Raw genomic sequence first — 57400 nt, 5'->3', positions numbered from 1 at the left:
ACAATCTTGTCTCCACAAGACTTGACCCACCTTCTAGGAATGGATGAGATTGATTTCATCTGTGCAGATTGCAGATTCCAGGAAGATATACCTATGAAGCTGTCTACACCACCTACACCATCTCAAGAAAGTCAGGTTTCTCAAGAAGAAAACTGTGCTATTTGCAATTCACCAAATACTGAAAACTCTGTTGAATGTCAAGATTGCTGCAAGTGGTTTCACCTTCATTGCCTCCCTACCAGAGCAGTTAAAGACGAATCAATTATCTGCTCCTCCTGTAGTATTGTGAATCCTCCAACCTTGAGCATGGAGACTCCAGAGGTTTTGGAAGAAGAATCTGGTACTCCTGACCCAGTTCCTAATGCTAACCAGTCCCCCTCCATCATCTCTCCAGTAGAGCAGTTAGAGCCAGAAGGGGAAAAATTACTCAAGAAGAGTAATAATGTCAATCAAAGTCAAGACTCTTTGGATTCTACAGGTCCCTGCACTCATTGTTTCAAAATGAAAAAAGAAAAAGATCGATTGAGAGAAGACCTCAAAGTTCAGAGATCACTTACTAGCCTGACCATGAGCGAAAATGAGAGTCTTCACAGGCAGATGGGGGAGTCTACCAGAGAAATCAAGCAGTTACAAGATCTGCGTTTTAATGATCAGAATCTACTTAAACAGAAAGATCACTACATTCATAAATTAGAGAAGGCTGTAAAAGATCGGGATGATACAGTGTATGACTTACAACTTCAACTCGACTTCATATATGCACAGTGCCTTCAACAAGGAGTTGATCTTATGATGAATGAGAATCCTCCCCTGCAACATACCTCAAAGTCAACTTCTAGAGTCAGAAATGAGCCTAAAGGTCAGATGAAAAGGAGAACATCTACATGTAATACTAGAGATAGAATACCCATCAGGAACTCATTTTCTCCATTGATTGATGAATGCTTCTTATCTGACGATACCAGCTCAGACAAGGCTTCTAACTATGATACTAGTATTCAGGCTCAACCTCCCTTCAGTGTGAAAAAGAAACACCCAGAATTCATCAGAAGGAAACCAAACCATCCATATGTCAGCAAAGGAATAAATAATAATAACAGGAAGAGTCAAAACACCAAGTTTCATTCAAATGAAAGAAGGCAAAGTGCAGTCAACTATAATGATCAATGGCCAGCACAAACAAGTTATGTAACATCAAAAACCCAACAGGATACAGCAAGAGAGATAAACGATATGCAGGCACAGTTTGTATCTTATGCAGACAAGGTTAAAGATGGTCAAAAGCAGAGTAACTCTCGTCATGATACCAATGATTCAGATCTACCTCAGAGAAAGAAAAATAGAAACAGCCACTACCACACCTCTAGGCCCCTCAGCCCAATATCTCTTCAAGAATGCCTTGAATTACAACAGCCCAGGAAACAACAGGATAACAGCATCACGAAAGATAGATCATCAGTCACTCAAGAACTGAATCAGGAGGCCTCCAACCTAACACCTTCACCAAAGCAACAGGATTTTCGGCAGGGCCGAGCCTCAACCGCCGACCACAAAACTCTAATGGAGAACACTTACCAGGCAGTGATGTATACAATAAATCTTCTAGCACTACCCCTATCCACTACAGACCCTGTCATTCGCCAAGCACTGAGAGCCCAACACCAACAAATACTACACTTAACCTCCACAAGTCTCCACTTACTAGAAAACAACAAGGAAAACAACTAAGAATGGGAACCTTCAACTGCAGGGGGGCACAGTCTAACAATGCTTTCATATCACGTCTATTAGAAGAATTGGATATCCTATTAATTCAAGAACACTGGCTTTACCAATGGGACCTTAATGAGCTTGCTAATATCAATGATAACTTCCAAGTCTTTAGTATATCACAGCAAAATAACTCATCGTTACCACTACCAAGAAGGAGAGCAAAGGGTGGAGTAGCTACATTCATCAGAACATCAAGCTCTTGGAAAGCAACAAAAATAGAATCTCAATCACAAAGATTAATTATTACAGATCTACTCCATGAGCCATCAAACTCGCATTTAATTATCTGCAATGGATACTTTCCGTGTGATGTTGATGCCAATAGTATTTCTGAGTATCATCATATGCTCTCTACCATATCCCACATCGAAACAACTCATAAAGAGGCCTTGATTATACTTGGTGGAGATCTGAATGCTGATCTGACAAATGCATCGTGCGAGAAACCTACAAAACGTATTCTAAAGGAATTTCTGATTAGTGAGAACATGATTAACTTGTCATCTCTCCAAAATAAAAAGGAGCTGTACACCTTCCAATCAGATGATGGTTTACGACATTCATACATTGATGACTTTATAATACCTGCAAAACTAGAAAACTGCTTCTCTGACCTTCTTATTGAGCATGATGATCCTCTAAACACCTCTGACCACACACCGGTTAAAGTGACATTTTCACTACCACTTTTAGCCAATTATCAAGTAGATCATGATATACCTGATCGCATTACTGGAGGATCTGGAAAGTCTATACTTCGTCCTAAGATATTTTGGCATCAGTGCTGTGCAGACCAGCGGCACCATCTCTATACTCTTCCTATGGAACAAATATCAAAGAAACTTTTCTTTAATCTTCCTACAATGTGTTTGGATCCGACTAAAATTGACTTGTTGCTTGATCAACTTAGCAAAGAAATGCTGAAGGTATCACTAACTCTACCACACTCGAAGGGCCGTCAGAAAAGAAAAAGGAAAGGGAAAAGAGAGTGGACAAAAAAGGTAGAGGCATGTTATAAACAATCTCAACATTATTGGCGTCTCTGGAGGGCCAGCGGGAAACCAAAAGGCAAGGACCCTCTCTGGATCAAGCATATATACACCAAACGTCTTTTTAGAAGTAGCATCAGGCAAGCACGGAGGATGTGTCACAATAATCTCCTTTCAGAAATTGAGGATGCTAAAGGTAGCAATGACAAACTCTTCTATAGGCTTGTCAAACGCACCAAAGGATCTCGGTCCACCGACACACTGTCTTATAGGGGTACAACGTATGAAGGAGAGGCAGTTTTAGATGGCTTCAACACATATTTCTCAGATCTTGCTAAACCGGATTATATAAATGCCTCTTCTCCGCCTGAAATAGATGAAGCCTTCCCCACTCGCCCGTTCCAGGACAATCTGAATCAACCACTTCAACCCTCTACTTCAAAAGATCTAGATGAAGCTATTAACTCTCTCAAGAAACAAAAAGCTGCAGGACCTGATAATATATCTCCTGAGCATCTTATATATCTTGGCCCAATAGCTCGGAAATTACTCCTCGCCCTCTTCAATCGATGTATATCCCTAAAGTATATTCCTGAACCTTTGAAGTCCGGCCTTATAGTCCCAGTTCACAAAGGAAAAGGAAAAGATGTTAAAGATCCTTCTAACTACCGAGGCATAACAGTTTCTTCAACAATTGGTAAAGTTTTGGAAATGCTCATCAAATCTCAACTAGAAATTCCACTTGCAATAAATGATGTCCCAGACCAGTTACAATTTGGATTCCAGAAAGGCAAATCTTGCCTCCTTACTGCATCCTCACTGGAATTAATAATCCAACTGAACTCTGCCAAGAAATGCACAACATATCTTGCTCTTCTTGATGCACAGAAAGCATTTGACATCGTTTGGCATAAAGGCCTATTTTCTAAGCTTCAAAACCTAGGCCTCCATGAATCTCTGTTATCTACACTGGAAGAATTCTACAATGGTAGTACCAGTAGAGTCATGTGGGAAGGAAAAGTCAGCTCTCCTTTTCAAATCCTTCAAGGTGTAAAACAGGGAAGTGTGCTCTCTCCCACCTTATATACAGTCTTCATCGATGGCCTGATCAAATCACTAAGGAATGCTTGTCTAGGATGCTCTATTAACGGTTGCTACATGGGAGTGATAGTACTAGCAGATGACGTTGCTCTTATCAGTACATGCCCTCGTGAACTCCAATCAATGCTGGACCTCACCTTCAATTATTCCTGTGCCTGGAGATATAAAATTAATCCACAAAAAAGTGCCGTAGTAGTAATAAACAAAAAAACATCAACCAGTGTAAGTTCAATCGAGTGGAAAATGGGAGGAATGACGATCAAGGAAAGCAGAGAGCACCCACACCTTGGCATAATAAAAAGCAATTGTAATATTGATCACACCAATGACATCATATCAAAGGGATATAACACCTTCTTCTCGCTTACTGGAACAAAGCAAGGAACTCTACGCCTGCTGCCACCAATATGTACTCATCTTTGGAAAATGTTCTGCATACCAAGAATGCTATATGGGATTCAGATTATCCAACTTACCAACTACATGCTGTCCCGTCTGAACAAGGCTCAATCTTTTCTTTTTAAAAGAGTGCTTGGTTTGCCAAGGAGTGCGGCTGACGAAATTGTTTATTTATTGCTAGATATCCTTCCAATGGATAAGCGAATCGACTATGAAATTCTTCTCTTACTTGGGCAATATGCAAGCCTTTCAGACGAGCGCACTGAAAGAAGAATCCTATTGAATGGTATAGCAAACAATACACCATTGGTAAGACGCTGGATAAAAATTCTCAATAGTTATGAGCTTCCAAGTCTCACTAACATCCTTAGAGAGCGCATTCCATATAAAGTATGGAAGAAGCTAGCAATGGAAAAAATTTATAAACAACACTATGCAGCCCTTGAAATTGCAGTTGCTAAAAAATCTTCTCTAAGTCTATGGTCGGGCATGACCCAACGTAATAAAAAGAATTATTACCCAAAGCAAGTCTCCAGCCCTCTCTTGAGGGAAGCTATATCCATCAGAGCTCAATTATCCTGCAGTACATACCCAACGAATAGAAGATTATTCTCTCTGAATCAAAGTACCACAACGTCCTGCAAGTTCTGCCACTCCGAAGTGGAAAGCGTTGTACATTTTGTTGGAGAATGCCCAGCGTTTAGCACACACAGGAAAACACTTCTACACTTAATAAAAGAAGACGAGGAACTGCAGTATTTTTCTGTGTATTTCAATGATCAAGAACCTCAACAATTTACCGCTTCCGTCCTGTTTCTACCTGACGTCGAATTAGCAGATTCCTCCAGAAACGACCTTAACCTACTTGTCTTAAATTTCTTGCATAAGATTCACCTCTCTCGATCTACCTTACTCTCACGTCAAAATATGTAACGCTACCATTAATGCAGTATCAAACTGCGGATCTCCGATACAGCGGAGGAAGGATACAGAAGAAGAAGAAGATGGATGTCCAGAGTTCGATTCCCAGCAGTTGAGCACGACCCTGGCTTGGCCTTGAGGAATATTTCACGTTCATATATTGTCTTGCATCAAATAAATGATGAATGCCTAATTCTATGCCTTAATATATAAACGTAAGCACGTGTTTAAAATAAAATAAAATGAAATAAAAAACAGATATTGGAAGATTTTATGCGCAAACATTGGTCTCTGTAACGTTTAAAAAGAAAAATCTTGCATATCAAACAAGAAGTTGAAATTAATTCATGTAAGCAAAGGTGAAGAAGCCGAAAGGCTATGCCCATGTGGTGAGCCAGTGAACATGGATGCCGAGTGAACTGGGATACCATCTTTATGAACCTACTGCAAATGTGTTGAAATTGTTGGAACGTAATGTATATGCATTATTCTTTATTATTCTGCAGTTCAATTTATGACCGAGATCACTTTATATAAAATAACGATTTTATAGGCCTATAATCTACCCAGTGGCGGTCATAAAGTAGGAGAGCAAACTGTAATCTACTACATACGTATAGTTTACTATCCGATGACGGATCTTGCCAGCCGGCGCACCCCCCCCCCGAAGAGAAATGAGGGGGGGGGGGGGTAAATAAAGAGAAATATTGTGACAAGTGAGAATAGGAAAATAATTTATTTACCAAGGCAAAAGTCTTTACGACACCAGTTGAAAAAATAACATTTGGCCGGAGAAATAATCTGCCCCAATTTGTGATATAACGTTCCTGAAGACATCAAACTTAAATCTTTGCACCAGGCGCGTACGCAAGGGGGGTGTTCAACCCCCCCCCCCTTTTTTTTGTTTTTTTTTTTTGCTTGTATCCCCAGAGGTCGGTCTGGTCAAGGAGTTATCGGGCAAGCGCCTGATAACTCCTTGGTCTGGTTGCGGACAGTTCCCCTACCCAATAGAATCTCATGTTTCCGACGAAAAACACAGAAAAAACTTCCGCTCGCTTCGCTCGCTCCTTTTTTTTATATCTTTTATTTCCGCATGTCGCCGTCATGATCACGGTATCGCCATTAACAAGGCCATACATGATTATCATGATGTATACTTATGAATACAAGTGAACCAAGACAAAGACAAACGTTTTCTTACAAAATATGTTTTACCAATATGAAAACCAAATGACGGAAAACGCTAAAATGTCGGTTAGCTCGCTCCGCTCGCTCGTAATAATTTATGAAATTCCATAAGTATCTAGTCTCCTGTTCAAGGCCGTATTATGAGTGTTACGAATAGAAGGACATGTAGCATCGACTAATACTTGATTTACTAACAAACTATTGACAAGAAATGTATGTTTTGACGGAAAACGCGAAAATTTCGGCTCGCTCACTCCGCTCGCTCGTAATCATTTATAAAATTTCTTAAGTTTCTAGTCTCTTGATCAAGGCCATATCATGAGACTTACGAGCAGAAGGACATGTATCATCAACTAATATGTAATCATTACCAACAAGCTATTGAGAAGAATTGTATGTTTTGACGGAAAAACGCAAACATTTCGGCTCGCTCGCTCCGCTCGCTCGTAATTATTCATGACATTTCTCAAGTTTCTAGTGTTCTGATCAAGGCCATATCATGAGTGCTACGATCCGAAGGACATGTAGCATCGACTATGATACCAACAAACTATTGACAAAAAGGTTATGTTTTCAACGCAAAAACGAGAACATTTCTGCTCGCTCGCGGGTCATGACCGCACTGTTACATACCCCATCCCCACTTAAATGTTATTGTCTTATTTGCAGCGCTGAAAAAAAAAATCATCACCTCCCCCCCCCGCTCATCACTTTTTAGAGACTGGGCGGGAGATTAAAAAAAAAAATCAGCTCGAACCCCCCCCCCTTTCAAAAATCCTGTGTACGCGCCTGATGTGGAATCTTTAAAAAAATTCACCCTGACGATAGGTTGATTTTAATAACTTGAAGAAAACTTTGATGAAGGTTTGATGAAAATCCATCCAAAATAGCCGATAGATCATTTTTTTATGTGACGTCACATACGAGCGGCCCCTCCATATAGCATGATTTAAACAAAAAAAAATCCTAAAATGCAAAAAATGCAAGTGATTTATTGGCTCAGTGGGTATATCACATCATGAGACGCATTATACTTCATACAATCATCATTTTTCATTAAAGACTGGAATCTATAATAGGAGAGCTGCTCGCATATCAACAAAATCACTAATGAAAAATCTTATAATTCAAAACTCCCTTCTTGTTGGATAGATTTGTTTTAATCAACCTTCATCTAGTTATTATTCTTTATTGTATGCTTGTATTAAAACAAACAACTTATCGTTAAGGTAAACTTCTCCTTCAACTCTCTACAGTCTACTCACCGGGCGTAAACCCTTTTTGTAAGCCTAGTTAATTTTGCTTTTTATGCCAGAAAAAGGAGAGACTATACTTACTAAAAATATTAAACAAAAAAAAAACATGAAAAACTATAAAGATCGTTATACGGGAAGGGTAACTGTACGTTTTAGTGAAGATCGTCAAGGTGGAATGAAAATCGATTGGTCTTGTCTCCTCTATTCCTCTCCTTCCACCCCTGTCCCTATACCTAAGCCTATCATCCCCCCCCCCATGGGCTAAGAAAGTAAGTCTTATCGATCAAACGTTCTGAGACGTATACACGTATATAGACCGAAGGTAATCGATGGAGCAGCAGCTAAAATACAATAAAAGAATGAGGGTCTATTGTAATGTCCACCTCGGGGTCCATCTGTACACTCATCAGGCGGGAGTATAATTATACTAAAGTACTCTATCTGGGTATTGGCGAATTACTAGTATCATTTCTGCTGTATGAAATAGTATATTTAGCGAAGATTGATCAACAATGGCATGGTTTTCAAAAAGGGTAAGACTATATCAGTGCTTCGATGAGATGTTATTGTTTCACCTTCGTTAGTCTGACCTATATTGTTGTTGTTTTTTGTATACATTTTTATTTGTTCTTTTTAGGTTATGTATAGGTATTAGGTTAGAGTCGGCCAATACCTAAAAAGTCATGCGACATCGTCTTAAAATTGATATTCTACAAAGCCGTAACGTCTCAATAATTTCCTAAGATTTGAATTTATTGAGAGTGTAACTGATTATTCATGTTTTGTTATATCATTTTTTGATGATTTTATTTCGAGTCCATTATTATATGTAAACAACCATTCAACGATTATGCCTGAAAAACGGAAGAAGTAGATATAGACTAAGATATAAAAAATGACAGAATATGATATTATTTAAAATGAATATTATTTTGTTAGGGATAATAACTAATTCTTCTTGCAATTTTTTGTCATTTTTTGGAGCAGTATATATAAGAGTAAAATATTGCATGTGTCTGCGACATCTTCTGACAGAATAATCAAAGAGAAAGAAAACCGATGTGCTTTATTTTTGTAAAAAAATTACTTCCAGTCAAGATGATAATAAAGTACAATGGAAACAGCACGCGATGAAAAAGAATAGAATGAAATTGAGCACCATCAAAGTTCTGAAAGAGTATCTAACAGAATTAAATATTCTGTCGAGAGGCCCTCCACATTGCTTGGTATACTGTAAGCCAATACATTAATTAAAAAATACATAAAAATGGCTATTAAGATGATCGCTAGAAGCCTAAATATCAAACTTTAACAAAACTTCATTTTATAAGAGGACAACAAAAGCAAATAATACAAAATTGCTTTCTGAATTATGCCATTGTCAAGAGTTCAAACTAAATTTTGGTATACATTGTGACCACTGATATTTCATAAAATAGTATACTATTCTGGAGGCCCCTATACAAATTCGATCACGTTTAGAGATAGTTTACACTTCTTTCAGCGATTAATGTTGCATATTATTTACTATTTCTAACCCTCATTCGATATTTTGGTGTTATAATGTATTTTGATTATCATTTTTCTTTCTAGATAATTTTCTTTTTGTTCATCGTCGTTTCAACATTCCTGTTCATCATTCTCCAGTTTACCAACATCTCAGATCTTATTTCCAGCCCATCTGTTAAAACACAATCCACCTCAGAACATTATGGAAATAGACCGATTAATATACATGAAATACAAGTGAACGCAGAACATGGGAAAGGGGAGGGGAGAAATAAGGAACATACTAAAACCAACAAGAGGAAACGAGAAAGAAATAATGGAGTAGGGTCCAAGGCAAATCTTAGACCAAACTGGAACGGAAATGCTTCATCAATATTTCCCCCCAACAATGAGCCGAAGTACAACATTGTATTACGAAAGGCATCGGAACCCTATTATCCTAACGTGTTTCAATATGATGGGGAAGGAAACATTCTGTATTTGAAGAAGAACGAGATGACAACCATGAGACCCGGCGCCACCAAAGAACTTGTCTTATCTGCTCCTGAGGTGAGTACCATACGGTGGGGGGGGGGGTGCAATTTGCTCTATAACACAAAAGTTAAAAAAATAAAGATTTAGCGATCGAGTTACAGATATCGAAGGCATTCCAAATTCGGGTGGGAAAAGGCGTATACTTTTCAACCTTATCATTAACATGAATTTTGACACATCTTGGTAGGCATAGAAGGGTAAACATGACAAAATACTTTCAGGGTACTCTGGGATCAAAAAATGATGTTTGTTTTGAGGTCACGTACGAGTATATAATGTCCATCTTGTAAATACAGCCTCTGGTACCATACCCATGTCATGCATGGACCCAATGAAAAGACTGTCCTTCATGTTGATGTTTTATGTTGCGCCAACCGCACAGAAATTCCAGAATTCTTTTATTAATGACGAGGGTCTTTGATAATGATCAACCTTGAATTGAAATAATGCCGTTCATATAATAATGATAATAACGATAGTAATGATAATAATAATAATAATGATGATAATAATAATAATAATAATAACGTTTTATTCACCCAGGGTAGCCACTATAGTTAGAAAACTGCTCTTCCAGCGGGCCCTGCATAACATAATGGAGTTTTGTTTGGCAGTATGAACTCCCGCATTAACTATACTTTTCACTTATAATTATCTGTAGTCACATTCATTAAAATATACTTCCCATAAAAAGAATTTTATTTATTTATTTACTTATTCGTTTGTTTTCTTTATTTCATACTGCAGGGTAGGGCTGTTCAGTTATGCAAAACTGCTTTCCAAAGGCGCCCTGCAGTTTATTAACAAATAACTCAACATCATATTCATTTTACTGAAATTATCACTGAATGAAATATTGTCATGCAATATTATCACGAATTGCGCCCAAAGGAACGACTGAATTAGGGGTGGAAAAATTACAAGGCTATAAGCCCTAGGCATATGGTAAATGACACATTAGGCTATTGCTCACTGAAATTATGATGATCCTTATAAGATTTTTTAGTGTCATTTATTGCTTTTGTAGATAATCGTATTTACCTAAATTTTGAGATAGACCAAAAATGCTTGACTCGGACAAATCAGAAATAAAATATCGCTGTACTCTGACCAAATTATTTACTATCTGCATGCCCCCACCCTCTCTCTCTCATCACCCCCTCTCCACCCCCGCCCCTCCATCACCTCCCCCTCCCCTCTCTCTCTCTGATGTAAACATATTGGATCATCCTTGATGGCTATACATGGAGGGACTAGAGAGCTAAAAGACATTTTATTAGGGAGTTTTCACGACCGCGACGCAGAATGAATTCAAGAACACATGCATGCAGTAAATGTATTGAAAATGCCCGTCATAATGACAATGAACAACTGGGAGGGCTTTGTCGATAGTGGTGAATCGGAACATCAGTTTCGTCCTGAGTTTCGGGGCTATCAACAGATGGCAAGTATGTAAGTTTTCCTGTCCAGGACGAAATTACTGCTGTTTTTAAACACCAGTTTTCGACGAAGACTTTTTTGTTGCTCTTTGTCATGAAGGACATTTGACAATAATTTTTCTATTTTCTTAAAAGTGTTCTGCTTCACAGTGCGAAAACGCCCAAACCCGTGTCGGATTTATCAATCGGAACATCAGTTTCGTCCTGAGTTTCGGGGCTATCAGCAAATGGCAAGTATGTAAGTTTTCCTGTCCAGGGCGAAATTATATTTACTGCTGTTTTTAAACACCAGTTTTCGACGAAGACTTTTTTGTTGCTCTTTGTCATGAAGGACATTTGACAATAAATTTTCTATTTTCTTAAAAGTGTTCTGCGTCGCAGTGCGAAAACGCCCTATTGAGTCAAACCCGTGTCGAATTTATAAAGGCACTCGTACAAAACACTCCAAAAAAAGGAGAAACATTGTAATTTCAATAAATCTTTCAATTTCGTTCCATAAAAATTTTGCAGTTGTTCGATAAAATTCCCACCCGATTTCTGGATAACTTCAAGAATCCATGCTGGCTTCGAGAAGGGAATGAGTTGAATTGCCTACCGTACTTCTACATCATTGGCATGTACAAGTGTGCAACCAGTGATATTTGGGACAAGATTGTTCAACATCCAGACATCTCGAAGGCTGCCAAGGAACCCCATTGGTGGGGACCAAGAAGACACGGCTACACAGTCAGTAGAGTCTTTCGCCAAGTAGGTACGTAAACAGAAAGTAAAGTTCAAAGAATGCTCATATCTAACTAAGATGTCGTCATTATCAATAATAATATTGCAGACAATAAATACCAACGATTACACTAAAATTGTCAACAAGTCATGATGAGGAGAATCTTTGGCTAGGTCAGTACAAACTTTGAACTTTGATCAATCTATTATTTATCATCTTTTTCCTAAGTAAAAAAATTGAAAAATTGAAACATACCCTGACGTCAAACCTGGCTGACTGTCATGGACCTGTTCGTTCCCAGTTGTTCCAATGTATTGTTTAATCGTTCATGGTTATGTGAAATCCAACCATCACCATTATAAAATAGGCATTTATATTAAGGCTTTACTGAATCATCGTCACTCTTTTGTTGTCCAAAGTTATTTTACTTTCTACGAATTTCCACTTTCCCTGCCATGTTACGAGACTTGGCTCACTGGCCGATAGGCTACGTCAGCCTACAAACTTAACAAAGTTCCTTGTATAAGATAAAAAATAATTTATGATTGAACAACTTTATTTGCATTAATTGATCTTGTTTTTAAAAACAAGAAGATTTGAAAAAGGTGAAATATTGTCTCAAAGTAAAGAAACATAATTTTTGGTATTCATATGCAGCTACTTTGCATGTCTCGTATTATACGGTTGGTTCTACAGCTGATATCAAATTCAATGGTCATCCTATATTGTTTCTTGTTTTACATCATAGATATCAAATGAAAAATATCAGAAGATTAAGATGAAGTGTCATTAGTGTATTTCTATTTTACTACTATCACTATTCATCATCGTTCACAAGTCAATAATATTATGACCATCATTTTTATTTTTAGTATTACGTTCTCGTAACGTGACCGGAGGTATTGACGATAGCTCTTTAGAGTGGTATCTCAACATCTACAAATTTGATGTAATTCGTAGACTTCTCGAAGGAAAGGAAAAAAGAGGAAATCAATACTACTACCCGATGGTCTATGGTAAGCTGTATATGTTAACATTTTTTTTAGAATGCATCTGGTAATTGCAAAAACTATAAAACTTTAATAACCTCTTTATATAATCAAGAAGTATAGCAGATACGCAGGAGATCACCATAAGCTAAATATTTAAAATAATGCCTGAAGAGGAAGAGCGCACATATAGTAGAACAATGAGAACAACTTATTTTTAATTATGGAAAAAGTAAGGAAGAAACAGAAGGAAGATTATACATATTCCATGCATCGATATTTTGCTTTTTACAATTAAAGTATATACAAGCGACGAGCGATCTAATTGCATTAGTTGAATTATTCCATTAATATACATAATAAATACAGTAATGTTTATTGATTTATGGGGAAAAATCAACTCCAAGTTTTCAGAGTTATACGTGAATCATGAAATTGAATAGTGTTTTTTAGGGATTTTTTTCCGGGTGGTGCCTCCAAGCCCCTCTCTAAATCTTTAAAATACATATTTTTTATGAAGGTGATGCTTCGATATCTACCGCTTCTGCCATGGGGCTGGAATGGATTGAACAATACCCGAACGCTAAAGAACCACCATACACTAACGCTGATCTTATCCGAGCTCTTCAACCTAATGCAAAGATTATACTCATGGTGCGGAACCCCACTCATAGGTAAGGAAACAATTCCTTCAAAGACAATACAAAAATCGACAGATAAAGAAAAAAAAATGTTTCAATCAACGGTCTTATGGGGCGTTGCGAGAAACTTTCGTTTGATCGCAAGCCTTTTTCTTTCGACGCAAATTGGCCGCTACTTGCAGTCGATCGGGATCGGCTGCAAATTTGAAGTTTTTCAATTGCAACGCAACTTTCTTAAAACGCCCCTTAAGAAACAAAGAGCTTTTTTCTTTGCTTCTATTTAATTAATTGTTTAATCATAATTTCCTCATGCAAATTAGAAAGTTGAATACTTTTTCGAATATTTTTTTTCTGTTCATCTTGGTATTTATTATATTTCGAAAACGGAAAATTACTCGTACCCTGATTTTGTAAATGGTAAATTGAAGAACGCCCTCTGTGATTATATTTTTTCTTCTCATCTACCCTCTTCCTTTTCCTTATTACGTTCATTTGTCTTCAATCTTACTAAAAAAAAGTGAAGAGAATAAACGAATTACCTGGAATACCTTAATCGATTCAAGATCCCTTTCTCGCTGATTATACAAAATCCAATAGTAATGAACGTAGATCTTAGAGAGAAAATTAAGTATTTTTTGTGTGTGTTTAGTCGAAATTATCGTATGACACTAACGACTTGATTTTTGTTTCAAATAATGTTACTAATGCTTATAGCAATTAACACTTATGTAATAAAGTCTCTAAGCACTCTAGTAATACAGCATTACCCTGGCTGTAGCAGAGTAGTATAGTTTATGTTTTTAAGAAATTTATAAAGATATAAAATAGTTGTGAAGGAGGGCCGTCGCGCGTCAATCCACGATTCAGATTGGGGGCAGTGCTTTCCAATGCTTTTAAAACTTGCATTGCATCGATAAATGTTTTGTGTTGTCAAAATTATTGGGGGGGGGGGGTAAAACATGTTTGTCCCAAAAATATTTTCATTAGGGCGATCGCCCCAAGGATCAAATGCCTCAGTTGTGAAGTATACTACATGACTATCATTTTGTTAAGGTGTAATTTGATATAGGGGGCTATTCACAGATAATAGACTTTGTTGATTAATATATACGATTGCTATTAAAATTGTAAAATGTGCAGGGTAAATAGAATATATCTATCAACAAAATATAACTGCCTTAACACTCATCCTAACTTTTTTTGTTTAATTTCAAGACGAAACATATCATTGACAGCTATTTATCTCAAGGTCATTAAAGAAAATATAAAAATCTTTATTGGCGAAGAAATAATGATGACATTCCTATGATATGTTGGTTATAAATCTCTCCTTGACAGGGCTATTTCATGGTGGTGGTACAGTCACAAATCTCATATCCACAGCCTCAAAAGTCCATATTCTGCGAAGACTTTACACGAACAAATAGTCAAATACATCGAGTGTTTTAATGATTGTTTGAAGGAGCACAATCTCAGGTATTGTGTCTACGCAGCCGGTTGTGTGAGTATTTTATATTAATTTGGCGAGGGGGATCAGGAAGGCCCCAAATGTGAAAATAATATTAATGACAGCATAAAAAAGGAAAATGGAGGGGGAAAACTATGAGTGTTGCAAGAGAAGCGTCAAGGATCGTGATGCGATGAATTTTAAATCATAGAAAAGATAACTAACTTTTATGAATGAAATGGGCAATTCATTTACTTTTTTATTCTGTTATGGCAGAGCATATGCCATGATGTTTAAACAAACAAACAAACAATTAAAATCATAATTTTGCCTTTTCTGAGAAGAAGAAATAATTCATTTAAACTAACCAAAATCTGAGGATATCTTGCGAATGAATCGGGATGATGACAGGGATCTATGAAAAAAAAATGCATCCCAAAAATTGCCCTGAATAAAGGGGAATGTTTTCACAAAAGACCTTTGAACTTCCAACGCAATATACCAATGTTTCCGTTCAACAAATATTTAACAAATCTTTGTTTGTTTGCATTTATTTCTGCGTTCAAAAACACAATACAAAATTATTTGTAATTACAATATACAAAATAATTCACAATATAAACAATGTGGTCATATTACATAATAAATACAAATAAGGATGTGAGTACAAATTAATCTTTTATAAATGTAGACATATATATATAATGTAATAAATGAACGCCGGAGACCGCCATCGTGAGCGGTTAGGCTTGAATTGATGGCGACCTCATAAAAGACATAAAATCTGACAAGCCCCCCCCCCCAAAAAAAAGAGAAAAAGATAAAAGTTCTTCAAAAACATCGAGGGAAATGTTTTGTAGTAAGAATGAAGTAATTGATTTCTGGCATTCTAGTGTAATTTTTTTAATACCCTAAGAGGCGGTGTGTTCATGATGATAAAATGAGAATGTTGAAAGTGTTCATCTCACAATGTGTTCATGATTTTCTATGCACACGCAGCTGAATACCACGAGATTATGGGTAGTCAATGAGCTAATACAAATTTTAGAGATATATTGTTATGTTAATTGATATAACGCACACGTACTTTAAAAAGTTTAGTAGATTTATAACAAGACAATCTGACATGATTTTAAATTCTTATTTATGCTTTCTCTGTTCAGCCTTATGAATTAATTCCCAACATTCAAGTTGGAATTTACCATGTGTATCTCCAAGATTGGATAAGAGCTTTCTCACGTGACTCAGTACTCGTCATTCGAGTGGAAGATTGGCACACCAATCAGGCTGAGCTCTACAGAAAAGTTATGGAATTCTTAGATTTAAGTAAGTATTCCATTATCCTATAATATTATATTGTTGTAAAACAATAGAGTCTGAGAGAGAAAAAAAGAATCTATGCAATAGTGGTTTATGTATAAATGATTTAAAGGAAACTAAAAAAAGAAAGGAAAAAAAGCAATTAGAGAATGTAAGAAAAAGAAGAAGAGAAATTACGAGAATGGTAAAACGGGATTCATACCGGTATTGCATGGTTAATTGTTGCTTTTCCTTGAAGTTAACTCTAATTTCATGAAATGTTTGTCGGATGTTTGATTCGGCAAAGTCTGTTTTATCCGATATTTACCATAGTAACAATCATCAAAATCAAGGGAAATTGTAAGGCGAAACTTTTGATATTGTGATAAGTAAATAATTTTAACATTTTATGCCCACAAAGATTTCGTTCATTATGTAATGTAATATACCATTATCATAATTTGTATTACTTTCATCATCATCATCATCACCCTTTCATTTTGAATATATCTGAAACATAAGAGGGGGATTTAGTATAAACCGTAAGGGTAGATCCCTCGCCAGGGCATTGAAATCAACCAAGAGTAGTAAAACTGTGACGAATTTAATGTTACATTTCCCCTTTACAAAATACCATAAGCCTCGTCCTTTTTGTGTATCTGTCAACAACTTTATTTTGGTGTGTAATAAAGATATGATTTCTTTTATAATCTTATTCATTTCAGGGCAACTGACGCAGAGTCAATTTGGAGAGATAATGGACCGTGAAACAAAGCATATCACTGAGAAAAATCACGAGGATGCTTGGCCAGAGACTGTCAGTCTCCTTGATAGTTTCTTTCATCCCTATAATAAGGAGCTGGCAAAACTTATGGGAGATGACAAGTTCTTGTACCTATGAATCATTTTTTCCCATATAGACATAATGGGCAAGTCCAAAGGCTGGGGGGGCAAAGTATCAAATTAATGCAGAAAATAATGTGCCTCATGCGCTAATTTGATTTCACAAACCTTTAGTTTCATAAGTGTTCACAAGATCATAAAGGCCTTTCAAACTGTTATTTTGCTTTTGGTTTTACCAATTTCCTCGAGATCTCAAACCTAACAGGGGCAGATTCTACAACATAGTAAATCTAGTGCAAATGACAATGAACAGTTGAGAGTTCTTAGTCGAAAATCAGTAAGCCGGGACAGTTGATCATCGTAAAATTCTGAGCTGATGAAAAATAGCAAATGTTGTTTGTCCAGTCAAGGACGACACGGACTGCTTTGTCATGAAGGGCTTTTGATAATAGATCGTCTACATTTCAGGATGCGTCTACGTAGTGGTTGTGAAAACTCCCTATTGAAATTGACTGGAGACAAGAAAACAACCTAAGGGGTTCTTTGATATATTTTCAAGAAATCCAAAATCTATGATGAGGTAAATATCTATGCATTTCCATATTCCAAAGGCCATAAGACATTAAGTTTACTCCTTATAAAATGCAACACGAGTAACACACATTTTTTTTATGTAGACATACTACAAAAATAAAAATATTTTTCTGACCTAAAAAACATGTTTGTAAAGCACAGATATTGTGCTAAAGAATGTGCTTATGTGAGGGGATTATGGAATGTACACGATTACTTAGAGATTGTGGAAATGTAATATAAACTGTGAAATTACCCATTACATGTATGTCCTCCGCATCCATCTATCATTGTCCTTTACTCATGTTAAATTCTTCATCTCTCCCTCTCCTTATTTTGCTTACTCTCTCTCAAATGTATTCTTTCTCCCCCCCCCCCCGGCATTATGTTGAATCACTGACCTTTATTAAAAATCTTGATAATGTTAACTATTCCATGGGATTCCATGAATGTTGAAATACTGTATGTGCATCATTTTTATGTATATTTTCCCCATTTTATTTTTCTGAAATAAAAATTTGAATATTTCGAGACTCAGAGCAATTTTATCTATTCATTTGATTTTGTAAAAAAGGTATTAAGTGATGCAATAAAAAGGGTGTTCAAATTTAAAAAAAAATGTATATATTCAGAGGATACTGGATATTATTGGAAGAACCATGCAATGAACAAATACACTACAAATTAAGAGTCATTTCAAATTTTACAGCCAGCCCATACGCATAGGACTGTTTTATTCATTTCTTCCCTTGTTTGACAAAACACACAATTGATGTTACAAATATAGAAATACCACAAGACATCTTGTTCAATTACATGCACATCATAATGAAGTATGGATAAACAGATACATTGATAGTCTATTTCATAGTCATTACAGGGTACACATAAAAGTCCTACACTTGAGTATTCATCTGTAAAATGTTATCATTCATGAAGTGTCACCTTTTTATGCAACTATAATTTCCATATGAACTTACAATGGGCGTAGGGCATTATCACTTTATATGGATAATAGTGAGGTTTGGTGTTGGTAATGGTGTTGTGGATACAAATTGGGATGCTAATTCATGCTTAAACACTGATTCGTATTAGTGCGATACAAGAAATATCTCAGTATCACATAATCACTAGTTCAACACGTATGTCAATCCTAGCACCAACTTCACTTCATATTCTGTGTTGTGCTTTGTGCAAATTTGACTTAACACTACCAATATCAGCTTCAACACTAAACTTGATTAAAATCACCCAGTGTTTGCTACAAATGGATGATGACATACACATTTTTCTGTGACAGTGAGACATCTTTTCAATTGAATTTGAATTCAACACTGCTGGTACATTCAGGCTCTTTTATAACATGGTACATGTATCTCATATCTATATGAATTCCTTTTTTAGGTAAAATGATTTCATTGAATCAGTGTCAATTTTATAGCAAATTTTGTTTATTTCTTCAAAGTATGCTGTAATATCCAGAGCTCATTAAAATATATACAACTCTAAGAATTTATCACTAGTTTAAGATTCTAATTAAAACATTTAAAAATGACAAATCTAAAATAATTTTAAAATATATAAACATAATTGCCAATCAATTCCGGTGACATGTTTATTAACAAAATATATAGCAATTGCTTCCACAGAAGTCACATGAAACCCATAATTGGAAGCCAAAACAAACATAATTGGAAAGATACATGTATGAAGAATAAGAATACACCAATTCATGTTTCATGCATTTTCAATGTACATGTATGCTGGCTCATCATTTTCCTTTAGAAGCACTGAAATTTGTGTCTACAAAACTGTGCTCCCCACTGACCTGAATGCTACAATGTCATCTTATGTAAACAGAAAAAATAGAGTTGTGATTATGCCCATTTAAATGTACAAGTAGATAAGCTTGAATATTCTTTTATTTTCCAAATTACAAATTAAAAATTTTAGAAACAATTTGCATAAGAAACAACTTAAATTATTTCTTCCTCAAGTTGATGAAACCTACAGCTCTCATTCCATATAAAAGGCAAAGTTTTTAAGCAGCTTTTTAATGGAATATCTATATTCAGAGTGAATGAAATAGTTACATCAATCATGGACAATTAAGATGCAAACAAAGAAATCACAATAGCATCAAGAGTCCTAAGTTTCTAAATATTAGTCTATTACATGTAATTCTTAAAGGTGCAAATTATTTGGAATAAAAAGTCAAATTTGTACTTAAATCTGGGATGAATAAAATAATCTATCCTTCCTACATACCAATCACAACTCTCTTCACATTAGATATCATAAAATCCTGGCTGTTGGGTAACATGATAAAGACCATTTCCAAGGCTCGCATTCATAAGACAAATACTCAACTGATAAGCTGCCAAAAAACTTGCCTACTTGTGTATTTTTATATTAGCTTTACACTGACATATTGTCTTAGTTTTTACAATTTTTTTTTAAAAAGACAAAGAAAATCATGTTGATCGTTTCCTAACTAAATCTGTAACATTTCTATCAAAGTCTTTACATTTCATATTTGCAAATGAACAAGAGAAATAATGAACTGGAAACAATACAGATTAAACTTTTTTTTATTTATCAACCAGATTTAATGATGTGATAGTGTCCAAAAATGCTACATACATGTATTGTACACTGTAAATTGTGAAATGTAAATGCCAAACTTTTTTCTTTTTTTGTTTTTAAATACAAATTCAGGACCCTCAATGGAGAATCCCTTCATTAAAAGAAACTTTCATTAGAAGGATATGTTTATTAATTGAGGATATATAAAATCACAAATGTGTACTTCAATCCTTAAAGCAAACACTAGACAGAGTGCCATATATAAAGATGGGTGGTAACCCCATCATGGTAATATCTGGACACCAATCTTGACTGAAGAATTGGAAACATATCTACTGCCTAGTCATTGATACACCGTGGATGAGTGTCTTCTACGTGATGGTATTCATACGTATGTGTTACAGTCGCTCACACCTCTATGAAAGATGGGAAAGCATGTGACTGTTGACAAATGGGGAGGGTCTTACTGGACACACCTCCAAGTATCATAATGAACATGCCTCCAAGTATCGATAGACAAAGGGGGAGAGCCTGGGAGGGTCATATTGGCCACACCTCCAAGTGTCTGCAGACAAAAGGAGGGGTCATATTGAACACCAGGCTGAAAACAAGACCCTTTTCAACACTTTTTTGTGGATGTGCTTTCGATTTTAGCACGTACATCTATACATGTAAATGTAATGTTGTGACTCCCCCCCCCCCCCCCGACAAATATTTTCCTCTGGGACAGATTTGAAATTATGAATGCATTTCAAGTTCATGCGAGTATCACCTTACAATTTAAATATAAACTTTTGAATCAAGAGCAATTTTACAAGAACCTCATTTTGACAATATTACTTTTTTCACACTGACATTGCCATAGTACAAAACAATTTCAACTTAAAATCTGTATCATTATGACAGATTTTAAAGTTTTGCATACTACTTTCTCATATTAAGACATATGTGACATGATGTCACTCTCTTCTATAAACCCATTCAATTGGGAATATCTATATTTGGCTATCGAAATTGGGCTAACAAAAGATTATATTATCACTGCAAACAAACTTTATGAAAATGGGAATGATTGTATCCGATTCACAGGCTTTGGTAATAAGTTCTTAGAGTTCCATATAATATATTCATTCTGGAAAACTTCTCGGTAAATAATACATCAAAACACTGGCATAACATTACATTTAATCAAGGACAAAAGCAATTCAGGCAGTACCAACAGGACTGACATTTTACAAACAGCATTTTCCTGCAATAAGAAAGTTATTTTCAAAAGTTATCAAATATCTATAATTTTGGTTTTGTTCAGGGTTAATTAAAAAAAAAAAATCTTTATTAAAGTAATCTTGCTTAACTCATCCCCCCCCCCCCCCCCCCCCCGATTTTTTAAAAGGTTTTAACCCCTTCTCTTTCATCCTACTCTCCTTCACCATACCCTTCTCCTATCTTACTTCTACTATCATTCTCCTGGTATTATGACGTATCAATTTTACTAATTCTTTTCTTACCCCCCCTTCTCCTATGATTAACATGTATACCTTCTCCCTTAGCTTAAAACTACAATAGAATCTGAAGCTCTTCCCCTGTGTACACCCCCTTCCTTGTCTTTAACCCCCTCCTCACTCTTGTTTACCTGTCCAGATAGGAAGAAATGTAACTAATCATGTTTGTCATGACATTGAAGATGAATCCTATCTTATATTCATCAAGAGTATCAAATTAACTATGGGGCTATGCTCACATGTCTTGGTGTTCAGGGCTTGGTGTTCAGCTTTAGTTATCAGTTTCAGTACAGGTCTTGCTGACAAATACTAAATATGCAATAAAAAAATTAACATAACAGTTCATCCATTTGACTATAGGGATGTGTATTAAACACAAAAAACATACAATCAGACACAATATACATGCCTGCATTACTCAGTGTTTATTGACCCATTTTATCCCTTAAAAACCAAAACCAAAATGTCTCTTCTTTTACAAATAAAACATCATATCAGATAAAATGAATGTAATAAATCTAAAATTATGTACTACACCTGATCATTTTCTGAGTAACTGATTCCAACTCACTGCTTTTAAAAAATGCATTACATGAAAAATAAATTCAGTTACTTTGAAGTAAAAGTTTGCATTGAAACACTACATTACAAAAATGTGGACAAGAAAATGTTAATACAAGACTTAAAAGTATCTGTGCATCATCAAAGTGATGAGAAGAGGAAAGACCTCCTGCAACACAAGGGAAAGGAGTCTTTTATAGCTGAGACATGAGGACGTGACATTTTGATACATAGTGAACTGTTGTGATGTGAGACGAGGTGAATTGCACGAGTGATGCAGAAACTAAGTACCCAAGGTGGGGCACAGAGCCAAACACATATCTGCATGCCATTCCAAATATAAAGTGGCCTCTCAGAAGATTCTGGGAGCTCCAAACACCCTCTCAAAAACAGTAACACGAACTTTTGCAGAAACATATTATGTCTACAATGGATGGAAAAAACCGATGATGTTAATCGTCATACACTCTCTGAAACAAAACCTGAATGATGAACTATGATTTACTCCTGTGATTGTATTAGTTTAAAGTTTGAAATGAGAAAACCCTGAATCTTACTCAGCTCTTAATGCTCTACTTGTGCTGTGTAACTTCTGGCAGTGGCAGGAAAAATGCTACAAAATTGAATGAAAATCTATACTTTCATGAATATTGAAATCTTGTAATGATGTTGGAAAATGCTATTTTATTGCTCATAGAAAGTCTGAAATAAATACTTAACTGCGTGTAATAGAAAAAACAAAAGTGGATATGATGCTTTCATACACTTTGTATCAAGTGCAAGATTAAGCTGGAGAAAAAAAGTCATGTAATTGATAGCAAGAAGAGAGAAATAGTGATTTAAAGAAGTGGACTGGGGACAACCAGCGATGAAGGTTACATGTTATTCCTACAAAAGAAATATAAAGAATGTTAAAGGAACGAAATGGAAGAGAATCAGGGAGTGAAGGGTGTATTAATCTATTGTCCTTTTAAATGGGGTGGTCCATGATTAAATTCTACAGGGATACAGAATTCAGAAGTCAACAGGTTGACATCAATCTAGAAACATAACAATAGAAAGACTAGCAGTTGGTACATGTATATGATCAAAATACATGTTTTTATATTTTATGAACTCAGAGAGTGACAGAGCGACAGCTGAGATATATTACAGCATTCACAAGAAAAATTAAACTTAACATCACGAAGTACAAAGAGTACATGAATGATTACTGAATCTCTGGGTTTCTTCTTAAGTATCATCAATTCCTCATCTTCCTTTGCTGAGCCATGTACATACATTCTTCCACGTAGAGCTGAGAGTCATCCCCTCTCTCTCTGGTCCACCCACCATCCCTATTTAGGGGACTTCATGCAATCACATGTGTTTAATATAGTATGCATATAATGGATTACATCCGCATGGCTATAACTATACTGTAATCTGTTTCATGAACTAGGATGCCAGTCAAGTTCACACTACATAATACATTTACACATGGTGATTGAAAGCTTGGTGTTGGGGCTGCAGAACACACTTAAACACCCACATGTACATGTGTACATCATGTGGGTTTGCTATCACACTACACCTATAGTTTTTTTTCTGTGCTGGTTGGTGCCGATTGGAAACACCTGAAAACTTTTTTCATAATTGCTTAATACATTTTTCATATTATGCATGTATATGTATGTAAGGCAACACGTTTGAATATGCTTAAATTCCTATCATTTTACACTACAGCACTTCCTGCGAAGGATTTACTGATATCTTAACTCCATAAATTGATTTTGATTTGCACAAAAACATGCACATGAGAGTGATTGTTATCAGGTACAATAGGTACATGCTGGTCCCGTAAAAGCAAGGTAGGACCATGCATTGACTATACTGCTTAATGCAGCAGTGTGAAATTACAGTATGTTGTATTTTATAAAAATCAATAAAGATACAAATATGAAATTACAAGAAATCAATATAGATACCATTACATTATTTACAAAATTTGTTACATCATGCATATACGTGTTATTAAAAAAAACAGCTGACAATGCTCTTCAAGCCTTAAAACAGTAATGCTGATGGAGATTCTTTTGGTTCTGCTTTCATCCAAAAACATACAGGAAATCTAAATCCTATCTAATTCTATCCATATACAAAATACCATAACACTTAAAAACATACAGTATTTCTATGAATTTCAGATGCAACAGCATAATAGATTCAAATTTCTAGCATTTATAAAAAATATTTTTTTCCATTGATTGATGTGCTGCACTTACATAACACCATCTTACTAACATGTATATTTATTACCTGCTTACAAAACTCGACAAATGCTGGAGAAAATATGCAGAAAAAACGTACAATTTTTTTTGCCCTTAATGTACTTACTCAAACATGTCCTGTTCAAGTGGTTTTTCTATCCAGTTACCACACCCACTCTTCAAAAAGGCTTTTGTCATTACCTGTTTGGCTTTGTGGAAATCAGTAGACATGTGCTTAGCTTCCTCATAAGACCTTGCCAGCTGTGCTCCAGGATTGGTGATCATGGAAATCCTGTTGTAGATCTGCTTGAAGTGGCTGAAGAGGGCAGCCTTGCAGAGTTGTGAGGGTTGTCCAGTCTCGTTCTTGCCTGTTGTGGTGTTGATAACTTCCAGGCAGGGGTCATCAAAGGTCCAGTTGGCGCTGTGATTTGGTGCCCGGCCTGGTTGGCGACTTTCTGCATTGCTGATACCACTCAAAAGTGGCTTGTTGAGACTGTAGCCAGCTGGTAAGTCTTCAATGGTTGAGAGACGAGAAAACATGGCCCTGGAAAGATGGTCACCATGATAGAGTGATCCAAGAATGATGCTGCTCAGGTAAATAGGCTCAATGAAATTGGTTAAGAGAGATCCCTGGACACCAAGTACGTTCCATCTGTAAAAAGTATCGAGGATGATATATACACATAAATTAAGACATCAAATTTGATATTGGTTAAACATATAATTCTCATGGGAACTTTTCACTTAAACTAACACACTTATCATGGGTGGAGGATGCTACATTATCCACAAACAGGAAAGTTTTAAGGCTTAATGAGGCTATTACCATTGATAACAGGCCTGGCAAAAAAAAGGACACAATGCTGAGATTAACAATATCTACAAACACATTAATTTACATCTGGTATGGCTTATCATCCAAAAATACCAACTGCTTATCATTTACCAAAGATGAGCATTTCCTGATCAGAGGCTGTATTTTAAGTTCCTGTATGAGAACATACAGTACATGGAATTATCTGCAACAGGCACTATAAAAAATAATGAAGAGGCTATGCTTAGAATCAGGGACCTGATCAGGCTTCATATGAATTATACCATTGATCCCAGGGTTGAAGAAACATTTAGATCTGCCTTATCCAGCCATGTGGTAACCAATTTCTACATGTATGCACATGAAACACTTTTTTATATATATATAAGAGTCTACTTGTTTTTAGTAACATAAACATGCATGTACACGATATCCCTTTCCTTTGAGTTGCATTCTTCTTGCCTCTAAATTAAGTTAAAATTAAGTTAGATGATTTGGACAACTGTACAAAATATGATATTCACTAATTCAGCCATCATTTACATACATGTACATGTACAAGCTGTATTGGAAAATGAATAGGCAACAACTCTCAGCAAACGAAGGTCACAATATCTGTGTCAGCTCAGCTAAAAAAACAAGCTGAGAGCTCGCTGGACAGATTGATGCGCTATATTTAATTTCCTGGCAATGTACTTGCCAGAATGAGGACAGAGCTTTACTCCATCTGTCAATTGAGCAAGGATCACGTATCAATTGTTTCCTCAATGAATAGTTTACATACAGGTACTGACTGTACAAGTGGTAATGAATTTTGAGGTTATTTTCATGAAACTGAACTATTTGAGGTCACCCGAATATCCTGAGATGATAATAATAATTAAAAACACATTAACCTCACTGCCACAATCATCACAACTGCTCTAATATTTTTATACCTGTAACAAAAGTGGCAATACCTGTACAAGTCCACAATTTTGTTATTATGTTAATGTACATTTATCGAAATACATACATGTACATGAAATATTTCAATTGAACATACAAAAATAGTAACATTTGCAAGGACAAATTTGTTACTTTTTTCAATTGGTACATACATGTAGACCAGTTTTCTCTTATAATTTGAGAAAAAAATACTGTGACACAATCCACTGTTCAAATGCAATGTGTGGGAATCATCTGAAGTGTAAAAGTAGAAACAGATAAACTGGTCATACTGTATGAAAGCATGCACATCTTCTGTATCAATTCTTCGAATGCCTAGATGTCACTGGTGGATTCTAATTATAAGTACACTATCACCAGAAACTTGGCAAAGATTGAGAGGGTCAGAAAACATCCCACAAAGAGGCACAGACATACTTTGAATAATTTGGCATCAAATTCATCTGATGCAAAGAAGCAAGAGAAATCTAGAATTTGGTCATAAAAATTGTTGGAATTGTTTGAATTTGGACATGGACTACATGATATAATTCAATTCTTTGTTGTAAAAGTCACTACCTGCCTTACATACAAAAAGTCCCAACATCACTTGTTTACTCATAAACCTAAATGTTTATCTTCATCCAATACAAATCTATCTTAAAGTATGGGTGGGTGTTTCATAAAGCTGTTCAGAGTTAAAAACGACTAGTGATCCTTTCTTGTGGTACTAGTAAATGGTATTGAATTGGCAATGGTTTAGAGCGTAAGGGTTCACCAGTCGTTCTTAAAATTGATATAACTTAAGAACAGCTTTATAAAATGGCCACGTGTTATGGTGTTGCCTACAGTATGTACATGTAAGGGAAATGACAAGCAAATTATTATGATGTTGACCTCACGCCCAGCCAATGGCATCCAATGTAATTGGCTACTTGGGCCCTAAAGCTTAGCAATTGATCATGGAGGGATTTTATGATTGACCATACACAATTCTGAATGCAATCAATCATAGAAATCAGTAGACCATTGATTGCTAAGCTTTATATAACCGGTCCAGATATCAGTGTTTCACCTGGGTACTCTTTCATAAATATTATCCACAGACCTCTGCAACTTGTTTTCAATACATATTGTAGCTTTCATCTACTTATATAAATGACAGCGGATGGTTCTGTTCATAGAGTATACAATTCAGTCTTCTGGCAGGCAAACTCAAACAAAATATTTTGGTTGGGCATTTCCATGTAATTGACTGAGTATACACACTCCAATCAAATCACAATGTCGTCTTGAAAATTTCAATACCCTCATCCTTTAGTAGGCACCATGCTGCCTGTCTTCATTCACTTTGTCACATGCTTAATGACCTTATCACTGAGCCTTGTTTAAGATGACTGCAGTGTTCAATGCTAGAGACAAGTATTCCTTGAGGGTTCACTGACCAGAGTCATTACCAATAGCAAGGTAATACTTTGATAGCTCCCTTGAATGAAGTAGATTGGGGGGGGAGGTTGAAGTATACAGTAAATACTACAGTAGTACAGAGTACATCAAAATAATTGAGTGAGGTGTCGAGGGTAGGGTAATGCTGACGAGGGAGGATTCTTCTTTAAGAAGGCAATAGGCATTTGTGTTGAGTCTATTGACTACCAATGTTTTACTTAGACACACTAAATTTATTAACTTTTTGCTGGTATACTATGCATGGGGTTTCTCATATACATGTACATTTGGATCAGCAAACTGATTTTGTGTGCAGTCACTAAATGTACATACAAATAGGAAAGTTTAAAGTTTGCAAAGAAAGCAAGCTTTGAATCACTTTATAAAAAAAAAGAAGAAAAAATGAAACAGTTACTTGAACTAAATTTTTATTAATTTTTTATGTGTGTGAATGTTTCTTGAGCTAATAGAATGCAATTACCTGGCCAACTTGTCACTGCAGGACATAGTAAGTAGCCTCTCCCCTTGAAGCACTCCATCCCAGGTCTGTATGGAAGGTCCAGATTTCACAGGGATTGTTCCTTCCCCAGACTCAATCTTTGTCCTCAGCTGACCCCTGGCTCGTCGGTTTGGATGTCTATCTGGAGTTGGCTCTTCACTGCAGGATGACTCATGAGGGGAGAAGATGCGTGCATCTCCACAAGGTGCAGTACTAATGTAAAGATGAAATTTGATCTCGCTACGAAGCTTGTATCCTCTGCCGGACGGGTGTGGAACAAAGATTGAGCTGTCTCCTTGATTATCGAGGAACAGCTTCAACTGGGAGTACAAGTACCTGATGAGGCACCTTCTAGATATGATCTCAGCATGACAGTCATTGAGGGCTAAGCCTTGCCCTGACATGTACTCTCCATTGATGCATTTTGTACCAGTAGAGATTGCTATCACACTAGAGTTCTCTAAGGTCTCACCTCTTGTCATCACAATGCCAGCTAGAACCTTACGCTTGGCAACTGGGGACTGGAAGCCATTGGTCAATTCACAGAATTTGTTTAGGATCAACTTGTGGACATGGTCTGCCAAAGCCAAGGCATGGCTTGATGTTTCTTCATTTGTGATTGGCTGAAGATCTGGAGCCAGGACGGGATTCATATCAAAGAGAGCAATAAGAGCAGCCTGGGCCGCCCGCTGTTTGGCAAGTTTCTTGTTGCGTCCAGTGCCCTGGAAATTCTTACCATCTATGGTCAGGGACATAGTAAAACTCTTGGAGTGGCTCTGACCAGTCTCTTCTATTATTTCATATTTCTGTCCTGGTTTGAGTTCATTCAAGATCATAACAGGATTCTTCCCAGAGGGTTGTTCTTTTTTCTTTGCCAGTGGTGAATTTTGACCCTGCTCTACTTTCACATTCATCACATCAGGACTGTTTTGTGTTTTGTCAGCTAGTACTGCCTTCATCATGCTTGGTGGGGTCACAGGACGCTCTTGGTCAGCATCAAAAGGATTGAAGCCACCATGGACTTCTGGTTGGTCTGATGTAAAATCTGCAGTGAACTGATACCTACCAAGAGCTTGATAAGCATCACTTGCATTGGGAAACTGAATAAAAGACTTGAGTGCTAGCTCTGCAGCATGCATTCTAGCGGTTTTCTTGCTACGGCCAGTGCCTTCAAACAGCTGATCATTCACCTCGACAGAGACAACGAACGTGGGAGCATGGACTGGCCCTGTCTGAGATTCAGTCTTGAAGGCAAGTCCAGGTCTGATCTCATTGAGCTGCATCAAAGCATTCTTTGGTAGACGTGGTCCTGGTACTGTCTTCTTCTTCTTCCTTCTTGGTTTCTTAGAGTCTTTCCCCTCTCCGGTACCATCTTCTTCACCTTCTGCTTCATCTTGCATGGGTTCATCATCGTCTTCTAAAGGGCGCTTCATGGTGTTGGTCTCTGTTGCAGCCTTTGGTTTATTGGAGTCAAACACAATGTTTTCCTTCACTTCTGCAGAAGCTGGAAAAAATAAACAGAAAAGGGAATACACATTAGCAATGTATTCATTTCCTTTTCATGTTATCAAACCAAATGAACCATTTCAAATACAGAGCAACCTCTGCTAAACCTCTACTAAAAATAGCTATTAAAACCCTTAAATTAAAAACCAACATTTACATGTACTTGTGTTTATTTTCCTCACAGAAAATACACATCTTTTAAATAGTACCTACCAATCTGGTAGACAGCTTTGAAGACTTTATAAAGTTTCCTGCTTGGATGTAACAAGAATATTAACAGTCAAAACCAATTACTATTGCCACAAGAAATATCTCACCAATATCAATCTGCAAATATCATCACACTTTCTCAAGGACATGGAAATCAATTGAATTGCAAAGCGAATGCCAACAAGGAGTATCCATTCAGGCATCTACCCTCTTCAACATAAACACAAACAAAACTGAATGGAGAAACACATTATTGTAACATCATTCCAAACAACATCCCTCAGTTTAAGAGCAGGTCGATCAAGCCCATAACAAGACCAACCCCTAAACACCCAAAACAAGACCACAGCCATTCCCAATAAATCTGCATGACTGAAATTCTCAATTATCTAGGGTCATGACATTGATTATGGACCAGTGCCTGTAAGGACCATAGAATGTATTGTTGATAGTTCTAAGATGTATTTCCACTTCAAGTACTGCAAAATAGTGAAATGAATCCACTGTCGATCATTTTTTGTGGAGGGGTTTCATTATCTTTTAATAAGGATTTTTATCGAAACGAACTCAAATGGCTATATCAGTTTCTAAGCGTCTTCAAATATCTAATGTCTGCTTATATCCATTCCATCACAAATACTTATTACCCAAACTACATGTACATTGTAGGATAGGAGACAAGAGTACACAAGGTATTACTTTCATGAAGTGAGTTGAATGCAATTTGCATTGATGGAAGTTATTATCGGTAAATGATTCAATAACAAGACTCTAGCTTGAGCCTTAAGATTCATCAATCAAGAAGAAAAACGTTTCCGATAAACTTAGGGACAAGTCATAGTGTTCAAACGATCGTTAAAGCATAAATGTTTTCCTATTTTGACAATCGTTTGACCATACTAAAAAAAAAACCTTTCCAAAAGTTCCTGAAAATTTATATTTCACATCTTAAATCCATTAATTGCCCATAGATCTATTTTTAATATATTCTTGAAATTGTTTTGATTTAGATGTTAACTATCAAAAAAATAATACCCTCTTTCTTGACTCTGAAAGATTGTTTCCAGTTGATATCACACTCTGTCAAACTACATGAGAGTCTACATGTGAAACTGCGATATTGTTTTGTATATATTATACATATGGTTGCAATTGCCATGCAGGGAACATTTCCATGTCAAAATACAGAGTTTTTTCCCTTTCATAACAAGATACCCCAAAACTACATGTACATCAAGGTCGACAAACCAAACTACATGTACAATAGCAATTCATGAATTCAAAAGATATTTTTCATTTATTTATTTTTCTATTCAGGTCTGAGAAGAACGAGAAGACAAGAACATGTAGTTTGACCCTCTTTTTGTATAAACAGTATTCTTCTCCCCTGAATGAAGTGTCTCTTCTGACAACACTGTCTTCTGTTTGAGTTTACCTAGTGTTTTTTTACAGAATACCAAGACTGGAATAGGCCTACTATAGTAGATATATCACTTCAGTTCCAAATGATATCCTATACTGGGTTCTCACTGTGAAAGATTCATACATAATATGAGTGATGGTGTATTAATATCAAAGTAGTTCAACAACATAACAATGTGAGAGGCTCTATGTGTCATGGTACTCCAAGAATAAATTGATTACTTGTAATATTTCAAATTTTGTCTTGGCTATTGAATTTAGTGATTGAATATAAGAAATCTACAGAGTACAGACAAACATATCCTGAAATTTTCGACCATTCCATGCTTGAGAAGCGGTTTTATGGATGACAAAGTTTTTGGTTTCACTATATGAACATGTTTTTACATTGTAAGATACAAGTATACATAGTCTTGAAAAGTACTGTTGGGTCATCTCTTGGATAATAGTTCTTAGAAAAACTGTTGGTTTCAATGTTTCAAACGAGTGAGTTCTGCTCTTCATCAGGACAAAGGTATTTTCATTTGAGGGCATATAATTAATGTTCATATAATATAGTGATGAATTGGAATTCAGGGGATTTACCAAAATTAAAATACATGCAGGCTTAAGGAAACAAAATAAGGGTAAAAACTTGGGGATTTTCAAGCACGAGCCCTTGACATGTTGTGAAATAAACTCAAATGCATATATTTGAGAAGCAATATTTTGTTTTAATTTAACAATTTTAAACTATATCTTTGATTACTTAATCTTTTTCATTGAATTCCTTTTAAAGTCACAGGCCTACAGTGTCACTATCACTGCCTTTAATATTCAATAATGAAATCTGGATATCATATGATGTGCATGGGTGACAAAGAGACTTCTACTGAATGTTGCCCTCTCAGACAGTGATATAGAAACTGGATGAGGGCATCAAAACAATGGCCTGAAACAAGATAAGTGGGTGAACAGCTTCAGGAATGTCCTAGGGGATATTGGCTGGGCTGCTTGAAGCTGATGACTTCCCATAAGAAGACCTCAAACTCCTTCAGAGTAGACACATATCATTTTTTAAACAAATAAGTTTCCCTTAAAATATTTGTGCAACAAAGGGATTTCTAGACTAGAGAGAGAATTCAACAAGGACTGATGTGATCTTGTGCCCAACTCCAACTGACACAAAGAGCACATGAAAACTTAGAAGTACCACTGTAATTTTTTATTTTCATATGGTGCCAGTTGGTATATTGTTGGAAAGTTGTCTATGGAGATTTGCTGATCTACACATATATTCACATATTTAAGCCAATTTAATATAATTGGGATACCCAATGAAATGATGAAGGAATAAACCATTATGATTGATAACATTCAAAGTTTGATGGTATTTGTTCGAATTAAATACATCTTGGTATCGGTACATTTGTGGCATACTCATGGTTGACATACAAAATCAGCTTCTATCATTGCAGTTAATGCTGACAAAAGACTACTACATGTACAGGTACAAATTGTTGACAAGCATATTTTGACTCATTTTGTGATGTGGAAACCACAATTACGTCATGTAGTCAACCACAGTAAAATCCAAAACACAATGGAGGATTTAGATATGAGCTTAAATCTTTATTTTGGGTTAATTTAAATTGGCAACATGACTTCATGCATTTTGAACTCCTGAAAAATAAATTCTTTTAAGTCCAATATTAATGTTCAAGAATTGGGTATCCTCTTAATGGTACAAAAAATTTCATAGGCTGAATTTTTTTTAAAATCTCATATTGTCTACATTCCATGAATAGCATGCAAGACTCTGTTTTTTGATATTCCACTCATGCTATCTGGTCATTGTTATAAAATCATTTAAATGATCACAAACCCATATTAACCAACTCTAACAGTGTATGCAATTCCAAACTTTATACACGGGTATATTTGCATGAATGTAGAAATCTCAATGGTTCTATTAAAAACTTTGAATTTTCTTAAAACAGAAGCAAAAGGTGACAAAACTTGCTGATATGTTGCCAATATTTTCACATATAAATAAAGTTACTATACAAGGCAATTTCATGTTGCTTCTTTTTTGTTGGTAATATCAGCTTTTCAAAAAGTGTGTATTAATTACTTTTTCAAGATAGCAACCCCATGAAAATTTATGGTCACACCAGATGCATTAGAGAAAACGAGTGGAGCGCGTCTGGCAGACTTGCCTACATTACGCGATAGCAGCAGTGCAGACTATGAGAACTATAGAATAATCATTCATAAATAACACCATTCATATAATGATAAAATACTACGTTCATTCACCCTTTACGACATTTGACCTTGATCATGTGACCGAAGACTGGTGCAAGACTATCAGTGATACTTGATTACCCTACATGTATGTTCACATTTCATGAACTAGATCCATAAACTTTCGAAGTTATGATGGCAATTCAACAAATGCCCCCAACACGGCAAAAGTTAATTGAAACTCACACAGAATTTTCAATGATGCTTGAATATTCTGAGGTCCAAGTTTCTTGAACCAGATCAATAAACTTTCCAAGGTATGATCAATGGAAATCAACAAATACCCTCAACATGGCCAAAGTTCATTGACCCTAAAATAAATGACCTTTGACCTTGGTCATGTGACCTCAAACTCAGGCAGGATGGCAAGTAATACTTGATTACCCTTCTGTATATATTTTTGCTCTGCTATGTGAGGCAAGACAAAAAATAAGGAGAACATTAATTATATAGGTAATTCAATAGATCTACATGTATACAGAGCTCTATAAAAGTAGAGATGATTTTGCATCAAAGGGAGGGGGCATCTTCAATATTATAGTAGAAGTGAATAATTATAGTAAAAATATCAAGAAAAACGTGAAATCAAATTGAAAAGAAGATCTTTGATTGATTATAAGACTTCAGAGAGGCTTTAATAAAGAATTTGAAACCATCCATTTTTTTTTTCAAATTGATTTTAGAATGCATATATTAACCAGAACCACATTGTATGGTTTATAGCTTCTAGTTCTTCATTAAATCAGATGACTTTTCCATTTCTTGAAGGTGATTTCCTTCGTAATTTTCTTGACTTGCTACTTACTTACTTACTGACATGTGCTTACATTGTACTTACCTGATTGTGTTGGATTTATCAAAGCCTATATACATGTAGATATATGTATGAGACCAAAGAAACTTAACCACCAAATCCTTGATTCATTCAGTGATGAACAATCAGTAAAGGAATCCAAACTCAAGAACAGCATAATACTGTAACATTTCAAGCAAATAAGTTGCAAATGTGAAAACACTGCATCTCATTCAAATTTGAGTGTATGATTGTCAATTTGGGTTAAAGACACAACAGCATTTCCAGAATTACAATTTGTAAAGAGCTATTTCACATACATGTAGTCATCAGAAACATAAATGATCTTGTCACAGATGAGACAGTAGGAGAGACAATGTCGGAGTCATATGAACATCCTGTATCACTAACTGCCTAAGACGTGGACCTTAGCTGCCAGTATGATCCACTCCCACATCCGATACCCACTATTTGAAACAGAAGTAGACATTGATGAAAAGGTGATAGGAAGAGGCGGGACAAGGCAAGTTGAATGTCTATTAACATCAGGGAATTGCAAACACGTGGCAGTACATCATTGTACATGAAGCAATGTGGCTCCACTGTACAACTTTTCCAGTTGTACATGTATCCCAATGTTCACTGGCTCAACAATGAAATCTTGCATACATGTATACTGTATCATTTGAAACAAAAATTAGATTGTTCAGTTTAATGGTTCTGAAATCATTTAATATTTTGTGTATTTCATACATGTACCTATAATTGCTCAAAAAGTGATTGTAGGTACAAGTTCAATGCAAATGGAGCTGTTTCACCTTGATTCAAGATTTTTATTTTATTCATTTTCATTGGCTGGTACAACCAATTTTACCAAAGTCATGCTTTCAAAAGGTTATGAAACAAATTTTGACAAAAAAGATAAAAACAACCAACTGAATAACAATTAAAAAAATTTAAACATTTTTTTTGTAACACAATGGTAGGGAATACTAGAAAGAATATTTACACAAAATATTAGAATTTTAGGAGCTTTATTCAGTGAATTAATGAAAAAAGTATGATTTATGAATACATGTACAAGAATTAATTAATAGAATAACATCATATAGAAATTCATGTAGCACATACTACCATGTAAAATGGAGGAATAGAATGATAAGTGGCCAAGAACTGGGGGTACATGTACAATTAGGCCTAGGGGAAATTGGCCCTTCTCCCCCTACATTAGGCCACAGAAAAAAAAAGGCCAACTTAGGATTAACAAGTGGAATGCCTCTGGCCGTCTCACCTGCATCACGCGGTTCAATATAGCAGCAGTGCTGACTTTGAATACTACTCTAACTCGCACAAGATGTTCAGTGATACATGGTTACTCTTATGTCCACTTTTTATGAACTAGACCAATAAACTTACAGAGATATGATGGTTATTCAACAAAAAAACCCAACATGGCCAAAGTTCATTGACCTTACATGACCTTTGACCTTGATCACGTGACCTGAAACTGGAACAGGATGTTCAGTGATACTTGATTACTCTTATGTACAAGTTTCATGAATCAGATCCATAAACTTTCAAAGTTATGATGGTAATTCAACAGATACACCCAATTCGGCCAAAGTTCATTGACCTTTGACCTTGGTCATGTGACCTGAAACGCGCACAGGATGGTCAGTGATACTTGATTACTCTAATGTCCAAGTTTAATGAACTAGACCAATAAACTTTCAAAGTTATGATGGTAATTCAACAGATACCCCCGATTCGGCCAAAGTTCATCGACCTAAATGACCTTTGACCTTAATCATGAGACCTGAAACTTGCACAAAATGTTCAGTGATGCTTGATTACTATTATGTCCAAGTTTCATGAATCAGATCCATAAACTTTCAAAGTTATGATGGGAATTCAACAGATATCCCCAATTCGGCCAAAGTTCATTGACCCTAAATGACCTTTGACCTTGGTCATGTGACGTGAAACTCATGCAGGATGTTCAGTGATACTTGATTAACCTTATGTCTAAGTTTCATGAACTAGGTCCATATATTTTCTAAGTTATGATGACATTTCAAAAACTTAACCTCAGGTTAAGATTTCGATGTTGATTCCTCCAACATGGTCTAAGTTCATTGACCCTAAATGACCTTTGACCTTGGTCATGTGACATGAAACTCTAATAGGATGTTCAGTAATACTTGATTAACCTTATGGCCAAGTTTTATTAACTAGGTCCATATACTTTCTAAGTTATGATGTCATTTCAAAAACTTAACCTCAGGTTAAGATTTGATGTTGACGCCGCCGCCGTCGGAAAAGCGGCGCCTATAGTCTCACTTTGCTTCGCAGGTGAGACAAAAACAGAATCTCATTACTTATAAATTTTAGTTACGATGTTTTAAATGGGAAGATGGAGTTTTCATGTCAACTATAGAAATAAAATACATACAAAGATCCATACATACCACACGAAAGCTGCCACAATTTTTGATTAACTTGGAAAATCTTTGTTTACATAATCATAACATAATCTATACAAAGATTCAAACAGAAAAAACACCCCCCCACCCAGAAACACTTCAAATATTTTTTTCCTTGAAGGGATGGTCTGGGCTGAAAATGGTTATATTTTGATAAATAGAGTAAAATTCACAGAGCAAAATGCTGAAAATTTCATCAAAATCGGATAACAAATAGCGAAGTTATTGAATTTTTAAAGTTTATCAATATTTTGTGAAAACAGTTATATGCACATCGTCATGAATATTCATTAGGTGAGCTGATCATGTCACATCCCTACTTTCTTTTTTCTTATGATATTACATGAAATCACAGAGTTTTCATTTTTTCAAACATGTATAAATGATTTTCTCCATTATGACGAAATAAGTTGCAGCAATAAGTAACTTATATGCATTTAATCAGTTGTCAATCCAATTGTTTTAATTCTTGGTAGAAAAGTTTTTAAAAATCCTAATTTCATATAATGAAATACAAAAGAACAAGTGGGGATATGACATCATCAGCCAACCTAATGAATATTATGAAGACATGCCTAGAACTGTTTAACCGGAATAATACAGATATTTAAAATTCAATAACTTCGTTATTTGTTATCCGATTTTGATAAAATTTTGCTCTGTGAATTTTACTCTATTATTGAGATACATGTATAAATATCTCCAGCCTGGACCATCCCTTTAAACTCAATTGGTTAAGGTTTTAAATCAAAAGTCAGTCTATTTCGGTCAGGATATGCTCTGCCAAGACTTTGTCTCGCTTCATGGTAACGTTGTAACCGATTTTTATTGCTATTCCCGATCCGATTTCCCCTTTTTTCTACATTTTTATAAACTCCAATATTTGATGAGTGGGAAAAAATCGGATCAGAATGACCAAAACATAACAAGACAAAAACATGTGGCAACATGCATTGCGGCGAAGCAAGCTCCAAGCGAAGTCCTCATGTTGGTCATCAACATGTGCTAATGATTTGTTTTGATCTCGGACAAAAGTGGTAGAAGGAAAATAAGATAGAGCCATAAAGGAGAAGAGGAGGGAGAAGATGATATTTTTAAATCTCCGACATAATCGGAGAAAGAAGACAAACAAGAAGATGATGATTTGTTTTGATCTTAAAAGGAGGCAAATAAATTCAGTTGAACGCGCTAAGATGCGTGATAATGTTTTACACGTTTTGAGGAATATCATCGTAAACAACTTTGGATAGCAGTGCATCTTTTCTGGTAGGTCATGCGACCTCTAAGAGTTTACGATTGCCTCAGCAATCACCACGATGTTGTAGAGAAGGTAAACATCATCATAAAAACTTTGGATAGCAGTGCGTCTTTTTTGGTAGGTCATGCGACCTCTTAGAAGAGTGTACACTTGCCTCCGCATTCATCACAATGTTGTAGAGAAGGTGAATATCATTGTAAACAACTTTAGATAGCAGTGCGTCTTTTTCAGTAAGTCATGCGACCTCTAATAGTTTACGATTGCCTCTGCAATCACCATGAAGTTGTAGAGAAGGTGAATATCATCGTAAACAACTTCGGATAGCAGTACGTCTATTTTGGAAAGTAATGTGTCCTCTAAGAGTTTACAATTGCCTCCGCGATCATCACGATGTAGAGAAGAGGACTACAATGTACTGTTGATCGGCGGAAGTGTCGCGCGCTGCATCATAATCTACTTCTCCTTTCTTCAATTATGTCGGAAATCAAAACAAATCATCTTCTTCCTCCGATTTTGTTGGAGATCATAACAAATTCTGTCATCATTGTAGCTTGCAGCATTTGTCAGGATGCCAGCCACCCACAAATTTTAATGTATTTTCTTGTTTTTGAATATCTGCCGATCCGATATCTGAACCTATTTCGATTTTAGGAGCAAAACTTCTGAACCGAACTCCGATCCCGTTATTGCTCTAACTTACAACATTACTTCACGGAACCTTCTCCCTCCATAGTCCGAAGCAGCGTTCTCGCCAGTGTATAATACGCAAACACCATGCGTGCGGAAATGGAGACCAAGTGGAACCATGCGTAAAATTTCAGCGACATGCGTGGAAAAATTAAATGGAAATATTCAGAAAAAAATGATACACTCTATGAACTCATCTTAGTGATATCAACATCATTTATCGGGTTGCGCCGAAGTCCCACCAACTTAAGACCACTTACAGGCCTACTATGGCTAGGAAAGTGGCAAGGCGCCCAGCTAGCTCGCGGCTGCTATTGAGGGACTATGACGGCACGGTACGGTCGTTCCGTTGCCTATTCCCCCGTTTGCCCCGCACATCACACCGGCCATGCTCCATGGTGAAACGTCAGATCACAGACTCACACAAAACTTACATGTCGATCTACACGCCATAAAGTTGTTTGGTGTTGGAACACACAGTCGTAAATCACTAGGAAGTGTCCGTGATATATTTTGCATTTGTGTGTATGTGCACGAAAGCCACACGCATGCGCTCAGCTAGGTCAGCGAATTAAGTTGGATGACGCATCTCGACGCGACTCTATTGACCAACTCCATTACATATCACATGACCCTCAATCATGAACGCTGTTTTGTTCCGAAGTTGAATGCATTTCGTGATTTCCCTTTTCTCGAAAATATTTACAATTTATAAGCTGGAAAGCTGCACTTCTCTTTCTTTGGACTGAATGGCAAGTATCTGTGCATTTGTGTGGGCTTAAAAATACGCCGCAATGGGGCTTCCTTAGCCTCTCTATTTGATGAAAAGGCCTTCGCTTCCGCGCTCCGCGCGGGAGGGGTAAACGCACCCACCCCCCAGTAGTGGCAGCACAAGTCCCCGACATGGGTGAATTTTTTTCTGACGAGAACGCTGGTCCGAAGTATCCCATACAGTGTATGCACCTCAATGGCAGTGGTAGACATCATGTCCTGATTGATTGATTGGCTAGCGCATGTATCGTTATGTTCGAGCTGCATTAAAAACATTACAAACAACAAACCTGACATGACATCGGCTCTCTCTCTGGAATCAAACTTTGGGATTTTATATCACATATTTTGAGAAACTGGTAAGCTGATTGGGAAAGAGTTCCATATGCACTAGGCCCGTTTCGGGTACACGTGTACACGCACGGTCAAGTCAGTGCACGTGTACTAAATTCCATCACCGTGTACACGGTAGCATCTGCATAAACAAGCTCACAGCCTCACATTAAATCTTAGTTCTCAGACACTGCACATGTTTTAATTACTAATATGTCAACATATTTCAATTAATCCAGAGTGAGTTCACTTCCAAAATCGCCAATTTAATCCACATTCTTTCTGGAGACTCACGTTTTTGTACCACGAAATCGGCACGAAATGGGTCTGCTCCGGTCTCAAAAGCTCGAAAGCGTTGCTCAATCACACTCAGAGTCAATTTGAGAATCACCAATTGCGATAGCGATCATCGCTACAACTTACGTGTTATACGCTCGCACACAAGCCTACAAACAAACGCTCTTCAAATTGGCAACATTATTATGAAAATTAATCGATAACTTCAGTTACACTTATTCTGCAGCGATCTGTGCATGAATGTACGGTACATACAGTATACAAAATGCACATCTACCGAGCGTCGGCGATAGCTAGGGCCCTGCACTGATTTTCTTTTGCATTCCTTATTAATTTAATGCGCTGCTAAGCCGAGTAAACTTTTAATTTGCACCAATTTTTGTGGATTGATACTTCAAACTTCTCAGGTAAGCTTTAAAACCGTGACTTAGGCTATATAGACCCCTTTTTATGACATATTGATGCAGGTCCGTGTCGACATGAAAACAGAACTCGCTCTCAAAGTGTTTACAACGTGTACACGTGTACACGACCGAAAAACACGCCGTGTACACGTGCATCAAAAATTGACTTTCAAAACGGGCCTAATATGCACCCCCACCCAAAATAACAAAAGATTGTAGAGACTTACGGTTCTTTCACTTCAAATTTCTCTATCGATTAAGTGTTTCTTACCTTAGTTGGGACTCCAACTCACCTCATTTTTAAACTGGAGTCAAGATCTTTTCCAGCTATGCTAGCGAGAAGTGCTGATATCGCGAGAGGTTTTCCTAGAGATAATGAGCCAATAGTTTGACTAGTCTAGGCTTTCAGACCCTTAAATGACTGAATAAACCAATGTCTATGGACAATTACATGCACTTGATCCTGCTCTAAAATTTGATGGAATAAAGCCATAGTTTGGTATGTATTTCCACTCTCCCATCATATTGGGGCTAGATATATTAACAGTATTTTGAACCTTCTCCACATTTTTATTTTCAATGTTAATGGGGGAATGCATACATGTATGGAACTCTTTCCACTGATTATATTCTTAAAATATTACTTTTTTATTGCAGCACTTTGTTTATTCCCCTGAAAGCAAGATTTTAAAATAGAAACCGAAGATGGTGAGGTAGCTAATGCACCCTTCATGCCCTAAGGCTGAGGTAAGCCCACTCATAGGAGCGTTATATGCCGCTGTGCACAGGAAAACCACATGCACAATGCATGAAACACTTCCGGTGGGATTGCGCGAAATCGATAAATTTTACAAAATCTAAAATACAATTAAAATTCTTTTATATCACTTACCGGTACCAAACGATTATCAAGTCTTTGGTGATTCCTTTGGACTTGACTTTTAATACCCCTTCATAAACCTATCCTCCAATTAGCCGCCTAAGAGTAATGCGGATAATTCAATAAAAATTGCGTTCACAAACTCCGAAAATAAGCTGCATTATTTTTACGAGCACCCGTCCTGAAAAAGGTGGATAATCATCATGACAACTGGACATGCCCCCTCCAATGCGGTTGTGTTGGAAAAGGGTGACCTTGTGACCGCACCATGGCAATTATCCGCATTATTTGGAAATGCATTCATAAACTCAAAATCTTGTCCCGATGCTGCTATTATGCGGATGATAGCAGCATCAAAATAATGCGGATAACTCTGGTCCTCCTCCAATTTTACGACCAAATTATGCTGCTATTAGCTGCATAATTGGGTTTATGAAAGGGGTATAAATGAATATGTTTCCTTGAAGTTGATGTCAGTGCTGTTCAACTCTGAGAACAGCAATTTTCGTCTAAAGAGGGCGTGCGCGATTTATATTGGTATAAAAGACACTACATGTATGTGCACAGGGGAAAGACAAGGCACTAAAACTATTTTACACGCAAATCGATTCAAAGCATTACTCAAAGTCAGCAAAGTGTCCATTTTTTTCAATGTATAAATATAAATTTGTATAGCTACCACCGGGAAGAGCATTGGTGAGAAGCGAAAACATGTGTCGGCAAGCATTACTTCTGTTATGAAGCAATGTTTACCGACTTCTCAAAAATCAACTGTGTAATCACGTTCGTAGTGCAAGGTTAGTACGGTAAAGCTAGCCTCACACTATTGCGAGTGAGCCGAGTTGGAGAGCCCCATGGCCATACACAGTACAGGCCCTGGTCAAAAAATTTGGATCGTCCCAGTTTACAGGGACTGTCCACTGTCTAAGTTCTTATCCTCACAAGAAATCTAGGAAAGTTCATTCACCTGTCAAGTGCTGACACCAATCAAGTATGCTAGTCAATGTAAACACATAAGGTTTCGTAACAAGATAATTGGAAGATGGCAAGTTGTGAAAAAAGACGGTGAACTGAGGAAAATTGATGTCACTGAATCTATTTTTAACACGCTATGCTGTCTATGTCATGTCCCGCAGGGGTCAGTGAAAAAAACTGTCCCCATGAACAATGACAATCTCAATTTATCAAGACATGATTTGTCTTGGTTTATGAGGATATATTTGTTTTTTTAATTCTGGAACAATCCCACCCATGGGTGCACTACATGCCGCCGTGCACAGGAAAATCGCAGACATGGCGCATGCAACACTTGCATGGGATTGCACTAATTTATGAACACATATTGTAGCCTTTAGACTTAAAACAGAATAATATATTCCTCAAATAGATACATTTCAATGCTAATTTTTCTTTCCATTGACAAACTATGGAGCTAACTCACCGTTTCCAAATTTTTGCATAAAGAGGGCATGGGATTTATATCAAAGTCACTACAAGGGAAAGACTAGGCACTAAAATTATTTTCCTTGTAAATCGATGCAAAGTGCTACGCGAAGTCATCCAAAGTGTCCAATCTTTTTATTGTATAGACTTTGGTGGAACGTTTGTTGACGAACTAACATAGGCTCGCACTACTGGCTTCATTCAAAGCACTGCACGTAGAATTTTCTATTTGTCATCGCTTTGAATTTTCTCCAATAAGTGTTATCGCCAACAACAATAATCTATAAGTATTGTTGTCCATATTTTATCAAACAATCATAGGAATCGCGCATACAATGAATTTAGACATGGTTATATAATACCGACAAGCTGAATTAGGTTGTGAATCGTATTAGTGACGCCATCGAGCTTCCTTTTATATGTATTTCTGCGGAAGAGACATGTGAAGCCACTTTCCGAACTGAGTTAAACGATTTTGCTATTTATTATGTGCTTTTTAAATAAAAAAATAATTAGACTACTCAGAAATCCATTGTGTAATCACGTTCGTAGTGCGAGGTGCCTCGCAACACGTGTGAGACCATCCCAATTTTGGACCAGCACCTATACTAATACAAGTTATTTGTTACGTGATGAGAGACTCACCACCATTACGAGTCCTATTAGAGTTTTCTGTCTGTGTCATCGGAGGTCTGAAACATATCAGAAAATATTTAAAAATTCCTCCAAAACAACAGATTTTTCAGTCTGGATCTATGTCAGTAACATTCAAGGTTCCAACTATGGCATCATGCACAGGAAAGTGCAAGGCACAACACCTGCAAAACTTCCATGGAAATTTGTATTATTTAGACATTTTATTTTACATTCCTAGTGCCAGGCTCGACACTAGCGGCGGTCTGACGGTCCCAGACCAGTAAAAATCGCTGTCGGGCCAGCAGATTTTCAGAAATAGGAAGATTTACTAGTCTGACATGACCAGTAAAAAATATCATTGTTGGGCCAGTTATTTTTCCAAAAATAGCAAGATTTAAGGGTCCGACATGACTAGTAATAAAAACCATTGTTGGGCCAATAACTTTTCCACGAATGGTCAAATTCACTGCAAACCATTCCCCTCCCCCCCCCCCCCGTTAAATTCTACCATTCACACACAGAATGGATTGCACGTGTTACTAAAGCTAGAGTAGCATACAGTGTACATGTAGCCAGCCACACAACCCACGTGGTAAATTCTCTACTGGCTGCACGAACAAAGCTTGGCTAAACTCTGGCAGAAATCTCTCATAGAACTGTCAAAATTCACGGTTCATACTCATGAAAGGCTCTTATAATGTCCATATTTCCTAAAAATTGGAGTAACTCTGTCATTTGTAAGCAGTAAAAGGAGAAATTTTCACTTCTGTTTTGGTTCAAACAGATCGGGTTTCGGGTGATATCGTCTGAATACATAATAGCCCAACATATGCATATATGTGTGTGTTGATACACTTGGTTTCTGACTTTCTTTTGTAGCTATTTTAATTGAGCCAAAAGAAACAGATAAATTATTTATGATAGTATTAGCTTTCTTCCTCTGTTTTCTTTCTATTTTTCTTTCCTTCTTTCTTTCCAATCTTTCTTTGTTTCTTCACTCTCTTCTTTTTTGTTACTGTCTTTCTGTTTTAATTTCCTTTTTTCTTTAATTTGTTCTTTCATTCTTTCTATCCTTTAAAAAAATATTTTTCTCTATTTCTTTTTTCTCTTTCTTTCTTTCTTTCTTCCTTTATTCCTTCCTTCCTTTCATTCTTTCTTTCTGACTTCCTTTCTCTTTGTCCTTCATTCTATTTTTTGGGGGGAGGGTAACGAAAGGCTAGAAAAATAAATTTGCACCCTTATTTTTAATGTTTTCTTTAATTTTGGGGACCAGTAGATTTTAGGTTTGGACCAGCAAAAATTTGAAAAACTGGATATCTACATGATTAGGTTGGACCAGTAGAAAATATGGGTTAGTGTGGAGCCCTGCCTAGTGAAATCATTTTTGCTATGACACTAACCAAACGGTATGAAGCCTTGCTTTTCCTCTTGTTTGTCTTTCTATAAAAATACTACTATATTTAATTGTTGATACCGAAGGAGGTTGAATCACACATCCAGATTTTTCGAGTATGATTTATGTAAAGAGCTGCGAGAAGGGTGATATTATTTATACATTGCTTACTTGCTTGTTTACACTGGAAGCTTATATTGCTGGTTGCGTTCTAGGCGCTCAGCTTTTTTTTCCTTTTTTTTTCGCTGACATAAGATGGCGTACTTCACCTAATAAGTTTTGACATGAGATACAACCCATTGATTTTTTGTACGTTTTCCCATTATGCGCCAGGACTTGAATTGAGACTGTTAGATCAGAAAAATTAACATTTGATTGTTGTTTGCGTGAGTTCCACGGTAATGAAAGATTTTTAGAGGTTCTTGGCCGAGATTTGGAGGTAAGCATTAAAAAAGAATAATTTTTAAAGAAAATATTTTCATGATTAAGTTTTCAATTTATTTTATTAGTAATGCAGTAAGTAATTACAGAAAGTTTTGGGGCATTTTATTTCCCTACATTCGTGGAATAAAGGAAAACATTCCAATCAATTGTCAAACGACATGCTCTGTGCGAGGTTAGTATAGCCATGGACCTACTACAAATGGACATTCAATGAGAGCATTTTATGACCACCACCATTTTTCCAGCTGACAAAACTGCTGTCATACACTTAACTTTCTCTTTACACTGTTTTTACAATGACCGCCCGGGGCGATTGTTTACACAAGCTCCTTTCAGCCTATGACGGTCACCGATCGATCACTGGCACTCTTTCGAACAAAGACGGTCATGTTTTAGCCCCGATTGCTAATAGGGAAAGTCCCTACATTACATGTACATGTACCTAGAATGCAATACGCAATATATTTCCATTTTCAATATATTATTTCATGATGTAAATCTAATCATTAGAAAAAAATCCCATTCAATTTTGCCAATCCTCTGGAATTTTACACCCAAATGAAAATCAACTTTTGACCGAAGGTAAGCGCAACTCTCAACATCAATGTTGTCTTAAAAAGATCTGCATTTTTAATGTCTTTCCGCACATTTCCCCGTCAAATTTTTACTGCTTTTTTGCTATATTTTGATCTGCATGATGTCAATGCATTTTGTGAGCGGTTGTTAGCATGCACGCAAATCGCGCGATTTGCATGCATGCTATATGCTGTCGCCAAGCGGAAGACAAAGAAATCAAGATGGCGACGTAAACACGGCCCTAATGCTATTCCCATCTTTTCATAACAAATTTCTCGTTTTTTTAATGAATTCTTCTTTAAAAATAAAATCAATATCACAGAAATGTTGGAAATGAAGATGGACCCCATCTACATGTTTTAGGGCTAGATCTTTTAGAGGGAAAGTAGAATTCTCGGGAGCGAAAGTTTCTGGTTTCCGTGGGGGAATATATTATATGTTGGGGTCCCAGGCATCAGTGGGGAGTGACCATACGTAGAGTATATGACTTTCACTACCCAGACGCCTCCAGTATTTCTAGTTCTACCAGTACCTAGTAAAAATCAATCATTTACTTTAGTCTCTAATATTAGTAAACTAATAGGCCTGGCTAGGCCTACTCTATTTCTTTCAATTTTTAATGAGATAGGCCTACATGTATTTGGCACAGCTAAGGTCTACTCATAACAATATAAGGAACATCATCAACTTAAATATTTCGTGAAATTCAAAGATATTCATATTAAATCTGAACTCAAATCATTAGGTGCGCAACCGATCGGCCATTTTGTTTTGAATTTTGAAAGAAGGGGAGCAAACGCGACAGAACTTCTTCGTTTTTTTGAGGTTCCAGTCTGTGCCTCGATGTCGGGAAACTGCCACTCGTTAGACCTTCATCCATATAATCGTGGTAAGTGCTTGATTTCTGTTATAAGTATATATTCGGAGAATTATTTTGACCATACTTCACGCTTCTCCGTGAGGTATGGTAAATTGCACGTACGATCCTGGGCTCGCGGGCGGGAGTTCCCTGGCCTGGGTTAGGGGTCGTCCAGCGGTTCAACTCGGCGTGGGTCACGTCTCGCTGAAATTGAACAGTCATTAACGTTAGTTCTTTAGGCTACTTTATTGTCTTAAATTCGGGCTCACCTTCCTGTGATTCGACGCTCATCCTGATCAAATAAAGATGGACAGGGGAGAACTCCAGTTGTAAAATACCTGGTAAGTGTTGTGAATTGCTGATATCACTTGTGGAGAGCTAATTTCCTTTCATAAACCCCAACGACGCTTCTACGTATTTAAGTCTATGGCTAGCTAGTAGCTGAGAATAGCTGTGCGTACTGTGTACTGCACTCGCTGCACGCTGAATTGCTCGATCTACCGAAATTTCCACGTGTGGGGCGCCCTGGCCCCATTAATAGACTATTTTGCTGTGCAAAACCTTTCACTCGCTCTTATTTCCGTGGTCTGAACTTTAGCATTAAGTCCCTGCCTGCCTCGGACAGAAGAACCCTAGCTCTGAGACATTTTTTTTCAGGGGGTGACTTAAATCATGGACCTATTACAAATACGGTCAAGTCCATCACCTCAGAAAAAATTTGATTTGAATCAATAAAGAAAATTCAGACAAGCAAGGCTGAACATTTCATCAAAACTTCGGATGTAGATTTTAAATTCACTTAATTTTCACAAAATAGTTATATGGGGTTATATCATAGAGATATATACCTAATTAGTATACATCTCTATGGGTAAAATGCACAATTTAGTCACATGCAAATGAGAGAATCGATGATGTCCCTCACTTCCTTTTTTTTAATTGTTTGAATTAACAAGTTTCAATTTATGATTTTGCAATAAAGACCCGGGGGGCACTTACATTGACTAGTGGATACCAAGCGACCAAAATACACGTAAAAAGTATGTCTTTTTCAAGATAGGGCACGTTACGTACGTAACGTGATAAAGGTGTCTAGGGGCGGAAATCTCTCCCAAAAGGTAGGGCGGGGGACAAGGGTCTGGAAAATTTGACAAGCAAAAAAAAAAAAGGCTATTACCTAAAATTTAAGGTCATTTCCCATTGCCCATTTTGAGTTATATATTTCTTAGCATTGTAGTAGCTCATTTTTAACCTTTTTCAACTTTCATCATTTATTTTATGATATTCTTCAGAAAAGTCCTTTAACTCTGAAGTTCATCAAACTTTTAGTGAACTGTCAATTTTTCTTCCAACTTCATTGCCATGCAATACCAGCACACCTGTTTTCTGTCATCTTATTACTGAGGAATGAAAGGTTGATTGTTTGGGAGCAATTAAGCACCAAACAGTGTTTACGCTATCTTTCAGCTCCTTCCACAAACTGTAAACAAGTTCACGATACATTAGCCATTAACCTTGTTGTGTTTCTGACCACCAGTCTTTCTGGCACCATCACCCACCTCTTGGGAGATGGGGCCTGGATGCAGAAATACACCCTAATCGTCATGGAAACATTGACTGACAGTTATTTTTAGCCAATTATAATCCACTTTGGTCACCAGCTAGGAGGCAGATTTTGCCATCTTCATTTTGCCCCCTAGCAGAAAACGCCACTCTTTGAGAAACTTTCAACGTGGAAACTTCACTCTTGTGTTTTCATATGCACATTCTCATTTAGTCATTTGGAGCACTAATTTTGCTTCGTTTTACTTTCATGATTGGATCGTCTTGTGTGTCCAGCATTGGATTAATTTTCGCCTCAGTGTTACTTTTTGCAAACATTGTAAATAACATTTTGTATGGGATGTGCAATAATTGAACTTATGACACTTAATGATTTAATCTGTGGAGATCGACCTGCGCCGAGCGTTCAAACAAAGACAAGCTGTCCGCACGGTAAGTGGAATCACTAACTAATATTCCTAAATTGGTGACCCCGACGTGATTCACAAAGAGCGGACCGTATCTTTCAATCTTTTGTTTTATTACTTGGATTTTGAAACTTTTACTCCATTGATCATGAGTGTTGAGCCAAAGGAGATGGATGTCGCACCAGCCACAGACAAACAACAAGACCAGGACCCAAAATCAAACATGGTGTCCAATGTGGCTCTCAAGTTGCCCCCCTTTTGGCCGAGCGACCCGGCACTATGGTTTGCCCAAGTGGAGGCGCAATTTCTCACCAGGAACATTGTTCGTCAGGACACGATGTTCGCTTACGTGATCAGTTCCCTTCAGCAGGACTATGCTCAGGAGGTTCGGGACTTTATAATCTCACCTCCTGCCACTGAGCGATACAATAAATTAAAAGCAGAACTAATCAAGAGGACTGGAGAGTCCGAGCAAAAAAGGCTCCACCAGCTCCTTATCGCGGAAGAGTTGGGAGACAGGAAGCCTTCTCAACTTCTCCGCAAAATGAGGCAACTTCTGGGGGAGAACACACTGGAGGAGAGTATTATGAGACAGCTCTTCTTACAGAGACTCCCAGACAATGTACGTCTCATACTCGCTTCCTCGTCTGAAACAACCCCCATCGAACAACTCTCTGAGATGGCAGACAAAATATTCGAGGTGGCAGCTCCTTCCCCAAATATTCATGCCATCAAGCCTTCGGTGGCTCAGCTAGCTCCTCGCGCTCCAGTCAACTCGGAGGTGGCGATATTACAAGCGACGGTGAACCAGCTTGCCGAACGTGTGGAGGCTCTTTGCCACCTTACTGAGGATAGAGGTAGACAGAGGGATCGCCAGCCAGCTAAACGCCCCCGGAGCAAGAGTCGTGCCCGATCCTCAACAAGGGCCGGCTCTGAATGTTGGTATCATTGGAAATATGGAGAAAAGGCCAAGCGCTGCACACCTCCGTGTTCACACTCTGAATCCAACATTAACAACAACCAGGGAAACTAAAGAGCCAGGAGTTTTTCGCGACGGGCAGCCCTGGCAATGCTCACACTATTAGTCGCCTTTTCTATATCATGGACAAGCAAACTGGAACAAAATACCTAATTGATACTGGGGCCTCCGTTAGTGTCATACCTCCAACTGGGAAGGACAGGCAGAGCAAGTCTAACTACCAACTCTATGCCGCTAATCACACCCCAATCAATACATTTGGCACCAGGTCACTTACTCTCAGTTTGGGGTTGCGACGCCAGTTCAGATGGGTATTTTTCATTGCTGATGTTTCACAGGCCATTATAGGAGCAGACTTCTTGCACCATTTCGGGCTCAGTGTAAATCTGCGGAGACGCAAACTAACTGATTCCACAACGGAACTGTTTGTTACTGGAAAAGCGTCGCAGACACCATCACTAAGTCTGACATTGGCACCACCACCTCCAACTCCTACTACTTCAAGTTCAACGTATGATCACATTTTGGCAGACTATCCTGATATTACGCACACGACCTACAAGGATCGGCCTATATGTCATGATGTGTGTCATCATATCATAACCAAGGGACCACCAGTGACAGCTCGTCCGCGTAGATTGGCCCCTGACAAACTCCGAGTAGCCAAAGATGAGTTTAGTCACATGCTTGAGTTGGGAATCATTGAACCATCCGATAGTAGCTGGTCATCACCTCTACACCTTGTACCCAAAAAGAGTGGTGACTGGCGCCCATGTGGGGACTACAGGGCGCTAAACCGCATAACTGTGCCAGACAGGTATCCAATTCCTCACATACATGATTTTTCTGCCAATCTCCATGGGAAACGAGTGTTCTCGAAGATCGATTTAGTGAGAGCATATCATCAGATCCCTATTCATCCGGATGATGTTCAGAAAACTGCAATCACCACCCCTTTCGGACTATATCATTTTGTGCGCATGCCTTTTGGCTTGAGAAATGCAGCACAAACTTTCCAACGCTTTATCGACCGAGTCACCCGAGACATGCCATTTGTCTATGCCTACATCGATGACATATTAGTTGCCAGTGAAACACCAGAAGAGCATCAACGTCACCTACGACTTTTATTTCAACGTTTCACAGAATATGGTGTCGTCATTAATGTAGCAAAGTCACAATTCGGGGTCGACCGCCTCGATTTCCTCGGTCATCACATCAACACAGAAGGAATTTCGCCACTTGATGAGAAAGTCAAATCTGTGAGGGAATTTCCACGTCCCACATCCATCCGTCAGCTCAGACAATTTCTGGGGGTAGTCAATTTCTACCGCCGTTTCTTACCGCATGGGGCAGGCACACTCCAGCCCCTGACGGATTTGCTGAAAAAGCAGCCCAAACATTCCAGGAAGCCTCTTCCATGGAATGAGGAATGTGAAGCTGCTTTTTGTCGGACTAAGAGCGACCTCGCCGAGGCTACCTTGCTGGTTCACCCCTCTACCGATCGGCCTACATGTCTTATGGTGGATGCATCTAACACAGCAGTCGGTGCCGTATTACAGCAGTTAGACCAAGATGATTGGAAGCCTATTGCATTCTTCTCACAGAAACTGAAGCCTGCAGAATGTAGGTATAGCACATTCAGCCGTGAATTATTGGCCATGTACCTATCTGTGAGGCATTTTAGACATTTGCTGGAAGGACGTGATTTCACAATTTACACGGATCACAAACCCCTTGTGACAGCACTACAAGCCAAACCAGACAGATATTCACCACGTGAAGTTCGACATCTTGATTACCTCTCACAATTTACCACTGATATACGACATATCTCTGGAAAAGACAATGTAGTCGCAGATGCATTTTCACGCATGGAAGTGTCAGCCTTGCACTCATCACAATCCATTGATCTTCTTCGTATCGCTAGTGACCAGAAAGGCGACGAAGAACTTGCATCATTACTGGATGACACCTCAAGCTTGATTTTAGAAAAGGTCTTGCTACCTGGAGGTGATGGATACATCTGGTGTGATGTAAGTAAAGGCACGCCACGCCCTTTTGTGCCAAAACAACACAGGAACGCAATTTTCGAGGCACTCCACAACCTATCTCACCCTGGAATTAGGTCCACACAGAAGTTGATAACTTCAAGGTATGTGTGGCCTGGCATTAACCTCGACATTCGTGAATGGGCCCGCAACTGTATTCAATGTCAACGTGCTAAGGTATATAGGCATATTAAAGCTCCATTGGGAACCTTCTCCTCACCTGACGCACGATTCGATCATATCCATATAGATCTTGTCGGACCATTACCAATTTCAGATAATTATACCTATTTGCTAACGTGTGTGGACAGATACACCAGATGGCCTGAGGCTATACCCATTCGCGACCAGACTGCAGAGACAGTGGCACGTGCCTTATTTGAACATTGGATCGCACGTTTTGGTACACCAAGTACAATTACGCATGATCGAGGTAGACAGTTTGAATCAACCCTCTTTTCAACATTATCTAAGCTTTTGGGGAGCAATTCAATTCGCACAACCGCCTACCATCCTCAAGCAAACGGTATGGTAGAACGTTTTCACAGAACACTGAAAGCAGCCCTGAAAGCTCAACCAAACACAGAGAGATGGAGTGAGATGTTGCCCATCGTCCTGTTAGGAATTCGCGCCACAGTGAAGGCTGATATCAACTGCACACCTGCCGAATTGGTCTATGGAACTACACTTAGATTGCCAGGGCAGTTAGTTGTACCACAGTCACACAACAACATCGACCCAAGTCAATATGTCGATAGACTGAGACAGCATATGAGTGACATATCACCCACTAGTCCTCGTAAGCAACAAATTTCATCTCGGATCCCTAAGCAACTGGATACATGTACCCATGTGTTTGTACGAGTCGATTCTGTGAGGAAACCACTTCAACCTCCCTATATAGGTCCTTTTAAGGTGATACGCCGTACAAATAAGTATTTTGTTGTTCTCATTAACAATAAGCGAGAAACAGTAAGCATCGACCGTTTGAAAGTCGCTTTTCTTGAGGAGGAATCAACTCCAAACACTGTGCATACACCCCCTAATGTGGCTGAAGACATTGAATGTACTGAAAATGAACAAACAGACACATGTCCAGCGTCACCGCCAACTAAGACGGTAAGAACTACACGTTCTGGACGACGAGTTCATTGTATATTGTACAGTGTATATTCTTTTTACTTTCGACACTCAGATGCTCCGCAGCTTCGTGTCTGGAAGGGGGCTAGATGTAGTAGCTCATTTTTAACCTTTTTCAACTTTCATCATTTATTTTATGATATTCTTCAGAAAAGTCCTTTAACTCTGAAGTTCATCAAACTTTTAGTGAACTGTCAATTTTTCTTCCAACTTCATTGCCATGCAATACCAGCACACCTGTTTTCTGTCATCTTATTACTGAGGAATGAAAGGTTGATTGTTTGGGAGCAATTAAGCACCAAACAGTGTTTACGCTATCTTTCAGCTCCTTCCACAAACTGTAAACAAGTTCATGATACATTAGCCATTAACCTTGTTGTGTTTCTGACCACCAGTCTTTCTGGCACCATCACCCACCTCTTGGGAGATGGGGCCTGGATGCAGAAATACACCCTAATCGTCATGGAAACATTGACTGACAGTTATTTTTAGCCAATTATAATCCACTTTGGTCACCAGCTAGGAGGCAGATTTTGCCATCTTCATTTTGCCCCCTAGCAGAAAACGCCACTCTTTGAGAAACTTTCAACGTGGAAACTTCACTCTTGTGTTTTCATATGCACATTCTCATTTAGTCATTTGGAGCACTAATTTTGCTTCGTTTTACTTTCATGATTGGATCGTCTTGTGTGTCCAGCATTGGATTAATTTTCGCCTCAGTGTTACTTTTTGCAAACATTGTAAATAACATTTTGTATGGGATGTGCAATAATTGAACTTATGACACTTAATGATTTAATCTGTGGAGATCGACCTGCGCCGAGCGTTCAAACAAAGACAAGCTGTCCGCACGGTAAGTGGAATCACTAACTAATATTCCTAAAGCATCACCAAAGACCAAAAATAGTAGGGGGGACATTCGATTTGATATTATGTCCCCCCCTACTATTTTGAGTAGGGGGGACACGTCCCGCCTGGGATTTCCGCCCATGAGGGTGTCAAAAACACAAAAATAATGAAAAAAGGGTATCTTATTTGCTAGGAAAGATACGTGTTTAGAGTCGATTTGCGGGATGATACATGTAGAACAAACTTAAACTGTTTTATGAAGGATGCCCTTTTGCCCCAAAACTACGTGTTTATAGAGTCCGATTTGCGCGAGCTGTGGAAGGGAATCCATGACACATGCTCCGGCGACGATTGCTCCGATGACAAATGCTCCCCAAAATGCGACATTTGCTCCTCGACATTTGCTCCGCCGACATTTGCTCCGCCGGCATTTGCTCCGCCGAAATTTGCTCCGCCGACTTTTGCTCCTCCGACATTTGCTCTGCCGACAGTTGCTCCGCCGACAGTTGCTCCGCCGACAGTTACTCCGCCGACAGTTGCTCCACATTTAGCGACAATTGCTCCACATTTAGCGACAAATGCTACCCGAACGACACATGCTCCGGCGACAATTGCTCCGCCAATATTTGCTCCGCATGTAGGGACAGTTGCTCCACCGACATTTGCTCTGCATGTAGGGACAAATGCTCCGCCAATAATTGCTCCGTCCACAATTGCTCCATCGACAGTTTCTCGGCATGTTGCTTTAAAGTACATAAAGATAAGACCTAAATAAAATACCTGCGACAAATTATGCTCCTCGAATAAGAATTGCCCTGCTCACGATTGTTCTACCGTAAGTTACAAGGCCTAAAGGAAGACAAGACACTTGCTCTGACGAAAATATTTGTTACATCCTTTTGCGTTATACTTTTTTGTATTGTTTTGTTTTACCATTCAAGTTGTTGTGCCACTTTCACTAGCGTACCTACGGGGGGGGGGGGGCACTTCGTGCTCGCATTGCCCGTTAGTTGATTTACATATCTTGTTCAATATGGAGCTTATATGTCAAGTTTGGAAGTCAATATGCAAAAGATGCTTCGCCGCGGAAATCGAACTTTCATTATTTTGTTTGATTTACAAATTGATTGTTTTAAAGTGATTTTTAAAAATGTTAGTTTTACGATCTGAACATTAATATTTTCTGCTCGTGCTGCACGCTTGCAAATGTTACCTTTATTATTTTTGTGTATTTCATAAAGTTTTCAAAATATCCCTTTGCAGATCTGATTGTCAAAACGTATCAGCTAGCGCTGCACGCTCGCATTTTGATTGGCAAGTGATGTATGTCTCAATATTGATTATACAACAAACTTCTTAAAATCCACATTTCGTTGACAGTCTATCAAAAGTTTCGGCTCGCGATTTGCGCTTGCATTAATTGTTGAAAATGTATATACTCATGCATCTTATTCATAATTACCAAAGTTCTTAAAATGTCCAGTTTTACTTTTCAGGCCATGATTTCGTGCCCTACTTAGGCATATTAGCTTAATAAATAAGATAAATAATGTTAATATAATTAAATTGTCCCTTTTTTTATCTCGCACTTAGCAAGAGGAATAGGAAGATCATGTGATGACTTGTCTTAATGATGTCCTGGTCTCTTGTCAAAACCTAAAGTAATAATAATGAAAAATATTAGCTGTTTTTTTTAAGTACGATCCGTATTCACCTCCCAATTTTCATACAAAGCGCTTCGCGCTCGCATTATTTGATTGCTGAAATATATAGAGTCTTCATGGCTAACTGCAAGCAGTCCTTAACAGGTACCTTTTCGACCAGTTCAAAACGTATATAAAAAAAATTTACTCGCGCTATGCGCTCGCATTATTAGTGTTAGGAAGATCCCCAATTACTCATCCTTTACATAATTTACAAAACGTGAATATAGAGTATCTCGTTTTAGGGCTCAATCTCGAAATTTTTCATCAATTGTTTATAGTTGTATACCTATCCTGTTGAAATCACAAAAAGTGCTAAGAATTTCAATTTTTTAGAAATGTCAAAAAAATCAACATGCGCTTCGAGCTCGCATTATTTGATTGTTAAAATATGTAACTCCTTCATACATGGCTAACTGCAGGCAAACCTTAATAGGTACCTTTTTCAAAGCGTGTATTAACAATTTCTGCTCGCGCTTCGCATTCGTAGTTTTTATCCAGTTGCATACACATCTTTTCATGATAACATTGTCCAGAATGATCAAATTTTAGGACAAAACACATAAAATAAAATAAAAATTGTTCGCGCTCGCGATTTCATTATTCAAATAAGGATTATGATATCATATATCTTTGTTGATTTATAAGAATAAAGCCAAGAAGTGACTATTAGGACTACCCCCTTCAAAAAAATGTTAAACAATGATAATTCTACATGTTCAGGGAGAAATAAACCTTTTTCTCACAGGAATATGTGGAGAAAATTTGAATAGTGTATATTTCTTATAATAAAATACGAAAGAAATAGTGAGTGAGTGATGTCATCAGTTCTCTCATTTGCATACCGACCAGTATGTGCATATAACTATTTTGTGAAATTAAGCGAAACTTTAAAATATCATAACTTTTTTATTTTACATCTGATTTCGATGAAATTTTCAGTGTTACGTTTGTTTGATTTTTCTCTTTTTATTCAAATCAATTTTTTCTTGTGGTGGACATGTACTTTAAGAGGAGAGTTGCTTCCACACTGCACGTAACTGAAGGGAAAAAATAATTTAAAAAATGGAGTGAAAGTGACAGGAAACACCTTTCTAACAAGATTGCAAAACTTTATTAGGTTTCAATTCCATTATAGAGGGGGTAGGACAAAGTTAGAAGAATAAACAGTGAAAACAGACCAAAATAGCATTAGAGCGAGAAGAAAGAGATAGGAGAAGGTAGAGATTGTAAAAGAAATAGGAACAGAAGTTACTAGGAACTCAGAGAAAGAGAAAAAAAATAAAAAACAGGAGAGAGGACGGGGGAGAAGGTGGTTTTCAAGGAAAGAAAGGGAGAAATAATCGAGATAAAAGCGCTGATGGGAATAATTTGAGCCAAACTATTTCTTTCCGCTGAGCAATTCAATAAGGAATGTTAAAAATATATAGAATAATGATAATGACCATACAGCTTTGGAGAAGAAGCGTTGTTAGTTTTAAAAAAAAATGATTATTCGGCGGAGCTATTATCAGCGGAGCATTTGTCCCTACATGCGGAGCAAATTACGACGGAGCAACTGTCCCTACATGTGGAGCAAAATATATTGGCGGAGCATGTGTCGTTCGGGTAGCATTTGTCGCTAAATGTGGAGCAGTTGTCGGTGGAGCAACAGTCGGCGGAGCAACAGTCGGCGGAGCACCTGTCGGCGGAGCAACAGTCGGCGGAGCAATTGTCGGCGGAGCAATTGTCGGCGGAGCAAATGTCGGCGGAGCAACTGTTGCGGAGCAAATTTCGCATTTTGGGGAGCATTTGTCACCGGAGCAATCGTCGCCGGAGCAT

General features: G+C 37.5%; 4 protein-coding genes across 4 annotated transcripts; 3 read left to right on the top strand and 1 right to left on the bottom strand.

The window, feature by feature from the left end:
* Window positions 1–1730: 1730 nt before the first annotated feature.
* LOC121411990 lies at window positions 1731–5299 on the top strand. Its single transcript, XM_041604902.1, has 2 exons — window positions 1731–3960; window positions 5151–5299. The coding sequence occupies exons 1-2, from the start codon at window positions 1731–1733 to the stop codon at window positions 5297–5299; spliced, it is 2379 nt and encodes a 792-aa protein (XP_041460836.1).
* A 2699-nt stretch (window positions 5300–7998) lies between these two features.
* On the top strand, window positions 7999–21450 carry LOC121410591 (carbohydrate sulfotransferase 15-like). The gene is made up of 8 exons (XM_041602778.1): window positions 7999–8160; window positions 9221–9685; window positions 11620–11860; window positions 12703–12846; window positions 13340–13493; window positions 14799–14961; window positions 16071–16233; window positions 16932–21450. Exons 1-8 carry the CDS (start codon window positions 8140–8142, stop codon window positions 17105–17107), a joined length of 1527 nt encoding a protein of 508 aa, XP_041458712.1. The 5' UTR covers window positions 7999–8139; the 3' UTR covers window positions 17108–21450.
* A 124-nt stretch (window positions 21451–21574) lies between these two features.
* LOC121410590 (double-stranded RNA-specific editase 1-like) lies at window positions 21575–47346 on the bottom strand. The gene is made up of 3 exons (XM_041602777.1): window positions 47157–47346; window positions 28189–29710; window positions 21575–25172 (listed from the first exon to the last, which is right to left on the bottom strand). Exons 1-3 carry the CDS (start codon window positions 47176–47178, stop codon window positions 24644–24646), a joined length of 2073 nt encoding a protein of 690 aa, XP_041458711.1. The 5' UTR covers window positions 47179–47346; the 3' UTR covers window positions 21575–24643.
* A 1659-nt stretch (window positions 47347–49005) lies between these two features.
* LOC121411989 lies at window positions 49006–49890 on the top strand. The gene has a single exon (XM_041604900.1). It carries the CDS (start codon window positions 49006–49008, stop codon window positions 49888–49890), a length of 885 nt encoding a protein of 294 aa, XP_041460834.1.
* Window positions 49891–57400: the final 7510 nt, after the last annotated feature.

This window comes from Lytechinus variegatus, chromosome 3 (genome assembly GCF_018143015.1).
Source record: "Lytechinus variegatus isolate NC3 chromosome 3, Lvar_3.0, whole genome shotgun sequence".
Taxonomy (NCBI): domain Eukaryota; kingdom Metazoa; phylum Echinodermata; class Echinoidea; order Temnopleuroida; family Toxopneustidae; genus Lytechinus; species Lytechinus variegatus.
Note: the sequence above shows the minus strand (reverse complement) of the source record. Positions and strands in the feature narration are given on the sequence as shown.

Excerpts from the sequence above, each read along its gene's own strand:
- LOC121410590 (XM_041602777.1), bottom strand. The coding sequence starts at position 47,178 with ATGAGCGTCGAATCACAGGAAG. Across the intron at positions 29,711-47,156 it reads GAGCGTCGAATCACAGGAAG|CTTCTGCAGAAGTGAAGGAA; the intron begins GTGAGCCCGAAT and ends TATTTTTTCCAG. Across the intron at positions 25,173-28,188 it reads TGCAGTGACAAGTTGGCCAG|ATGGAACGTACTTGGTGTCC; the intron begins GTAATTGCATTC and ends TACTTTTTACAG.
- LOC121411990 (XM_041604902.1), top strand. The coding sequence starts at position 1,731 with ATGGGAACCTTCAACTGCAGGGGGGCACAGTCTAACAATGCTTTCATA. Across the intron at positions 3,961-5,150 it reads AGATGACGTTGCTCTTATCA|ATTCACCTCTCTCGATCTAC; the intron begins GTACATGCCCTC and ends TTCTTGCATAAG.
- LOC121410591 (XM_041602778.1), top strand. The coding sequence starts at position 8,140 with ATGGCATGGTTTTCAAAAAGG. Across the intron at positions 9,686-11,619 it reads TTGTCTTATCTGCTCCTGAG|TTGTTCGATAAAATTCCCAC; the intron begins GTGAGTACCATA and ends AAAATTTTGCAG. Across the intron at positions 14,962-16,070 it reads GTGTCTACGCAGCCGGTTGT|CCTTATGAATTAATTCCCAA; the intron begins GTGAGTATTTTA and ends TTCTCTGTTCAG.
- LOC121411989 (XM_041604900.1), top strand. The coding sequence starts at position 49,006 with ATGAGTGTTGAGCCAAAGGAGATGGATGTCGCACCAGCCACAGACAAA.